We start from the raw sequence: 53,641 nt of genomic DNA, 5'->3' as shown, positions 1-53,641 counted from the left end.
TCTCTGTTAGTTCAAGGTCACCCGGAACTACACAAAATTGACCCAAAGTAAAAGAGAAACTGAGCTCATACAAGGGTGATCTCATCTCTTGGGATCCCATGTGTTTAATCCCAGCACTACAGATGAATACAAGGTTTGAGAAGGCGAGAGCATAGTGAGTCTGAGGAGCAGTGTAGCCAAGAGAAGTCTAAGGTTCAGTGTATTGCCTCCAGTCTGGGCGTTGGTAGAGATGAGAATCCTCTAGTTGCTGACTACATTGCTTCCCTGATCTTCAGTTTTAACATCAATATCTGTCTCTGAGTTTTTATTATTAATACCAAATAGGATTAGTGCTACATCTAACCCCCAACTTTCAGGGTTCACATTCATGAAAAAGCCACTTGCCTGTGGTTTACAGCTACCAGTCCAGGCTGGAGCTGCAAATGGGGCTCCCACATGGAGTCACTGCCCACCCGGCTAGATTTTCTTTCCTTACTTTCCCCAAGTGAGCCTGAGATTTTCAGGTGTTAGCCTCTAAAGCAATCTCTACCAACTACCCAAACTCCAGAAGCACCTGGGCTCCAAGCGCCACAGAATATATCCTACCTAGACCTGCTGGCTTTGAGTTCAGGCAGGCAACTCCCACCACATGATTTTCCACACAATCCCACCTGCTGCTTTTCAGACAGCCATCTCTGTCCCTGTTTCTGCCTCTGTCTCTGTCTTTGTCTCTCTCCCCACCATAGGTGGCAGGCTTTCCCTACAACCATTTTCCTTGGGTTGCCTCTCTCAGCTCATGGCTAAATGCTATGCCTGACAGTTCACTGACATTTTTGGCAGATTTGGTTAGACAATTAGGAATTCTTTTGTTCTTGTTGTTGCTGCTGCTGCTGTTTTTGTTTGTTTGTTTGTTTGTTTTTGTTTTTTCAAGATGAGGGTTCTCTGTGTCGCTTTTTATATCATTCTGACTGTGGACTCACAGAGATCAGCCTACCTTTGCACCCAAGTGCTGCAGTTAAAGACATGCACTGCCACCACCTGGCTCAGTAGGGAATTCTTTTTTTTTTTTCTTTTCTTATTTTCATATGGATCCCAGTTCCCTCTCCCTCCCTCTCTCGCTCCCTCCCTACTTGCCTCTCTCTCTCTCCCTCCCATGCCCTCTGACCACCCTCCCATCCCATCCCCTCCCCACTCCACAGGGAGGGTGATACCTTCCAGGAGGGGTCAACAAAATCTGTAAAGTAATTTGGAGTAAGGACTAGGCCCTCCCTCCTGCCTCTAGGTTAAGGGAGTATCCCTTCATGGGGAATTCTTAAAAGAAGGAATTAGTTAAAAAGAGAGAGTTTCGCCACACATTATAAACTGGGAACCACTATTACAGTAGATTTAGGTTTCTGTGTGATAATAAGATGGGCAGTTTGAAAATGGAACAACTGAGTGAGGATTAACTAATTCAGATGGATTCGTGAAAGGTCAACTGTAAACATTCTCAGTTCTATGATTTTTGTTTTACCGATAAAAATCTGGTTAATCTTAATGCTAACACACAAGTTTTAGAAAACCTTAATAAAACAGATCAGAGTGATATTCAAATCCAGCAGAGGAATTTGATAGAGAACCAGACTCAGCATTGCAATATGTTAGAGAGGAATGGCCTAGGGTTTTCAAACAAGCAAACAAGCAACCTTAATATATCAAGTAACCTTACAGGGATTTCCAAGTGACAGAGACTCTATAAGAACTGATTGGACCCCTGTGCCAATGTTAGGTTTAAGGAGAGTCAAGGAAGTGGTAGTCTCGTGTGGTATGTGATCACCTTTTGTGAAGCAGATGATAGACTTGTGGTCAGTTTGTAAAAGAATTATCCCTTGAGACTTAGTTAAAGCAGTTTTGGAGCCTGGTCATCAATTACAATGGATGACCTGCTTCAAAGAAGGGGCTAGGACAACTGAACAATCAAATAGAGCTAGAGATTTAGAATTCACCCAAGACCGACTTCTTGAAGAGGGAGATTATGCTACTATAGAAAGGCAATCTCTATATGGTGATCATGCTGTGTGGCCATGCAGTAGCTTTGAATGCTTGGGACAGAATTCAAGAACTGAGGAAGAACGTTGTGTCATTTACTAAATGTATACAGGACCTGAAAAAATTTTTCACTGATTTCTTACAAAGACTGACATCAGCAAGAAATAAAATGATGTCAACTTCAGAAGCTAGACAAAAAATAATTGAATCTCTAGCTTTTGAAAAATTCTCATTCTCAATGCAAGGTCAGCACCTTTGGAGGAATGGATCTGAGATGCAATCAATATTGAATCTCATGATCATGATGATGCATGGATAGGAGAGGTGAGTTCCAGGTGTTTGAAGAAAAATCAAAATAGCAAATGTTTTACTTGTGGCAAACATGGTCACTTTAAAAGGGACTGTAAACAGAACCTTCCTAGAAACAAATTTTTTTCCAATAATAATTCAAACAGAACACCCCTCCCTTCTGGATTATGCAGAAGGTGTGGCAACAAGAGACATTCAAGGTAACAGTTGGCCATCTGGAAACTCTTTGAGGGTCCTTTTGCAAATCCCTATGCCAAATTTGATTCAAGCATTTCTTATTGTGGAAACTCCTTCCCAGGGCAATTAAATAACCTAATACATACTGTAAGAAACCATTCAGCTCTTCATGATAGAACAGCTATAGAGCAGAGAAAAGAAACTTCAGGAGAAACCAAAAAGTGGGTATTTTTGCAAAGACCATCATTACAAATATGAATAAATGGAATAATCATTGAAGGTCTTGTAGACAATGGTGGAGATGTAACAGTAACTTCATCAGAATTTTGACATCCAAATTGTCCTCTTTAGGAGGTAAATGTTCAACTTTTAAGGACTGGAACTCTATCTCAGGTAAAACAGCATGAGATGGATTGAATGTATAGAACCAAAATGACAGAGAGGAAAAATTAAGCCATTATGTTGCTAACATAGAAATGAATTTGTGGGGACATGATTTGTAACAGCAATGAAATACTCAGATTAAAATTCCCTCAATCTTAGAAGCAAACCATAAATTAACATATGTTTCTAAGAAAAAGTATTTCAAGCTGTTATAAAGAAAAGTCACCCACCGACCATTCAGGTTGTACAAGAACAGGGTACAACAGCTTCTGATCCAAAGAAATTATAAGTAAATGTCCTACTTATTGTTACACAACCAAACTCCACTGCATATAGGAAGTAACCAGAAGGATGCTCAAAGGAACAATATCTGGCAGATGAGGTGTTCAATTTTACAGAACTTGGAAAAGTAAAATATGCATACTACAACATCGGTAACCATTCAGGGCTTCTTTGGAAACTTCTTTTAGTTCATAAAATGCTGAATTAGTAATCACACATTTGTGAGAAGTTATGGCCATCATGGGAATATCTGTACAAATAAAGGCAGATAATGACCCAGCATATGTCTCTAACAAAATGAAATATTTTTTGCTTATTATAATACAAAGCATATTACAGGTATGCCATACAATCCTACAGTCAGGCAGTTACATTAACATCAATCTGAACTCCAAAGAATATGCTAAATAAATAGAAAGGAATAATAAAGTCTCCCAAAAATATATTGCATAACATTTTATAAACTTTGAATTTTCTAAATGCTAATGAGAAAGGAATAGCAGCCGTTTATAGAGAGGTTGGATAATAGAAAAATAACTATGAAATTAAATCAGCTGGTATACCTCAAAAATGAGTTGACTTCAGAATGGAAACCAGGACATACGTTATATTGTGGAAGGAGTTTTGCTTTTGTTTCCACTGGTGAAAAAAAAAAAGCTATATTTATCATCAAAATTGATAGATTCAATTTAATAAGAGTGACCTCATAATTAGAAGAGATGATAGTTCATCAAGCAGCATGGTCATTTAATATAAACTAACCTGTAAAACTAATAAATGTTTTCATTTGATCAGATATAACTTGCCAAAAGAAAACTGCCAAAATAGTAGGGTTGGGGAAGGACTTTTATTTTGATTTTCAAGCAGAATATAGACATCCAGTTAAGGAATCAGTAGACCATTGAACACACCAGACATCTCAAGAAAAAGGAAAAATCATCTAGAACAAAATGTGATGGTGATGTCCTGCTATACATAGGTTTCTCTTATTGGTTGATGGAAAAACACTGGTTGGCCATGCAGAAAGATAGGCAGGACTATGAGATAAGGAGAATTCTGGAAAGTGTAGGGGGAGTGAGACACCATGTGAGACTGAAAAGGGGTAAAAAGTCTGCACTCTTCTCCGGTAAGATAAGACCATGTGGAAATACTTAGATTAATAAAAATGGGTTAGTGGTTAGGACAGAGCTAGCCAATAAGAAGCCATCAGCCAAGAGTTTCATAAGTATATAGCATCTGTGTGTTTATTTGGGGCTCAAGGGTGATGAAACGAAGCTGGGACAAATAACATAATCTTTGTGTGTGTCTGTGTGTGTGTGTGTGTGTGTGTGTGTGTGTGTGTGTGTGTGTGTGTGGAGGGAGACACAAAGAGAGAGACAGTTTCCTTTCTTTGGATTTTGCTGGTGTGCAATTATCTATAGTTGGACTGGCACCAATAGTCGCATAGATCTGTCCAGGCCCTTCTGGCTTTCAGAGAACACTGTTGGGAAGTTGGATGTAATCCTAACTGGTGTGCCTTAATATGTTACTAAGTCTTTTTTTTTTCCTTGCAGCTTTTAACATTCTATCTGTGTTCTACTTGTTAAGTATTTTGATTATTTTGAGACACTACAATGTTATTATCTGATCCACTCTATTTGATGTTCTATAAATTTCTTATACCTTTATAAATATGTCTTCAACTGAGGAAAAGTTTTCCTCTATGATTTTGTTAAATGCATTTTCAGAATTTTGATATGGAATTCCCCTTTATTTCTGTTAATCTTAGGTTTTGTGTTTTCACAGTATCCCAGATCACCTGGAAATTTGATGTTAGTTTTCTAGTACTTAACATTTTTTTGACCATCATTAACTGCAATGTCTGAAATTTTCTCTTACATCACCTGTATTCTGCTGATGATGCTTGCTTCTGTAGATCTTGTTCACCTGCTTTTACATTTCCAGAATTCTGTCACTTTGTGTTTTCTTTATTGGCTCTATTTCAATTTTCAGAAATTGAATGTTTTCCTGCAGCTATTTGGGTTTTTTCTTGGCTTATTGACATTCTTTATGGGTTTGATTCATTTAGGCCCATTGTTTTGTTGTCTTTTCCTTGAATTCTTTAAGAAAGTAGTTAATTTCTTCTTTAAGGACTACTAACAAGTTCATAAATATGTTTTAAGGTAATTTTCTTGTCCTTCAGCTACACTAGAATATTCAGGCATTGTTGTCAAATGATAGCTGGGTTCTCTTGGTGCTATATTACCCTATTTATTGTTGATTGTATACTTACACTGGTATTTAGGGTTGCAGATCTAGGATGATTTTGTCTAGTACCTCATTTCTGACTTTGTATTTGTAGGATTTGTGTTTTGTTCCTTTGTTTCTGTTGGCTTTTTGATCTTCTAGTTTTTCTGGCCTGGATTACCTTTGATCTACTTCAGAGCCTCTGTCGAAATTGAGAGATGGTCTTCTGGTGATTAACTTGATGTTTGATGCAACAGGAAGTCTGTGTTCTTCTGGCTGGTGTGGCCTGTGACGGATCACAAGAAATGAGACAGGATTGGGGACAGGGTCCAAGAGCAGGGCAGTTGGAAAGCTTGAAAGCTGTGGGATTGGTCTTAGGAACTTAATCTAGGGAGGGTGTGGCAGTTCAGGAGTTGTACAGGTTGCTCACATGTTCTTCTGACTGTGTAGCCTGTGCCTCAAGATGCAGTTTCCTGTCCGGATGATGTTGGGCTGTGTCAAGGTGAGAGTTATTGCTATCTAGGACGCTGTTTCTAACTGTCAAGTCTTCCTCCTCCATAGAGAGAGTACACTGGAGGCAGTCTGTTTGTCACTATCACAAGTGCTGGTGTCCACTCTGGGCCAGGGTATATCTCAGGAACATCTACCCTGGGTGTCACTCTCCCACTTCCCAGATCCTGAGCTCAGGGACACTGTGAAATCTACTGCAGACACTGTGAAGAGTTGTTAGGAGCAGTTTTCCTGCCAGCCTGGTCCCACGGCACCAGCCCCAAATAACAGAGAGACACTGTATTAAATATAAAGCGGTTGGCTGGCAATTAGTGTTTCTTATTGGCTATCTCTGTCTTAAATACTAACCCATTTCTATCAATTAAGTGTTTCCACGTGGTCTCATCTTACCAGAGAGAGAGACCGGAATGCTGCTCTCCCTGTCCTATATCTTGAATCCCCTTCCTCTTCTTCCTCTCCCTTCCTTGTCTCCTAGTCCCGCCTATCTTGCTTTCCTATTGGCCAACAGTGCTTTATTCATTAACCAACATGAGAAACATATCTACAGAATGACATCTCCCATCAAAGAGTTAAGGAAACAGCATCATCAAAACGCTTCATTCTGGCTCAGGACATGATTCACTGTCATATACACCACCTGCCCCCTCTGGCTTCATTGGAACTGGAGCAGAAGTCAATCACCAGCTGAGACAAGACAGGATCTGGGAGTATTTGGGGGTTAAGGAGCATGGTTCAGAGAATTTAGCAATCCTTCTGGATCATAGAGATCATGAAATTGAATGGAGAGGATATGAAAAGATGAGTTAGTGATAGAGAAATCTACTTGATCTCAACTAAGGTCTCTGCCTAGGAAATTCCTCACAACACATTTCCAGTACCAGTCTGGGGTCACCCAAGAGAAATCAGAGATCAAAGGTGAGGAGAAAGAATCATAGCTGGCATCTCATAACAGGATTGGGATTTGTTTGTGCCCATGACACAGACTGAGAAGTAATTTCTGTATCTACCCATAAAAGCAAGATTTCTCCCAAAAGCTCAATGATGTCATTTCAGAGACTCACATCCCAAGACATGAATTTTTTCACATTGGTTCTGTTGGTGCCAATGGCCCAGTTTGGGACAAGGGAGATATGGGATCTTTGATTAATAGTAATGATGCTGGAAATAAGGTGCTCTTGGTGGGGTTTCTGGAGTGCCACATTGAGAAATCAAGTGTACTGTGCTGTTCTGTGAAAGACAACATGGTAGAAGAGGCTGAGCTTTGATCCTGGAGACAAATGCACATGAGGGACATGAGCAGGTCATCTGAACAATCTGGGGAAAAAAAACAGAACAAAAGGGAATATGATATCAGCAGAGGAAAGGGGAAATCCTGGTCACAGATGGTAGCATATCTGGTACAACCTTTATTGGGAAGGTCCCACCCAGTGCTGGAGTGCAGATTAGTCTAAGAGGACTTATAACGCATGTACCATACCTTAACCACCTCCAGCACAACACACAAAACATCCCCACTGTGCACTGCACAGTGTCCATGTGTGCACTGAGCCAAGACTGAAATGCCCCCATCTCCATTACTCTGATAATATCTAGGCAAGAAAGGTTCCCTCCAGCCCACTATAGCTCAATACTGTGCTTGGCTGCATGTGTTTGAGATAGGACAGCCTAGGTATCTGTGTGGTGTGTCTATGTCACAAACCCAAGAGTGACCAAGTGTCCTATCTCTAGATATCTGGTTTTCTGCAGTTGCAGCCATGATGAAACAGAAAATACTCACAAGCAACATTCAGGATTTTTGTGGCAATCATTACATTCCCGGTTTTATACTCATAGAGTCCTGTTTTAGTTGTGACATTCATTAAAGGGAGAATCCAAGTTGCCTTCTGACAGCTTCAGCCATTCACCTTCTGTGAAACTTTAAGCATATTTCTGCCACAACTAGTTGGTGTTTTAAATCTCATGTACATGCTTTAAGGATACAATCCTCAAGCTCTGTGGGGTAAGAATTGTAACTTGTGATGATGTAGGTAACAGATGATAGAGAAAATGGCCCCCTCTGGCACATCTGACACTTGAAATGGTCTCTTTCTACCAATGTTAGTCTCTCTTACATCTACTCACAATCTTTGTGCTTACAAAACCAGTCAGGAGATGAGTAACAGGCAGATCCAGAGGACTTGAGTGCTCAAAGATGGTGGCTTCTCCTGTGCTCTGTGAGAGAAACACTCTTTGTCATGTGTAAGATGAGCTGCAGAACTTAATGATGCAGGCTTAGGATCTGGAGTCAGATGCCCACTGTAATCTCCTGGACCTCACTGACCCAACCTGACTTACTAAAGACTTCTGTGTCAGTCCTACTGTAATGATTGATGTCCACTGTTGAGCCTGTGTGAATGTCCTCCAAGGTAATTGATGTTCAAGGAACTTCTAGAGATAGACAGAATAAGAATAAGACTTCCCAGTGAGCTTCCCTGAGAATTACCCACAGACTGTCCCTAGGATGTGTGTGTACAGAAATTTCAAACGTGAGACCAGGAGAATTCCTGTCATGCAGCTAAATGAGAAGGATAGACCATAACATGGGCCAATCTTCTCAGGTGTTTGATGGGACTGAGATGAGGTACAGGTCCCCAAAATGCAAATGAGTCTCGGGATGATCTAAGAAAGGGAAGAATATGGGGTCAAGGTGAGATTGAAGCAAAACCACTGTCCTCTCCTGCAATGCGCTGTCTTTCACAGGTAAGAGCTATAAAGAGCTATTTCCAGAAATATGGGTTGCTGTTTTCTTTTTGTCTTTCTTTCTTCACTTCTTTCTTTATCTGTCATCCTTCCTTTCCATGGGTATGATTATTTTTACTGCATGTGTATCTTTGAAACACAAATATGCCTTGTGCCTACAGGAGACTGAAGGGCCCATTGAATCCCCTGGAAATGGAATTACAACTTCCTTATGATCTGCCTTTGGTGTGCAGGGAACAGAGTGTCAGTCTTTCACAAGAGAAATAATTTGTCTTGAGCACTGTACCATCTCTCTAACATTCCAAGGTAGATGATTTCAGAGATACATATTAATGGTAGAAGGTGTGTTTGGCGGAACAAGGTTAGGGATTTTGGACTTTACTGTTTACCATTTGAGACCACTGTTACTCATACCAAAAAGCTAATGTCAGTCCTTGAAAAGATTGCTTCTCTAAGGAGTACAATGAGGTATAATGAGAGACAGATGCTAATAGTGACTTCCTGGGCAGAGATAATCCTGTGTTAGACTCAAGATCCACTATGAGAAAGAAGCCTTGCCCTGTGACTTTCTGGAGTATTTGCAGCAGAATTCCAGAAAACACATGATTTCCTGTCCAGCATCTGGATTTCAGAGTCCTGGAATTTTTGCACAGTTCTCCTGAGGCAGGTAGTTTACTTCGAGAGTCGAACCTAACTGTCCATTTGTTTTGACTTCCTGGAATGGACAATCACTCAAGTTACTGATAACCAAAATTAATGTCTCTGAAAAAGAGTCCCTCTCCCTCCTCAGAGGCTGAGAAGGTCTCCAGTGTGAAGATGCTGTATATATAGTTGTACACAGCTTTTCTGTCATCCATGGCCTGTGTAAGTCAGATCTACACACTGTGGTTTCTGCATCTCAGGTTCCCAATAATACACATGGAGAATGAATGTTGCCAAGGTGAAAAGATATCCTCAAATATGAAGAGTCCTTACAATTGTACAGGACAGTTTTATGAATCAGTACCATCTGTTACTACATGCCTTCAGTAGAGGGTTTTCTAGATTTAATTCATGAGGACATGGAGTCAGCAGAAAGATCTTTGTCCTCCTGTTCCTTCCATTGGAGGCACTGACTGTATTGTGACGTGTCATAAGCCCAACAGAACATTAGCTAATGGCCTGAGCACCACTGCATCTTGGGGGGGGTGGTCTATGCTAAGACTCAGAAGAAGGTGCCCAATTGACTATTGGGTGCCCACAGATTGTGTTGAATCCCCTGGAGTTTAAGTTATGTGAGGTTGTGATTGCTCTTCACATAAGAACTAGAAACTGAACTCAGGTCCTCTGGAAGAGCAACAAGTGCTATTAAACACTGAGTCATCTCTCCCAAGATCCCTTTTATCATACTCTTCCTTGTTCCATTAATAGAACTAGTCAATACCTGAATTCACCTTCTAAATGCCTGTCTGCCTTCCAGACCTAGAACTTTGAAATGACAGAAAGCCCCTGCTGGTTTGGAATGGTGCAATGCCTAGAAAAAAGCTGAGGCATCTGTGGATGGATGAATGAATGAATGAATGAATGAATGAATGAATGAATGAATGAATGATGAATATACAAGGCACTGCATTTAAAGGACTCTCATGTTGGTAGATAGCAAAATAAGCTAATGTCACAGCTTGACTTGTAGTTTACAGTTACTTATGCATTCTATGTGTGTGTATAAGAGACAGAGGTAGAATATGTGTGAGTTTATTCATGCAGTCATCAGTGTATGGTAAGAAAATATGACTCTACATATAAGGAGGGTAGAGGGCATGAGTGAATTGCATATTCCCTAGCACCAATTGGAATTTGGTGATTGAACACAGCATGTCAGCATTGGAAACAAGTGCTTTTACCCACTGAGCCGTTCTGGTGGCCTATGATACTCCTATTTTCATTTAGAGGGAAACCCCATCATTGTTGGTATTTAAAATGTTGGTATTCAAAAAATGATTGTCAATGATAATAAACTATGACAGAAAATAATCTGGTTCCCCCTCCACTTACTGTTCACAGTTCACCAAGGGCTTCCTGTTACATAATATTTGTACCTTTCCATCCTCTCCCAGGATTGAAGGTGGATATTAGAAAGACCAACACAGGTTGAAAGAGCATTTGCAAGGGTCAGAATTCTCGCAGCAGTCCACCTTCAGTTTTTCTCTCTACATCGCTGCTACCCAAGTCCTCCATCACAAGCAACAATTCTCACCCCGCTGAGGTTGAGGACAGTAGCCTCGAAGCACGTACATGAGTGTCAGAATGCATGCTACCTATGGGGGATAAATGCTCAAAGCCTCTCAGAAGATGACAGGCTGAAAACGTTGGAGGGCAATTGAACTCCCATTTATTCAGTGTCATACTGACATAGGACCCTATGCGTGTGTAATCTGGAAGTGAATGACTGCCACCTGAAATGATCCATTCAGCCTGAATGTCAGTAATTTCTGTTTCTTCACAGCTGTAACTGCCCACATACAGGGAGCTAGAGCTTGGACACTCAGCCACTTTCAGGGACTGACAGAGACCCACCACACAGATACCTAGCCTGAACAGGGAATCCTTCTCTAGCTCAAGCACACACAGTTAGGCCCAGCATTGAGCTAGAATGGGTTAGTGGGACATCTCCTGCCTAAAGAGACTCAGGGTGATGAAGACAGGGGACATCTTAGACTCAGGCTCAGTGCACACATGAGAGTCCATTGGGATTTTTTGTGTGTTGTACCAGAGATAGATCAAGGGCTTATGTACATTATTACTCCTCTACTAATCACTCAAACTATGGTTGGTATCTTCTCACCTAAGGTAATAGAATATATACTAGAGCCTTCTATACACCAGGAATTTCCCGTTTCCTTTCAGGCATCACAGGTGACATTACTTGGTTTGTTCCAGATGGCTCAGATGATCTGATCATATCCATCTCATGTAATTATTTGTATCCAGGATCAAACCTCAGCCTCTTCTGAAGTATTGCCTTTCACTCACCTGCATAGTACTCTTGGCTTATCAATGCCCCAGCTATCCTACTAAGAGTTTTTTTATTCTGAACATCATTACTAATACTTCTAAATATTATATCTCCTTTGTCTAGAACTCAGCTGTTAGTTTCCTTTGGGCCAAAATGACTGAAATTACAGGCCTTTGGAAGTGAATCCCTGAAATGATAGCATGGAGCTTTGGGTGGGTGAAGCTTTGGTTTGATGGATAGATACAAAAATTAACTCAAGTCCTGTGTCATGGGCACAAAGAAATCCCAATCCTATCATGAGATTCTAGCTATGATTTTTCCTCCTCTTCTTGCATCTCTGAATTCTCTTGGCTCACCTTTGACTATGAGGGGTTTCTCAGGTTGGAGAAACTTCCCAGGTAGAGAGACTTTACTTAAGGTCAAGTAGATTTTTCTTTCTGTCAGTAACTCATGCCTTCCTGTCCCCCAATTTCCTATCATGATATCTATGACCCAAAAGGAACACCCGGAACTTTGAGCATGCTCATGTTCCTTTACCCTACATGCTCCCAGATCCTGTCTTGCCTCAGCTGGTGTTTGGCCTCTGTTCCCATTCCAATGGAACAGGAAGAGGCAAATGACAAATATGCCTGGAAGACCTGTCCTTAGTCAAGATGCAACTTACATTTTGATGATGCTGTTTCTGTTCCTCTTCATAATGTCTGTGGTTAACATCAAAGTGTCCCTGAGCCCAGGATTTGGGAAGTAGGAAAGGGGAAACTTGGGGTAGATGTTCTTGAGCTATATTGTGGCTCTGGGTGGACACGAACACATGTGGTAATTATGGCAAACAAAAAAGGACCCTTCTTCTGCAATTTCCCTATGTAGGAGGAAGACTTAACAATTGAAACAGTGTCCTAGATAGCATTCACTGTCACCCTGAGATCTTAAAAATCACATTAGAGGAAAACAGAGTCTTTAAGCACAGGATACACTAGTCAGAAGAACAGGTGAGTGACCCAACTGACACCTAAAATGCAACACTCTCTATATTCTGTTCCCAAAGACTCATACCACAGAGTAAGCTATTGCAGATTATCAACTCCACTGTTGTTGGGCCCTGTCCTATTTCTAGCTGACTTATTCTGCTCAGCCACAGACAACATCAATCAGAAGAAAAGATGCAGACCATATCATTAAGAAGATACTGCACCAAAGGCAATGTTAACTTCCCAAAAATGAGCTCAAACCTTTGCAGAGGCTCACTCCCAGGTCAGATTAAAGAGTTGGAAAAGATTTTTCAATTAAACCACCTAAGAAGCAAGCTGGTGTTGGCTATCCCAATATGTAACAAAATAGACTTCAAACCTAAAGTATCAAAAGAGAGAGAGAGAGAGAGAGAGAAGGGCATTTCATGTTTATCAAAGAACAATCCCAACAAGATGACATCTCACTTTTGAATATCTATGCCCCCATTACAATAGTACCCACGTATTAAAAAAAAACAACATTACTAAGGCTTAAATCACACATCGAACCCTGTGCTTTAATAGTGGGAGACTTTAGCACCCTACTCTTACCAATGGTCATGTCATTCAGACATAAAATAAACAAAGAAATAAAGAATCCTCTTTTCTAAATTTTTTATTTATTTTTTTTATTTTATATATTGACCAAGTTCCTTCTCCTTCCTATCCTCCCATACCACCTACAGACTCCCCATCCCATTCCCCATCCACTCCCCAGGGAGGGTGAGGCTTTCCATGAGGGATCATCAAAGTCTGTTAAGCCATTTGGAGCAGGGAGTAGGCCTTTCCCATGTCTCTAGGCTAAGGGAGTATCCCTCCATGGGGAATGGGCTCCTGAAGTCCATTCATGCTCTAGGGATACACCCTAGATCCATTGTCAGAGCTCCATAGACTTCCAATGCCTCCTAATTGGGACCCATGGTCAGAGGTCTGGGTCAGTCCGATGCTAGCTTCATAGCCATCAGTCTGGGGTCCATGAGCTCCCCCTTGTTCAGGTCAGCTGTTTCTTTGGGTTTCTCCAGCCTGGTCTTAACCCCTTTGCTCAACACTTCTCACTCTCTGAAACTTGATTAGGAGTTCAGCTCAGTGTTTAGCTGTGGGTGTCTGCTTCTGCTTCCATCAGCTACTGGATGAGGGCTCTTGAATAACATATAAGACAGCCATCAATCTCATTATCAGGGAAGGGTGTTTAAGGTAGCCTCTCCACTATTGCTTAGATTGTAAGATGGGGTCATCCTTGTAGGTCTGGACAATTATCTAGAGTGAGATTTCTCTTTAAACCTATAATGGCTCCCTCTATCATGGTATCTCTTTTCTTGTTCTTTTTTATTCTTTCCCTGACTCAATTTTCCTGATCCCTCATGTTCTCCTCTCTCCTCCTCTTCTTCTTTCTTTTTCTCCTAACTCCTTCTCCCCACCACCTGCCCCCAATTTGCTCAGGAGAACTTGGCCCTTTCCCGTTCTGTGAGGGACCATGTATGTCTCTCTTAGGGCCCTCCTTGAGAATCTCTTAAACATTATGACTAAAATGGACCAAACAGATATCCACAGAACATTTCACCCAAACATAAAAGAATGTACCTCCTTCTCAGTACCTTATGAAACTTTATCCAAATTTAGCCATATATGGTCATCAGAGAAAGTCCAAGGAAATTGAAATAATCTCCTGTATCTTTTTATGAACTTTTGAGTCCGGGTTCCTCTGTGTGGCTTTGTAAACCAGGCTGGCCTTCAACTCAGAGACACCCACCTGCCTCTGCCTCCTGAGTGCTGGGATTAAAGCCATGAACCACCACCTTTCAATCCCTCTATCTTATCATACCACTATGGATTAAAGATGGATTTCAACATCAGGAACAACAGAAAGCCAGAAACTAATGGAAACTGAACAAGTCTTTACAGTATTCCCACTGAGTCAAGGAAGATTAAAGGAAAGAAATTAAAGACTTCCTAGAATTCTACAAAATTTAATGCAGAACATATCCAGACACAACAAAAGTGGTAGGTGTTAGGAGGAAAGTTCACAACACTAAATGCTTTCATAAACAAATTAGAGTGATCTCATACTTGCAACTTAACAGCACATATAAAATTTCTAGAAAAAAGAAGCAAACACATTCAGAAGAAGTAGATGACAACAGGAAATAATCAACTAAGGGCTAAATCAATAAAATACAAACAAAGAAAACAATATAAAAAATTAAAGAAACCAAGAGTTGGTTCATGGAGAAAATCAACAAGAGGGACAAACCCTTAACCCAACTAACTAAAAGGCACATAAAATATCAAAATTAACAAAATTAGAAATGAAAATGAGGATATAAATGCAGACACTAAGGAAATCCAAAGAATTGTTAGGTCATACTTCAAAAGCATTTTTCCTTGAAATTATAAAATTGAAAATAAATGGACAATTTATTTCAATAGATACCACTTACCAAATGTAAATCAAGACCAAATGAACAAGATAATAGTCCTATAATCCCCAAGGAAATAGAAATAGTCATTAAAAATCTCCCATCTGGCCTTAGGCCAGATGAATTTAGCACAGAATTCTACCAGGCTTTCAAAGAAGAGTTAATACCATATTCTATAAATTATTCCACAAAATAGAAACAGAAGGAACATTTCCAAATTAATTTTGTGAGGTCACAGTCATCACTGTACCCATGCACACAGAGCCTCCACAATGAAAAGAAATTACAGACTAGTTTCCTTCAGGAACACAGATGCATAAGAACTAACAAGCAGAAACCAGGAACACATCAAAAAGACCATCTAGCATGATCAAGTGGGCTTCATTTCAGAGAAGCTGAGATGGTTCAACATGTGAAAATCTGTCAATGTAAACCATCATATAAACAAACTGAAAGAAAAATCTACATAATCATCTCATTCAATGCTGGAAAAACCCTTTGAAAAAAATCCAATACTCTTTCTTGATAAATGTCTTGGAAAGAACGGGGATATAAGGGACATATCTAAACATAATAACATAATAAGGGCAATATACAGCTAACCAATAGCCAACATCAAATTTAATGAGGGAGGAAAAACTCATAGCAATTAGTTACAAGCATGTTTTTCCTACCGGTCTGGTCCCACTGCCACATCAGCACCAAATAACACACAGAGATGCTGTTGGCCTGTTACTAGCATGTCTTATTGGCTAGGTCTGTCTTAAATATTAACCCATTTATATTAATCTAAGAATTTCCACGTGGTCTTATCTTACTGGAAAGAGGATCTGGAGTTCTACCCAGTTGGTCCTACATCTTGAATCTCCTCCCTACTTCTTCCCACATTGTCCTTCTCTCCTAGTCCCTATTGGCCAACAGTGATTTATTCATTAACCAGTAAGTGAAACATATTTACAGAATGACATCTTCCATCACCTCCTCCTTTCTGTCTAAAATAAAAAGAAGGGTTTTAACTTTAACATAGTAAAATATATAACAAAACAATTATCAATTAAGAACCGCAGTTAATAATATTTAGTCCATTAACATTTAGCAAGATTTAAAGAAAATATTCTATCATCTATCCTATCTTTGTGAGTCTAAAGTCTTATATGTAACTTATCTTTAATCCTAACTAGGGAAAACTATAACTATCTGTCTTCAACTCCATCAAAGACCAAAAAAGGATAATATATAAACTCTAGAAATGACAGAGACATCTCACTACCTGGTCAGTCACCTGAAGTTCGTCTGTAATGTTCCATCTTCAGCCTATAGACCATAGTGTGTCTGACAGACTTCTCAGCAAAGCAGGAAACTTTAAATTGTCTACGTGTATTGGCAGTTTGTCAGTCACTTTTCTCTGTGTCCTGCAGAATGTCTGGCAGATTCTTCCATGAGGCAGGAACCCTGTCCATCTTGTTTTAGCAGTCACTGTTCTGTGGGTCCTACATGCCCAGTTTATAATGCATAAAGTCAAATAGTCCAGACAAGAGCAGTATTTTTCCCAAATGGCTAGTCTTGCCATATTGAGTAAACTCCATAACGAGGTTCTTTGATGTCCATCTTCCATTCTGACGCAAGTGGTGTTGTCAGAAACAGTTGTCCCTCATTGTTAAGAAAAACCCTAAACCATTTTTACTGCCATATTCTGTAGGTCTTTGAAAGGTTTGAAGAATGCCTATTCATCTCAAATACATCTCTGTATATCTAGAAATCCTAACTAACCTAACTCTATCATAGGTACCTATCTATAATCTGTATTAAATTATACATTACATTTCTAAATGAGTTATATAAACATAATACCTATATAAAAGGAGAAATATACATATCATAAAATTGACCTTAAATTTGTATCAATAAATGAAAATCCATTCCAAAACAAAGTATTCATATCTAGACCATGATCCCCTTTTTACCTTTAAAGAGATTGGTTGTGGTCATTAACCACTTATAACCAACCCCTTATAACCAACCCCATCTATATGAAAACAAACATTTATAGACAATATTTGGGAATTTGGGTGTCATTCTTTCCAAACTGCCTTCTGCTGGTAGGGGGCACAATCATGGGGATCCTATGAAGATGCAGAAATCCTGGCTGTAGTGGTCTGAGGCTGCCTTGTCCCAGCTGTTTTGAATGTTGGATCACCTGGGACACCGTTTTAGAGGGTCTTGCTTGATCAAAACATGTTAGTCTGGAAGGAATCCACAGCTTTTTATTTTCTGTGGAAACAAAATTAGAAATCATTTTCCCCAGTAACCTGTCCTTAGACTTAAATTTTGAAGTCAAAGCATTTTTAAAATATATCAGTTGGATTAATTTAGCAGCATTGATAATCAAGTGTATTGTGGCAATTATTTCTTCCTTAGTAATTGAGTAATTTAAAGACAATACCATGGCATACAGTACACAGACTCTTTTTGTGCTTTTCTTCTTAAGGGCAATATACAGCTAACCAATAGCCAACATCAAATTTAATTTAATGAGAAAAACTCAACGATTCCACTAAAATTGTGGACTGTCCACTCTCACCCTATCTACTTGAGGTTTTAGCTAGAGCAATAAACAACTGAGGGAGATCAGGGGAATATAAAATGGAAAGGGAGAACTCAAAGTATCTCTATTTGCAGATGATATGATTGTATATATAACTGAGCCAAAAAAAGTTCTTCAAGTTACAAAAGTAACTTGACATCCCACATACAGAAGATAAATGGGCTGGGAAAAACTCAGGGCTAAAATACCCTTCAGAGTATCCACAAATATTAGAAAATATTTTAGTGTAACTCTAACCAAGTGTGGTGGTTTCAATAAAATGGTGCCCAAAGCGAGTGACACTGTTAGGTGTGACCTTACTGAAGTAGGTGTAGTGCTTAACTGTGAGTGTGGGCTTTGAAGTCTCTCTTTGTCAAGCTTTCCTTTGTGACAGACACACCATTTCTTGTTGCCTGGAAGATGTAGAAGTCTCATGTACTTCTCAAGCACATGTCTGTCTACACTCTACTATGCTCTCTGCCATAATAGTAATGGACTGGGCCTCTGAAACCGTAAGTGAACCATACCAATTATATATGCTCCTTTATAAGAATGGCCATGATTATGTTTTATTTTCACAATAATAGAACCCCTAAATGAGACACCAAGCAGATAAAAGACCTTTACGACAAGAACTTCACATCTTTGAAGAAAGAAACTGAAGAAGATACGAGAAGATGGAAAGATCTCCCATGTTCATATATACATAGGATTACCACAGTAAAAATGGCCATCTTACTAAAAGCAATCTACAGATTCAATATAATTCCCATCAAAATTCTACCACAATTCTTGACAGATCTTCAGAGAACAATATTCATCTTCTTATGGAAAGACCAAAAAACCTGATAGTTAAAAAAATAAATAAAATCCTGTAGAATGAAGGAACTTTTGGAGGTATTACTATCCCTGATTTCAAACATTACTATAGAGCTATAGTAGTAAAAACTATATTGTATTGTCACAGAAACAGGCAGATAAGTCAGTGGATAGGGGGAAGTAGGGGATGGACTTGGAGGAAAAATAGGTAAGAGAACTTTGGCCATTGTGCAAAAATAAGCAAACAAAGCAACAGCAAAAAGAAAACAGAGTCTCAACCAGGTCTGGTCAGGCTGTACATTTCTGTGAATGATTCTCTTAATTGATGCTGGAGTGAAGAGGGCACTGTGGGATGCATCATTGCTAGGAAGGTGGTCCTTGGTTGTATGTGAAACTAGCTAAGCAAGAGCCAGAGTGTGAGCCTGAGAATGAGCCAGTTTCTTCAGTGATACAATATGACAAAGCCCCAAAAGGGAAACTGAGTCTACTCCCTCTTCTCAACTGCTCTTTTTCACGGTGTTTTATCACAGCAAGAGAAACAGAACAGTATATAGGAAAGGCATGTGAGTTTGAACATTTGCGATTTGCAGTCAAAGGTAAGCCCCCTCAGCACCCTCTGTGCAAAGAAAGGGTAGTATTTAGACAGCAGTCATTGGTCAGAAAGCATACAAGCAGTCCCCTACACTACACTAGTGCCGTCTCTTTTCATAACCAGACAGGATTTCTTTGTGTAATCCCGTAGACATGGCTGGCCTGGATGTAAGAGACCCACCTGCCTCTGCCTCATGAGTGCTTGGATTAAAGGCATTCACCACCATTCCCAGCTGTGCCCCCTTTTTTAATCTCAGGAGAAATGCCATAGGACTTTCCCCTGAAACTTCCCGAGCACAAGATCCCTACTGAGATTGTCCTCTCTCTAGATTCCCACTACTTCCAGAGTTTCCCAGGACAAATCTCTGCAACCCTGTCTAGACCCTGCTCTAAGCTACTGGCTCTTTTTTTTTTTTTTGTCTGAGAACACCTTTTTGCATGGGGGCTTTCAGAGTCTCTTCCCTGCTATCATCTCTCTTATAAGAAAGCAGGATTACCACCAGAGCATCACCTAAGCAAAGGGCAAAGGTGACTCAGGAAGAGCAAGGAGGGCTTAGGCTCACCAAACACATAATGCTGAAGGTTGTCTTGAAACCCTCCATATGATACAGTCCTTTCAAGGACACACAGGTCACCTCTTCCCAAACACTGAGCACATGAAACTCCACACAACTGCCTCTAAGCCTCTCTCCTGGATCCTTAATTTGACTGGTGACATTAGTGACTAAGGATTGATCTTCATCCCTAGTCACCATCCAGCTGCTTTCTTTCTGGTCTTCAGAGACTTCCCTGTCTCTTTCCTGCTTGGATTCAGTAAAGCCCACCTTCTCAGAGCATTGAGACCACAGGGCATACCAGGTTCTCGGCGGGTTCTCTGTGTCTCAAGGACTTAATGTGTGATGGAGGTTCCTTCTGGTGCTGAGGGACCCAAGGCAAGGACACAGCAGGTGCCAGCCCTAGGATGAGTCATTGTTCTCTGAAGGAATGAAGATTCTTATCAGCGTTGTTGCTCACGTGTGTTGCTTGGAGGAGACACATAAAGGGAAGTTGGGAGGGATGTAGGTCAGCACTGAGGGTAGAAGGCATTAAGCAGTGCTTCGGACTCAAACTCCACCACTCACAGCCCCGGTCTGAGAAGGAGAAAGGACAGCAGAACCTGAGTTCTGTGTTGGAGCTGAGGCTCTTCTCCTCAGAAGCAGGACAGAGAGTGAGAAGATTGATGGAGGGGTCCTCTATGCTCCTTTGTAAGGGGTCTACCCCCTGGCAGGGGCTGCTGCTCACAGGTAAGGGCAACCATTCTCTGCCTGTGCAGGGAAGGAAACTCAGAAGCAGGCTGGAGTCTCCTAAAGAGGACGGGAACCTAGGAGACTCAAGGCCTTTGTTTGTGGTTATGGTGCAGAAGACAGAATAAGAGGCTGACACTCAGCAGCCTGAAGCTTTTGGTGGGCAGGATGTGATGATGGCAAGAGAAAAGCCTCAAACTTTCCATATTCGCTGTGAATTACATTGGCCGCAATGTTCTGACGACAGCTGTAGCCAACCAACTGTATGACCCTCGTATCAGAAATCAAGCAGAGAGGGCTAGTGAGACACCTCAGTGTGTGACAATATGACAACCTGAAACCAATCCTCAGCTCATAGTGGTTGATGGAGAGGACAGACTCCCGCAGGCTCCATTCGGCCCTCAATATCAGATCTGTGGCATACACACACACACACACACACACACACACACACACACTGACACATGTGCCTGCACACAGATTTGAGGCATACATCTTCATATGAGCACAGGAAGACACCAGCCTTCACTAATACACAAAATATATTTACATGATGAAATCTAAAATCATTTATTATATACTTGAATATTACTATTGTCATAATCTCCAAACCTAGGGACTATAAAGAGAAACCTAGGGAGTTCTGTTCCTATTTACGTACTTACTTAATTTTTCCTTCTTTTCTTCCTTCGTCCCTCTTTTCCTTTTTTCAACTTGTGTCTGAGTCTTTTCCAGGAACCAAAACTTCCAAAACTATCAGATTAATTCTGCACTTACAAATCCCTTTTATGCTGGGTGGTGGTAGCTCAGGCATTTAATCCCAGCCCTTGGGAGGCAGATGCAGGTGATCTCTGTGAGATCAAGGCCAGCCTGGTCTGTAGAGTGAGTTCCAGGGCAGCCAAGCTCCACAGTGAAACATAACAGACAAACGAAAAGCCCTGGGTATACGGGACCTGATGTCAGTATATCTGAAAGATGACGTCATGGATTGGCTAGACTCACAAAGAGAACAGGAAAAGGAGAAAAAGTGAGGACTCTCCACGGGAGGAGTTCAGAGAGGCATTGCCCCTCAAACCAGATACTTTATGTGACGAGGGACGCAGAGGGCAGGGTAGACACCTCAGCAGAGAATTCCTAAGAGAGCCACTGACACACTCAGACATTAAATCAATGGGAGGCACGTTGCTCGCATCTGCAAAGAGGGTGGGCGCATCCCTACTCACAGACCAAATTTAAGTGATGGTCAAACCTGTTTAATATTGCTGGGTTTTCTCAATTCTCTTCTAGCCTCTCTTTTAAGCTTCTGCCACCTGGCCACCACTGACTATGTGATCATTGAGTCAGTGCCACCCCTGGTGGCCAAAGGAGATGACGTCCTTTTCCTTGTCCACAATCTGCCAGAGAATATTCAAGCCTTAGCCTGGTTCAAAGGGCGGACAAATGAGAAAGACGCAATTGCACTATATGACCTGCACAACAATGCGAGTGTGCCAGGGGCTGTGCACAGTGGGAGAAATACAATATATCACAACGGGTCCATGCTGATCGAAAACACCTCTGAGAAGGACGAAGGATACTACACCTTGAGAACCTATGATGAACATGCAGAAATTGTATCAACAACACTCACATACCTCCACGTGCAGGGTAGGTGATTCATTGTGAGCTCTGTGGGCCGGGTGATGTTCATTTCCCTGGAAACACACAGGAGAATGGTCTGAGCCTACCTTCCCTATGCATCATGCTGCATGATAGGGTTTATTTAGTGTAAGACAAATATGGTGTAGAATAATGGAAATAGATCAGAACCCTTCCTTTGACTTCACCTTGCACATAGGTAGACGCACGGTGGGTAACTCGGCCAGGGATTTCAGCCCCTGTGTAGACTCAAGGGGTTCTTACTAGGAATGTTTCCTTGAGACAGACTCCTTGGGAATCAACAGTGTGCCTGGTTGTAGAAGACAGGGGTGGCTCACAGAGATATGAACACCAGGATGCTCTGCTCCAAATCTCTGCCCCAGAGTCAACTCCAGGTGTCCATGAGAAGCCATTTATCTAAGGGTTGGATTCTGATTTCCTGATGGCAGGGGCCACTGCTCCCCAGCAGTCAATGTCTTATGATGTGTGGAAACAGTTCACCATCACGAGAGCCTTGCTTGGGCTACATCCCTTGACCATCTCTGTAGAAAATGGCTACAGGCCATTTTTTTCTTCACAGACATGAGCTTTAGTTCCTCCCACAATTACCAGGGATGTCATCAGTTACACAATGAACTAGCAGGAAACTTTTTATATGAACGAGGAACTTACTTAGTCACCTGGTTCCACCCATATTCTTACAGACCTGGAAATCATTGTAACAGCATTCTCAGACTGACTGGTTGTCTAATGTGTCTGCCACACTGCTAAGACATCATGTATGTTCTGTTCCTTTGGGAAATACATGACATCCATGGTGGATCAACAATGTAGAAGACCCCGAGGCATGTCAGAAAGATCATGGAGCACATGGTTAGACCCATTACACAGCTCAGCAAACAGAGATGAGAACATGGTCTTCAAAATCTTGCAAAGGATAAAAGACTTTGCAGCCCTTTTCCAGGAATCAGGTCACCTCCCCCCACAGACCCAAGATGTGAGACTCCGGACACATTGTAGGCATCTGATCTCACTGGGAGCTCAGTCCTATGGTGACTCCAGTGAGGACAGATTATTATCTTCCGCACATCACTCACCTGGTCCATTTGTAGTCTCAAAGGTAGTTTTGCCACCTTCCTGCTGAGATCATGATCCATGTTTGCAGAGCATTGAAGGCACAGGGCACACTAGGTGCACAGCTGGGTTTCTTTGTCACATAGTTGTACAGATTCCCTTTTTGATGCCGAATAACCTAGGCCAGGACACAGCAGAGAGCAGTCTCAGGGTCAATTGCTGTTATGTCACAGGGATGGTAATTCCCCTTGGCGCTTACTGTGTGTTCTAGAGGACAGAAACATAAAGAAAGAATGGGAAACTGGGCGGGCAGAGCAGGGATTTGAACACAGACCCTCCCTCGGCTGATGGGATGTGCTCCTTCCTGTGAGGAGCTCAGCTCAGATGGGGGAAGGACAGCAGAGCTTGTGAGCTGTGCAGGAGCATTAGTACCCGGAGGGATGGTCAGCCTACTGAGACAATGGGAACAGCCTAAGCACTCCTGTGCAAACAGTGCAGCTCCTCTCAGGGGTGCATGGGACTCACGGATAGTGAGTGCGGGTGTTGACAGTGTGTGAGAGGAGAAGTCTGACAAACTGGAGTCTCCTGGGTGGCACAGGGACATGAGAGGATTCTCGGTGTTTGTAGGGGAGAAGACCCAGAGTGGGAGGGGTCACCATCAGGATGCTCTCCCTGAGTATTAGACTGTAAGGGCTGGGGAGACTTAACTCCTACACAAAGTTAGCAAGCATGGCCACAGTATTCTGAAGACTGATGCTCTCAGCTTGAGAGCCCAACCGGAAGTCACACTTGTGTGGATCACTGATATTGTCCAACAGTTATAGGCATTTACTTCTTTGTCTGACAAGTTGAGAGCAATGAATGGAAATCCTCTGACCTCCAATTAAGTATTGTGTCGATGATAGACACACACACACACACACATACACACACACACACACACACACACACACTACACTAGCCCTTACACTACTCATGCACAATTATAATGTATAAGCATGTGGAAAATATCAAGGCAAATGGAGTGATCCAACACTGAATCCTTAAACCTACAAGTTTCTTAAATAAATCCATAGGCATATTGGGGTGTAGGCCATCAATCATTCTTTTAATTGCCATATATATCAAAGCTTTTTTCTAGGCAGAATTTAAAAAAAAAGAAAGAAAGAAACAAAAGACAACGTATGATCCTTAAGACGCCCCAGTTCAGGTGGACTTGAAGTAAAGGAAGCTAGAAGGTGAATTCAGGTATCGTCCACCAGCACGAGAGGAGCAGAGCAACAGCTGAACTCAGAGAGTGAAGACAGGGTCTGTAGGGGAAGAGGACGAGCAGGCATCATCCCAGCCACATCCATTGTAAAAGAGAGCAGGGGTCTGAGGGCAGTAGCTGGGGCAATATTGACATCTGGATACAGGGAGCCATGCAGTGGAAACAACCGGCATGCGGACACTGAGAACAAGGTCGTGTGCTGACCTTCCCCACCCCCCGCCGCCGTGGGAGAGGAAGGCTCCCACCCACAAACCCGTGCTGTGCAAACCCGTGCTGCGCAATGAACACAGCTGCTCGGGGCACAGGGCCTCATCTTCATCAGTACAAATGCCCCAACTTGTACGTACCTCTCTCTTCCGTTCTAGATTTCCTTTGGAACTGTGGGCGCCATGCCACCTCCGCCCAGCCCACTGTTGAATCAGTGCCTCCCAGCGTTGCTGAAGGGGGGAATGTTACTCTACTCATTCACAATCTCCCAGAGAATCTCCACGGCTTTGTCTGGTTCAAAGGAGTATCTGTGCTCTGGGAACACGAGATTGCCCGATACACAATAGGCAGAAGTTCAAGTGATACAGGGCCTGCGCACAGTGGCAGAGAGACATTGAACAGTGATGGATCCCTGACGATTCACAACGTCACTCGGAATGACACCGGACTGTACACCCTACGGATTGTGAGTGCAGATATGAAAAGTGAGGAAGCACATGCCCAGCTCCAAGTGGACAGTGAGTGATTCTCTGTGTTTGTTCAAGGCTGGGTGGGGCTTAGACACACAGGACTGTCACCAGTGGGCTGGTCTCATTTCCCTCCCCAGTGTGTCCCCATGTGGAGGTTTGTGCATTTCATTTAGGACAAATGGCCGTAGATCGGCATCCATCTTCTGACTCATCTTCATCAAGGAAGACCCTGATGGAAATGACTCATCCTAAAATGTCAGAGTCAGCCCAGTCTCTTGGAACGCTAGATCACGGAGCCCTGAGCCCTGTCGTCTTTCCAAGGCTGGATGAAAGTGACCAATGGGAGCACTTATCCTGTCAAAGCTGATAGGCGATAATGGATTTAGAACATCTGCGCCAAGATGGGGCCTATATTAGCTCTTTGCCATCATGTCGTAAATAAAATCCAGGAACTGGTAGTGAAACGGTGGAGGAGTGCTGCCTACTGGCTTGATTGTCAGTGCTTGCTCAACCTGCAAACTTGTATCGCCTAGTACTGCCTGCAGTGATCTCAAATCTTTCACGTCAATACCCGATTTTTAAAAATGTACTGTAGTCTTGCCCACAGGCCAATATGGCAGTGGCATTTCCAACTGAGGCCCTGTATATAAAATAAGTCTCACCTGTGGTAAGTAGACATAAAAGTAGCCAGTCTACCGCACAAGCCTTTTAAAGACCTGAGTCTGCCACGAAGCTCAGACTGCTCCCAGATCCCACCCAGTCCCAGTCCTGAGGGCTGGCAGGCAGGGAAGCTACAGCGTCTATGGTGAGGCGTCAGGGTTTGGTTGGAGCCACAAAGGAAACTGGAAAGAAAAACCTATAAACCTATGAAGTGAAAACCCCAATCACGTTGAGTCCGTCGGAGGCCATGTCTAAACCTCGTCGTGCATGAATGTGCAATGTCTGACTGAGAGCTATGAAGACACATGAATGGAGAGTTCCATGATGGGGAAATGACATGGGGGGGGGCGACTCAGATGTAATGAGTAGGCCAGTTACTGACTTTCATTAAGTGACATAGACACACCCACACCTACTGCTCTAGGCTGAATGACAAATCCATGTGCTCAAGATTGAGGTCACTGCCTTTCCGTTATGCACAATGATCTTCATGCAATGCCTTTTTTTTCTCTTTTCCCTTCCAGCCCCCCATTCTCCATGCTGCAACCCTCCTACCACTCCCCCACTCCAGATCCAACTAGTGCCTAAGCATGCTTCTGAAGGGAGAGACATTCTTCTCCGAGTCCTTAAACTTCCAGAAGATTTCCAAGCCTTCACTTGGTACAGGGCGGTATATCGTGATCCATATTTTGAAATTGTCAAACACGACAGAGTCCTGAATACTACCACCTGGGGAGCTCAGTATACCAGAAGAGAGACTGTCCATCACAATGGAAATCTGCTGCTCAAGAACATCACTCAGAAGGATTCAGGAATGTACACAATAGAAATTTTGAAAAGTGATTTCAAAATTGAAAGAGCACATGTGCAATTATATGTAAACAGTAAGTGACTCTGTGGTCTCCAGCTGCGGGCTGTGGCTTATCCTAATTCATACACTGAACTGTCAGGACCCACTGTGCCTGCTGCATTGTGTCCGCACAATAGTGTTTGTGCACTCACTGCTGGACACATATTGGGGGGGACAATTAAGTGTGGGTTAGAATCCCTCGCCTGTCTTTACCTGTACTAAGGAGAACCTGTTCTGGATAGCTCATCAGAAGGATGTCAGGCTCGGTGCAGACTCTTGTGGCTCTCACCGTGCACATAGACTGAAGACAGACTCTGTGGGAGGCAGACAGACACTGATGTGGGAGCCATGGGGTCTGCACAGAGAGCACCAGGAAGCCCCGACTCCAGAACTTTGCTGTTGGCTGCACTCTGGCTTACACAGTGGAGGTTTTGTCACTGTTTGTTCTGATTTCCTTTTAGAGCTGACAGGGAACATGTCTTTACTGACCCTCCAAATCCCTTCGAGTATAGAACCAGCTATGACAGCTGCAGTTGGGTAGATCACCTGTGTATCTCCTTCTCGTGTGTCTCAGTGGAGAGGCATCCAAGCCATTAGCCTACTGTTCTGGTGGGCTTATGAGATTTCACTAAAAGAAGTCAATGCATTAGGGGAAGAAACAGCAGAGGCAGCTAGTCCAGATTCTTCCTTCTTCTCATGGGTCCAGCCTGGGAAATTTTCTTCTGTAGGTAAATGGAAACAGATGGTGCTGATGTGAACAACTCCCCATCCAAGGTCAGGTCATTGCTCACAACTAAGCTTAACTCATGGACATGGCAATGATCTTGCTCTGTGTGTCCTATTACAGAAAATGTCATAGGAAATAGTGCCTGAATCAGAGTCAGAGAATGCCTGAGTAGAAGAACCAAAACATAGGGTATATTTGTAGTCACAGCTCCAAACTCTGCCCCTGAAGGCTCTATTAAGTATGAACTGAAGAGGGGCTGGTTGAGCAATCTGGACTACCATCTTTTGATACCCTCCTCTGTTTCTTCACAGAGTACGTAGAACAACCATTTGTGCGAGTCACTAACAGCATGGTCTCATCAAACAGATCTGTGATCTTCACCTGTGTTTCACCTGACACTGATGTCTCCATCCGTTGGTACTTCAATAACCAGAGTCTGCATCTCTCAGAGAGGATGACTCTGTCGTCAACAAAGTGTGGACTCAGAATATATCCCGTAGGGTTGGAGAATGTTGGAGAGTATCAGTGTGAGATCTCCAACCGAGTCAGTTTGGCTACCAGTCCCCCAGTCTGGTTTGAGTGATAGATGAATGAGCTCTCCTTTCATCCTACAGTAGCACGCCAGCATTTCTTTATCAGTGGGGCACTAAGCAGAGAAAAGCCGTATGGTGAATTTCATCAGTTATCATTCAGAAATGGCCAGCACGTTGACTCATATTTATAATACTGGGATACATATGTGTACAATGGCAAGATGAGATTTAAAGTGATACTATATCTCCAAAAAAAATTAAAGACATAAATATGGTAAACAGAAATGAAAATGACTTGACAGCTTTGGTTATAAGTCAAAAAGAGCCAAACACCAGAATTCATGGGAGCTAATTTCAGGTACTGCCAAACTTTTGGAAGCTCTGAATCTGATGTAAAAATGGTAGAGGGTTTGCATAGAGAAAAAAAAATTCTCGGATGGTCAAATATATTCATTGTTTAACTCACTAAATTAACAACTTAAGCTTTTAGGTATTTCAACCTTATAAACTTTACATCTCTTTTGCAAGCTTCTTTTGGAATTTGGTAATAAAAATGCTATAATTGTCTAGTCTTCAACCTCTGCCAAAGACCCAAGAATGATATAATATTAACTGAGTAAACAAGAAGTGCAGAGCAAAACTTCCAAAACTATAAATATGACAGAGACATCCTGCTGTCTGGAGAGTCACCCCATGGATTCTCTGTAAGGCTGAAGCAGCCATATTCGGCCTACAGGCTAGAATACCCAACAGACTTTTCTGTGAAGCAGGATTTTTGAAGGATTGTCTTGCCTTGTTTGGCAAAGTTCAGCAGTCACCTTCCTTTGTGTCTTGCTTGTCCAATTTAGACAACATACTGTCAGCATCCAAAACACACATAATTTTTTCCCAGTGGCTAGCTTTACCACAATGAAAGCAAGCTCTACATGGAGGTTCTTCAATGCATGTCATCCATTTTTTGAAGTGAATTGGTTCTGCCAGTAGCAGACATATCTCATAAAAACCCTGGTGTCATTAAAACACCTTAAATGCCATATCCTGTAGATCTCTGAGGTTTTGAAGACCATATGTTCATCTAAAATATATTTCTGTTTGACCTTGAAAGCATACCTGACAAGGCAATAAATTTGATTACTAGATGATTAACTACTAACCTGCATTTCTTAATTACCCTAGTTTGTAATAATAAATTTCAATGACTGTATATTTACATTACATTATCAAATGTGTTTCATAGGTATTATGCCTTTAACAAGTATACAAACATTTGCACATTTTAACAAAAGTAATCTAAAATTTTATCAACATACAAAAATCCATACAAATGTAAAAAAATTTCAGACTAATGGTTGCTTTTTAGTATAAAAGTAGATTCAATAATCTCCCCTCTTTCTTATCATTTCTATATGATATGTCCTCTTTCTCCTTCAGAAAGAGATCCCTGGATCTAACCGCCTTTGCTCAGGTTTTTTCCCAACCATGACCAGCAACAACCTACAACCAACCCCACTAAATGGTGATGAACTATCATAATCCATTGAACAACCAAAAATCACCCACCCACCTCACCTCATAAGAATGTAGGTATCATGTTATCTAGACTGCTTCCTCCTTTCAGGGCAAAGCAACATCTGTAGCAGACCCTGTGAACATTGGGATAGTGATCAAGTCCTGGAAGAGCTAGCGGTATTATTTTTTTGTTTAGTCTCTGTGTTATGGGAAAGGGTAGAGCTTGTCTGAAGTCTTGGCTGGAGTAGTCTGTGAGGCTAGACCATCTCAGTTGGCAGCTTTGAAGTTGTTCTCCATATAAAATATTTTAAAAACCACAGCAGAGGCATTCTAAGACTCTGGATCACATGGTCCACTTGTCTTCATTAGTTTCAGATCCTACCCCCTCAAACAAACAAACTTTATAAAGTACCAATTTTCTGTTCTACATTTGAGAAGCTAAAAGACATCTGTCAACTTTATAAGTCTGTTTGGACTGTATAACCAGACCTCTACCTATACCTTTAAAGAGCCAATGTGTCTGCCCATCTATGGTGAGCAGACAGCACTAGTGGCTGCTCAAGCCTACAGGTAGCAGCCAGGAGTAGTGCCTCTCTAAGCAGTGGGCATTTGATTGCTTGAGAGATTGTGGGGCAAGGATGCCATGTCTGGCTCCTAATTTTTCTCAGACCCTATGTTTGGACACTTGAGCCCCATGTTGAGTGTCAAATGAAACAATGCAGTTTGAATTTGTTTTGTGGAACGCCAGCTCCCCAATAATGACACAGAGCCTTCATATTATGAAAGCTTGGCCTTAGCTCAGGATTTTTTCCAACTAGCTCTTGAATCTACTACATCTCTTTTTGTGTGTGTGTGTGTGTTTTGTTTTATTTTATTTAATTTTATATAACAAAGTCCAATTAAATGAAAACAAACATTTATACACAATTTTGGGAATTTGGGTGTCGTTCTTTCCAAACTACTTCCTGCTGGTAAGGGTGCTGTCTTGGGGGATTCGAAGAAGATTCAGATATCCTGGCTGTAGTCTGTAGGGCTGTTTTGTCCAGCTGTTTTGAATTCTACTGCATCTCTTAATCTACACTCTGCCAAGGGCCTTGGTTACCTCTGTTCTGTACTAACATGTCTGATTTCTTCAACAGTTTCTTGATAAATGAACCTCTCTTCTTCCCAAAGCTTTCTCTCTCCCCAGAAATCCTGCCTATTCTCTCTTGCCTATCTATTGACCATCCAGATCTTTATTAAACCAATCACAGTGACACATCTTCACAAAGTGTAAACAAATATTCTGCAAGACATGTCTGGACCACTTGACCTCAACCTACCCACAGGAATAAGAGTCCTGAATGGCAAGTTGTCCAGTGTGAGAACTGCACATGAGAAATAGACAAAATGAGAGATAAGGAAGACAGGAAATAACTGGGGTCGTGTGGTCTTGCCTAAACTGATCCCTTATGCCAATCAAGTTGATTAAGAAGTATTGCATCTCATACCCTATTTGCAGGGAGAGAAAAATCCAAAGGTAATAGAGAGCTATGCCAGGTAATGTTGTAAAAGAGAACATGAGATACCTCAGTCACAATACTGTCTTAGTACTAAAAACTGCAGCCTAGATGGAAGAGCAGCTTCAACTTCCATGAGGCACCAGCTCTCGTCTCAGACCAGCCTTGCCAAGTACAATCCTGGACTAGGATACAGGACCCACGTTCCCCTGGTGCTTTCATCAGTACTTCTGAGGAAGTCTTGGGTCCATCTGGGTCATGATAGATGTCATTCTGTAAACATGTTTCTCTTATTGGTAATGAATAAAGCACTATTGGCAAACAGGAAAGCAAGATAGGCTGGACTAGGAGACAAGGAGTATTTGGGAAGGTGTAGTAGGAGATTCAAGATGTAGAGACTTGAGAGAGCATAGATCCAGACCCTCTCTTTAGTAAGATAAGACCACATGGAAATATTTAGGTTGATAGAAATGGGATAATATTTAAGAAAGAGCAAGCCAATACGAAACGCTAGTAACTGACCAACAGATTTATATCTAATACAGCATCTCTGTGTGTCATTTGAGGCTGGCATGGCTTTGGGACCAGGCTGGTGGGAAAACTGCTCTTAACAGAGTCATCATAGTATTATACTGGCTGTCTTCCTCTCACCATGTAGGTAAGGTGAACTTATGGCAAGCTAAGCACCAAACGAAGGGGCAGTGTGGGGAGAGGTGCACAGGAGGGTCCAGGCAGATGTATGCAGGGAGGCAGGTAAGAGCTAAGGGAGAGATGTAGTCATTGTGAGGAATCTCCCACGCTAGAGCAACAGTTCTCAACTTGTGGGCAATGACCCCATTGGAGATTCAAACCATCTTTTCACAGGGATTGACACTGGATTTCCTCCATTCTAGATCTTCACATCATGATTCATGACAGCAACAAAATTAGTTATGAAGTAACGACAAAAATAATTTTATGGTTGGGAAGTCACCACAAAATGAGGAATTTATTGAAGTGTCACAACATCGGGATGGCTGGGAACCACTGTGCTAGAGTTTAGATAAGATTGTTTAGATATTCGGAAGATTCAGAAACCAGTGAAGCAGAGTTTGTCTTCTCAGTGGCAAATTTTTGAGGTTTTACTTTATTGTCTCTGAGAATGACTCATTTTGTGGTAACCCTAAAGCCTGTCATCCTGTGTTTGCCACTCAAGTGCTTATGTTACCACATCCACCCACAGGTCAATTTCCTTACAAAAATGACTGCTGCCAAGTAACAATGTGAGCATCCGTGGAAAGGCTACCATAAATGCCCTTCCCAGATAGTGAGATCAACAACTAATGTATCCACCATCATGGAGCCCTCACCTAATACCTGTCAGAAACAGAAACAAACACCCATACCTAAACACTGAGTTGAACTAGAATCCAGATGCAGATGGAGAGGACAAGACCTGAACAAGGAGGAGCTAACGGCCCCCCAGGATGATAGCTGGGAATCCAGCATGGGACTGACTCAGGCCCCCCTGAATATAGGTCTCAGCCAGAAGGACTGAGCAGTCTAAGGGATCTCAGACGGTGGAACCAGGATGTATTCCTAGTGCACAAAAGGACCTTGTGAACACATCCCCCATGGATGGATAACTGCCTTAACCTAGAGACAGGAGAGAAGCCCTAGTCCCTACTTCACATGACCTGTCAGATCTACATGACCCCAACTGGATGGTATTCCCCTACATATGGAATTGGGGTGGGGGATGGAGGGGAGGGTGGTCAGGGTGCATGTGAGGGGGCAGAGAGGGTAAGAGGGAGGGAGGGTGGGAGGGAGGGAGGGAGAGGGAACTGGGATCGACATGTAAAATAAAAAATAAATAAATAAAATTTTAAAATGTCGATGTGTTTTTCTGTATATGGGTGTGTTGCCTGTAATATTATGCACCATCAGAAAGCAGTGTCCTTGGAGGCCAGAATAGGGCATCAGATTCCCTTGAACTGGAATTTCATATTGTTCTGAGTCACCCTATGGTTGCTGGGAACTGAATACTATTTCTCCTCAGGAGCAGCAATACTATTAAATGCTGAGCTATCTCTCCAGCATCCCTTCCTTTCTTCCTTTCTTCCTTCCTTCCTCCTTCCTTTCTTTCTCTGTGTGTGTGTGTGCGTGTGTGTGTGGTTATTTTTACTGCATGTATATCTGCGAACCACAAATATGCCCAATGCCCAGAGCAGCATTGAATAAACCTGGAAATGTAATTACAGATCGTTTATGCTATATCATGAGGGTGCAGAAAACAAAACTCAGGACCTCTCCAAGAGCAATGAGAGTTCATAACCACTGATCCGACTTTCCCAGGTGAGTGTTTTCAGAGGCAGATCTGACTGACAGAAGGTAGTGAGCAAGAACTTGCTAGAACTTAGGCTGTAATAGAAAGATGTATTGGCAAATCTAGATTAGAAATTTAAGACTCTAACGGATGGAAGCAAATGCAGTGACCCACGGCAAATCACTGAGCTGAGCTCCGGGACTTCCATTCAAGAGAGGGTGGGGGGATGATAAGAGCAAGGGAGTTAAGATCCTGTTAGAGAAAACCGCAGAGACAGCTGACCTGATCTAGTGGCAGTTCATTTGCATGAGACCAAACTAGGCCCTCTGAAGGTGGGTGAGTTATGTGGTATGATCTGTTCGGGGAGTCCATGGCAGTGGTACCAGGACCTATCCTGGGTGCGTGACAGTCCATAGTCTGGGTGTTTGAACTGTCATTTTGGAGCTCATCACCTGTGGTGGAATACCTTGCTCAGCCTTGATGCATGGAGGACGGGCTTGGTCCCACCCCAACGTGGTATGCCAGTCTTTGTTGACTCTGCAAGGAAATACTTACTCTGAGGAGTGGATTGGGGTGATATAGGGGTAGGTAAGAGTGGGAGAAGAGGAGGGAGGGAGAACTGAGGTTGGTATGTAAAATGGAAAAGAAAAATGCATTAAAAAAGAAATTTGAGACTCTTTCTCTGTATTAGACCATTGTTACTAATACCTAGGATCTAAGGTCAATCTCTGAAAGCATTACACCTCTAAACAGTACAATGAGGCAAGATAAGAGACTGATGTTATGTTGTTTGAAATCAATTACTTCCTGACCAGATCGAGCCCTGCTTTAGATGCCTGATCTATTGGAAGGGTCAAAGCAAAGCCATGTCTTTTTGCCTTTCTGGAATAATGACAGTGGCATGTCAGAAAACAAATTATTTCCTCTCCAGTAGATGCAGTTGGGAGTCCTGAGACTTTTTTTCAGAAATTGTCCAGAGGCGCGTAGCTTAGTTCTAAAGTCAATTCAAACTATCCATCTGTTTTCACTTCCTGAGACAGACATTCATTCAAGCTCCTGATGACCAAGAACAACATCTGAAAAAAAAACAGCTTCTCCAAATCCAAAGACATATGAAAAGGACTCCATGGTAAAGACACCGGATACATGCTTGTACACACACAGCTTGTCTGTCACCCACGCTCTGTGTGAGGTAGATGTAGACACTGGGATTTCTGTGTCTCGGTTTACCAGGAATAGGGACACATGGTGAATGAATGTTGCCATGGTGATATGGTGGCCTCAACATGAACACAGCCCTAACGCTGGGACAGGACAGCTGTTCAGGTCAGCACCACCTGTTACATCTTCCTGCTGGAGAGAATTCACTGGACTCTGAGGACGACGTGAAGTCATCAGGAGGACCTGTGTCCTCTGTTCCTCCCCTTGGACTCCCTGAGTTTCCTGTAAAGTCTCATAGGCCCACCAGGACAGTTGCAGAAGGCCTTGGCACTGGAGGAAATGGGCTCTCTGTACAATGTACAACCACAGGGTAGGTTGTACGGAACAATGCTGTGCAGACGACAGAGGAGATTCCTCTGTTTGGGACCTCAGACTCTTACAAGGCTCTCATTCGACTAGTGTAGGCCTCTCACCACCTCCCTCCTGACCAGAGTGTGAAGTAAGGTCAATCACAGGAAACAGAGGGCAACTCAAGCGCTCAGAGATGGTGTGGCCTCCTGTGCTATGAGGAAGAAATGCGGACTTTGGGACATGTGAGTTGAGCTTAATAGTAAAGAGAGCAGGATGACTGAGTAGCCCAGAGTGTTGTGTCTCTCCGGATGCACTGACCATCCCTGCTCAGCCCTGGGCCAGAGCCCTACAAAACTTTGTTGTCTAAGGCTGTCATGAAGATAGGGGTGATAAGAATTCCCATGTTGCTTCCCTGGGTATTCTCACAACCTGTGCTTAGGACTTGATGTCTGGATAAAAACCTTGGCCAGGGTGCCAGGAGCAGGTCTTCTTCCAACTCAGTGGTCCAGCTGGACCACATCAAGAGCCGTTCTCCTTAGGTAGTTCATGATGACTGACAGGAGCCACTGATTACCAAAGAATGAAGCATGGATCTAGGGATGATCTAGGAGTGTATCAGCGGCCTTTGAGTGCCGTCCTCAGTGCCAACTCAGAGTTCACAGAGAGTGCTATGGCAAACATGGAGACTAGAAAAATCTGACAGTGAAATAAAGTCTCCACTATGCACTTTCCCACATTATTGCGGTAAATAAGGATCAGGGTAAACAAATAGGCCGAATAGATGTTTATTCAGGGAGAAATAACTTACAACCTAGACAGATGAATACCAGGAAATTCAACCCGATCCTCTCCTGTCCGAGTCAGGCCAGAAAAGAAGCCTTTCCTGGCCCCCTCCGACCTCCTTCCACAGGTCACTTCCGCCCATGGCTCCACCCCCCAATGGGCGTGGTCAGTGCCACAGAAGGAGACAAAGTGAATATCCCACTACACCACATCACTTTCTTTATTGTTCTGCCAACCTGCAAAGTTTTCGGCTTGTATACGCATACACACACACAACCAGCAATTCCCTGGCAACAGCAAGCTTATAAGACTTGTATTTCTCAGGGTCGTAAAAACGGATAAGGGCTACACAAAGTGGGTAACTGTCAGCTTCCTTTGTGGCTCAGAGGGGGGTATGACTTGTAAGATGCCCAGGCATTTCTAAGAGGCAAAGGGGTCCATGGAGGAGAAGGTTATAATGTCTAAGAAGTGAGAGGGGGAGTTCATGTGTTAAAGTACATTCCTACGTGTGTCAAAAAAATTCCTAGTATGTCTCCAAAAAATGTTAACAAGAAAAGTTAACATCACTGGGTGATGTCACCCAGTGAATGCCACTGTAGTCAGCCATTTACCATGTCTTTACATGTGTGCCTCAAACAAACTGTGGATCAGAACTATTTAGTAACAGTGATGTGCACAGGGAAAGAGGGAAGTCCCTTTTCCTGTCACTCTTCCTCCCTCCACATGGATGACTGGTACCTACTAGGCGGCATTGGGGTTACATGAATCAGTTATGAATGGACTATATCTGGAATGTGAGAGGATGCATTTATCTCTATGCAATTTTAGGGGGCTCATAAATTTTGTTTCCATGGATTCTGAGAATTATCTAAATATTTCATTCACAACCTAAGCTTTTAACTCCTGCAATTCTGTTTATTATATTGATTTCTTTTCCTTTTTGGAAACAAAGTCGCCCTTATGTCCTGGCCTTTCCTGGGACACATCTTTATCCCAGGATTGCAGTCATGAGTCACCATGCTGGCTGTACCTGAGTGGTGACTGATTATTTTCCCAGCATAACTTTCCTCATTGTTGTACCAACTCAGTAAATAAACTCCCCAAATCTGCTGTAGGATTAGAGGAGAAGGTCACTCATTCGCCATGGCCAGCCTGACTGGGAGACTGGTCTTTGAACTGATGGGGTTGGAGACCTCACACTGATACTCTCCAGCATCCTCCCTCCTGACAGGATCTATGGTGAGCTGGCACTTTGTTGGGGACAGAGTCATCCTCTCTGTGAGCTGGAGACTCTGGTTATTGAAGATCCAACGGATGGAGATTCCAGTGTCACCTGAGAAGCAGGTGAGGACCACAGAGTTCTGTGCAGTAACTGTGGTGCTGGTGACTCGGACAAAGGGCTGTGTCACAGGCTCTGGGAAGCAAAAAGGGGGTGGAATTGACAATAACCCTGCAGAGATCTCGACCACCCCGCTGTAGTTAATGCACACTTAATAAAGTCTTCAGGGTGGAGACATAAGGGCTATGACAATAGATAGATTACTTGTGGTTTGGATCTGTCACCCATGGCCTGTGTGGACCTGGTTTAACCTCTGTGTTTCCTAGTCTCTGTTTCCCTTCACCAGGACACACAGTGCATGATCACTGTCAGGGCCCCGAATTGAGCTTAGATATGAATAATGGCCTGACCTTGGGATGGGGAGCAGCACCTCTTACTACTTACCTGCAGAATGGAATTCCATAGGCTGGACTCCAAAGGAAAAGGAGCTGACTGGAGACCTGTCTCCTCTGTCCCTCCCATTGAGCAGCCTGGCCTTCCTCTGAAGTCTCCTAAGCCCTTAAGAAGAGTTGGCTTATTCCTGGCACCTGTCCACTGAGATTTAGGTGTAGAAGATACCCAAGTGACCTAGCTAACTGCAGATGCCATGTCAGTACACAGCTGGTTCCACACTCTATGGTCTTGGACAGTCAGTTAAAGCCTTGTTCCATGTCAGCTCTGACAAGAAGTCAAATTGTAGCCCTGAAGACAAGATCTCCAATGATCACCTGGAGCTGAGTCTGGAACAGAGGTCTGGATCCAGAGTTTCCTGATGCTCATGTCACCATAATGAAACAATAGTTTCCCTGATAGGCCATGCCTGAATCCCATGAGATCTTGCTCAAGATCATGTCCATTCATACTGAGCTCCCCAACTTTCTGAGGCTGACTGACATCCTTGGGCTGAGTTACTCAGCACACATCCTCCTCTGTAGGTGGAGTCAGGAGAGGGATTCTGGTCTATTTTAGTATGTCTATCCAATGTATTCCTGCACTAAGTGCTCCAATGAGGAGACATGATATAGAGAGCAGGAAATCAATCCACAACACTCAGTCCCATGTGAGTAAAGGGAAATCAACCCCACCAGAGCCCAGAGGTCATTAAAAAAATCACTTACTGTATATGTGGATGTACACATGTGCGTCTTGACTTTCAAACTGTGTATTTAAGGTTCGAAGGGTATAGAATCCAGTGTCCTTCTGGGTGGCATTTTGGAGCAGAAGGGATCCATTGGGATACAGAGTCTCTCTACCGCTGTGTGCAGGCCCCAGCCAAATGTTATTAGCATATATTTTCTTCCATGCAATTACATGTCTGCTGATAGTGGTTACCCCTTTGTACCAGGAAAAGACTCGAAGGTTCTCTGGGATATTATGAACAAGTAGGAGAGCATTTTCCCCTTCAACAACATTGGTTGGCACTGACTCAATAGAGAGCATGGTGGGAGGAAGCCTGCAGGCTAAAAGGGAGGGCAGAAGGGAAGAGAGAAACATTCATCAATACTTAGACCTTTGTCTTTGGTAAAAACCTGGGGCCTGATTATTGAGAACCTTATACCATCACTCAACTGAGATGGGTGGAAGTGTCTGTCAAACTCAGAGTAAGGAAGTAAGCAGGTGACCTCCCTGGCTTCTGTGCACCTGCCTGTGTCTCTTCCTGTGTGGAGAGCTCTCTCCTCGTGTGTTTACACACTCACCGTCCTCACATGCCTGCTCACGCTCAGAAAATGTGGAGGCAGGAGGGTGTCTTTCCTCAGTTCTTCCTCTACAGACCCTAGTCTCCACATCCTGCCCTCTGTGATCTCTTATCTCCCTGCGTGCGGTCAACCCCAGACTTTACTTTGAGATGGTGTCCTACTCTGTCTTCCAGCCCACTAGAGCTGGTACCTTACTAGAAAAACAAGTTTGTTCTTTCTGGAAGGCCCAATACATGGACGGGCTGAGCTACATGTGGGTGGATGGAAGAAGGAACGTTTGTTGATGGATATTCACGTCCAGCTGTTTATGAAGTTGTCATGCGTGGAGCCACTGACACCAGTTACAACTCCAGCTTGCATTAACTTATGTGTGTGAGTGCAGTGGGTGTGGGTGGGTGTGAATGTGTTTGTGCATAAGCATGTGTGTGCCAGCCTGTGCGTATGTGTGCATCCAGGTAACCGCACCTAGATTGAAGCCTTTCCTCCTTCCACTTTAAGAGATTCCAGCCAGGCTCTGATCTCCTCCCCCTCCCCCTCACACTATCAGACAATGTTCTCCTCTCCTGTGAACAGCACTACCAGGGGCTGCACCATTTGCAGAGAAATGCACAGTGGACCTCCTTGGGGGCGGCTATCTTGCCTGCCCTCCCTCTGTGGAGAAAACCTTTTCCCGCAGCACTTCGCCACAGACTTCCACTCGCTGGGCTCTGCCTCCTGACAGGCAGGGGCCCTTCTGAGGTTAATGTGAATGTTGTCGGGAATGGTGTCCAAGGCCATCCTCTGTCCTTACAACTCTTAGTCCTGCCTGGTATCCCATGGGTTCTCTATGTATTTTTCAGACCATGCAATGAGCAACAAGGCCAGTGATCATCTATCTCTGTGCCCTAAGACGACAACAGCTCACCCCAGGGCTGCCCTCTGCTCTGTTCTCCCAATGGGTCCTTCATGACATGGAATCCTAGCAGAGCACCTGCCTTCTGTTCTCAATGCTCTGATAAGGTGGGATTTACTCCCCACAGAAAGGTGACATAGATGTCCACGAAAGCTGTAAAGGGAACAGCTGAGTAATGCCTTGGAAAGGGGAAAGACCGGCTCTCAATACAGGGACCTGAAACTCAGGAGAGAGATCCATGAGGATGTGAAGCAGGAGGAGACCTGAGTCCTAGAGGAAGAATGATGGTTCCATCAACTTAGGAAGAGTCTCAGAGGGACCCTCCATCTTCCTGTGCTGGTTAAGCCATGCCTTGGGTCTCTACATGTCCTCCTGGGGTGCAGCTGACATATGTCTAGTTGAAGTCCTCATAGGATGTGCCAGGAGGTAGGGGGTGGTAATAGGATCCTCTGGCAGAGAAGTATGCTTAGAAACACAGGAAACAATGAGGGTGTCTAAGAAAGCTGGAAGTGACTTACAGGTCTGTAGGGCATGGATGGAAGGTAGGCTACAGTTAATCTCATGGCTCCTAGAAATAATTTTCTAGGTGTTGATTTTTTTTTGTCCTTCTATAGCCACCTGATGATTACTAGAGGAACTGTCCCTCATGTCTTGGAGCTGTCCAGATCAGCACCTCTGTTACTGTTTGAATTCCAGAGCTGGACCCCAGAGGACAATCACTTGCAAAAAGGACTTCTGTAATTTGTTATTCTGCTTGGGGATCCTGACCTTTTAGTAAGGTCTCATAATTCCATCAGAACAATTAATTGGCTATCTGGGCACCTACCAGCTATACTCCCCATGTGCTTTCGCTGAGTAAGCTGACTACTGCTCTCATGAGAGTGCACTAGCTGGCTCCATATACCAATAAAGCCTTGTTCCCTGTCAGCTCTAACTGCAGGTCAAAAGCAAGCAGTAACAACTAAAAGCACCCAAGTATCATCTCTAGTCAGAGACAGGGATTTGAAGTTAGGGCTTCTCAGCACTCTCTGTGAGGATCCCATGACTTCATCAGCCAGGGCCTGTCTGACTCCCACAGTATCTTTCTGGAGACATCTTCATGGTGACGGCTCCAAGTGTCTTGGCTACATTTGACACCCTGGGGCTGAGTTTACCAAGCACAGGTCCTCAACTCTACAGTAAATAGAGACGAGGGGTTCTGGTATATTACAGTTTGTCTACTCCATGTGCGTCCTGCAGTAAGGGTGCAAAACCCCCATGTAGGGACACAATGGGAAGGAAGGGGAGCAGGCACAGACCATTCCTGGGGATTCAGTATATGAAGCAGGATAAGCCACACCCAGCAGCTAGAGACCATAAAGAATTACTTACTGTATACATGGAGTTGTACGTGTGTTTTTTCAACTTTGAAATCTCTGTTTAAAGTTTCTAGTGTGTAGAATCCTGAATCTCTCTCCATGACATCCTGCAGCAGAAGGGATCCATTGGTGTACACCCTTGCTCTTCTGCTATAGGCAGGCCCACGGGTGATGTAATTCATGGCTCTGCTGTATACTGCGATTTTAGAAGTCTCAGTGCTATACGCTGATTTGTACCAGACAAAGGCTCGAAGATCTTCTGGCAGATTATGAACAAGGAGAAGAACGCTTTCCCCTCTAACAGGACTCTCTGGCACTGGCTCTATCATGACTTGGACAGAAGTGAGAGGGTTACAGCACACAGAAAGGGAGGCTGAAAGACAAAAGAAAAACAGTTATCATAAGGAGTGTTGTGCTTGGTGGAAAGATAGCAACCTTCATCCTAAATGGATTGGATTCATCACTCAGCCTAAAGATGAAGGTGTGGGTGTTTCTAACCCACATGGTTGATGTCATCAACATGACCTTCATTTCCTCGGCTCCTCTGAATAAGTCACTTGCATCTGCCATTCACTGCTCTCAGTCAAGAACAGCAGACTGAGGTTGAGATTACGCCTCCTCTGAACTTTTTCTACACAGACCCCACATCCTCATTCTATAGCTTTTTTTCTCAACTTCACTTGTGGCTCCAGGCAAGCCCGGAATTCAACTTCTACGTGTCCTTGCTATGTTTCCCTGAATCCTACAAGTCTAGGACTGGAAAAGGGCCAGAAGAAGTCTAATATTCTTGGCAAGCTCAGGTGTTAGAAAAGACGTAGCTACTAGAATGGTGGGTGTGATGTCAATGTCACACAAGCTACAGTTGATTTGGAAGAGGGGGACTCAATTGAAAATGACATCCCCATGTTGGTCTGTGGGCAAATCTATGGTAAATGTTTTAAAATGGTGATTGATGAGGGAGGGTCCAGCCCACTGAAAGCAGTTCAGCTCCTATCCTAAAGGTTCAAGGGTGATATAAGAGACAAGGCTGAGCAAGCAATGAAGAACAAACTAATAGGCATCACTGTCTCTGCAATCATTCCTAGAGTGTATTTATGAAACTCATGTGTGGAGAAAATAAATGCCCCAGTTTGACATAGACAGCCAAAAAAAAAAAAAAAATATCGCTTCCATTCAGCACTAAGAGGCATTAATAGTCTAGCTCTGGCAAAATGTCCCATATGGTCACAAGCAGTTGAGCTTAGGATAGTGGAGTATGGCTCAGGCTTCCTGGTGATTGCCTCTCTATTAAGATGCCACGGTTTCCTCAAGCGCCTCCTGTGTGGTGCCTACATGGTCTTTCTTGCTGTAATCTGCATTGAAACTCCCATGAGACTGAGCATAACATGACATCTTAGGCTGAGTGACTTTGCATCAAGGACTTACTTGACAGAGGAAGAGTCAGATGATAGAGTATGATCTATCAAGATTTGTCTCCATCATGTGTGTCCACCACTCGGTGCTCAAACACCAACATTGAGACTCTAATCATGGGCCATAAAAGATAGTGCTGTGTCTAAACACCAAAGAACACTGAATGATCACTGAGAATCACTTACTGTCTACCAGGAGTTTCACATGCACTAGTCCAAAGTTCAGGTCTGTACTCAGAGTCCGTAGGGTGTAGAATCCAGTGTCATTCCTGGTGACACTCCGGAGCAGCAGGGACCCATTGCTGTACAGAGTCTCTCGACCACTGTGAGCAGGGCCCAGAACAGTTGAATCTGTGGCTATTTTGTGTCGGGCAACCTCATGGTCCTTGAACACAATTGCTCCTTTGTACCAGAAAAGGGATCGAAGATTCTTCGGAAGATTGTGAACCACTAAAAGAGCGCTTCCTCCTTCAGCGACTCTGGGTGGAACGGATTCAACAGTTGGCTGGTCGGAGGTGGGATGGTGCCCACAATGGGAGGCTAGAAGGGAAGAAAGATGCATTAGTAGTAGGACTTTTGTATTTCCCTAAGTTGGGGCCCTGTGTCCTGAGCACGTGAGTCCATTGCTCAGCCAAGGTGTGTGTCTCCCTGTCCTACTAGGTGAGTCAGGACTTGATCCCCATGCTTACAGTGTCCCACACATGTCATTTTCTCTCTGATAAGTAGTTAACGTGGCCCCAGTTCCCTGCCCTCAGACCCCTGCTCACATTCAGTGTAGGTTGGTGTTGGGAGGGATGACTTTCTGGCTTGTTTCCCTACAAACATTGACACCTGACCCCTGAATTTTCTGTTGTCTATGTTCTTTCCTCTTGTGATTCCAGGCAACACATGACTTCATCTTTCAGCTTTCTTTATTGGACTATCTTCAATTCCACTTGTAATATACTTTTGTGAAAGCCATGGTTAACCTCATTTTTGGAAGGCGTGTTACCTATAAAAGGATCTGACACCTGGGGAGAATGAATGAATGAATGAATGAACGAACGAACATGAGAATGATCAACAAATGTTCCAAAGTCCAGCATGTCCAGGGTTTTATTCAATTTTTTACATTTATTTCCATTTCATGTGTTCATGATTGCATGCAGGTGTGAACACATGTGCATTCCTACATAGATGTATATATTGCTAGGTGTGTGCCACAGTATGTGTGAGGCAGAGGACAACTTTGAGGAGTGAGAGGTATCTCTCCTTCCACCACATGGGACAGGGTGACTAAACTCAGGTCACTGGGCCTGGCAGAATTTGCCTTCACTCAATGAAACAGCTCACTCACCCACCCAGGTCAGATTTTTTTCTTTGTCACTTGTTTTAGTTGGGAGCATCCACCTTCAGAATACAGCAGCCAAACCTGATTGTCATTGAATAGAAAGCAATGCCGGTTTCAACCGTTCCCATTACCATTTCCTGTTCACTGAGAACTTCCTGCTGATGGACTTCTCTCCACCTCTGTATCAAATCCACTAATGGGGCAAACAGACACCTTGACTCTCCTTCAGATTCTTGTCCTCCTTAGAGACTCCACCCAGGGCCTGAGACACACACACACACACACACACACACACACACACACACACAGAATTGTCTTCACTCATGAGACTAGCCCTTGCCCATGGAAACCCTAGGATAAGGTAGGGATCTTCCCATGGAACAAGGCAGAGTCTCCAAGGGTTCCAGTACTGCGACCACACTCCTCTGTCCCACAGTCAGCTCTGATATATCTGAGTCAGCTCTGCTGTCTTGTCTCCCTCTGAACTAAGTCTGCTACAAGGCAGAAGCCCATAAAGAGCCACATGGACTATGGGTGGGCCCTTGTCCAAGGCAACTCTCCCTCCTCTCCTCGGCATTGCTTGGTGATTCTCTTCATGAATCTCTTTATTTTTCAGCCTTCCAGACCACACAGTGAGCAATGGGCCAATAATCATCCCTGTGTCCCAAAGTCCAACAGCTCACCCCAGGGCTAACCTCTGCTGTGCCCTGGCCTTGGCCCTGTAGCACCAAAGTAGGGGACTCTCTCATCCCTATGCATCCGCTGTGACACAGAAACTCTGCCGTGAACCCAGTTGTCCTCATGTCCTCAATGCTAGTAAGGTGGAATTTACCCTCATCCAGAAGGTGACAGATGTCTGTGATGGCTGTAAAGGTACCACCTGAGTAATGCTAAGAAAAGGAAGCTCATTGGTTATCACTAGGGGGCCATTTAAGGTCAGATGCAGCAATGACATCCAGTATCACTTGTATCTGGAGATCCATGTCCTGATGTTTGAGAAGGTTACCTATGTCCTAGAAAGGTGTGGTCTCACTCTGCTGTTGAGAGTTTCAAATGGAAACCTGAATTCCTGCCACTTTTTAGCAGAGGTATGGTTCAGGTTTGCACATGTCCACTCTGACATTTTAGGAACACCTCTAACCTTTCCTTGGAAATTCCCCTGTGGTCATCCTCTCTTTCCCTATGCTAGAAAATAGGAGGCTGAACATGGTCCCCTAGCAGAGTACTTTTCTCAGACAAATGAAGCATCAGAAGGTGGGAGAGACCTCCATGACTATTGGAACAGAGATGGAAATCATGTATGTGTCTTACATATTCTCCAGGAAACCAGCACATCAGGGACTGACTATGAGCTCATATCACCCCCTGGTGATCAATAGTATGACATTAGCTCAGGGCTGGGAGATGTTAAGACCAGCAGAGCCTGTTATTATCTGCCTGCATGAGGGAATTGCCTGGGTTTGACCCCAGAGGACAAGAACATACCAAGTGGATCTGTGGCCTCTGTTCTTCATCCTGGAGACACTGGTCTTCCTGTCAATTCTCATAAGGCCATCAAACTAGTTGCCTAATGCCCTGGGCACCTGTCTGGCTCGATCCTGCACGCTGAGTTTCAGAAGGAGGTGGCCAGGGGACCTAACTTGAATGTGGCTCTAGGACCAGTATACTAGTTAGTGTCCCATGCTGTGAAATATGATCAACCAAAAACTGTTGCTCCCTTTCAGTTCCGTAACGAAGTAAGAGTCCAAACCTGGGGAAATACTCCCCAAGGTCACCTATAGTCAAGCCTGGGAGACAGGGCTGGAAGCAGGAATTCCTGCTGGTCACCTCTCTCTGAGGAGCCCAAGATATGCCTGTTGCCAACAGTGACCTTCTCGGTACCATGTTCATGGCGAGAAGAACAAAGACAAGACTGAGTATAATGCACTTGAATTGACTTACTCTTTCACATCACACACACACACACACACACACACACACACACAAACACACACACCTCGGAGGGTTCAGTCAAGGCAAGAGTCTGATCTATGGTCATTTGTCTAAAGTATGTGTGTCCTGCACTAAGTGCTCAAACACCAACATGGACACACAGCACAGAATGAAGGTATGAACAGATCAGGCAAGAGAGTCCTGTGTGTACACACAACCCAGGACTGAATGATCGAAACAATCACTTACTGTCCAAATGGAGACGCACATGTGCTAATTGAGTTTTCAGGTCTGTACTCAGAGTTCGCAGGGTGTAAAATCCAGTGTCATTCCAGGTAACGTTCTGGAGCAGCAGGGATCCATTGCTGTACAATCTCTCTCGTCCACCGTGTGCAGGGCCGAACACAGTTAGATTTGTGGCTATCATATGTCGGGCAACCTCAAGGTTCTTGAACAAAATCCCTCCTTTGTACCAGAAAAAGGCTCGAAGATTCTTCGGGAGATGGTGAGCCACTAGAAGGACACTTTCTCCTTCTGCAATGCTGGATGGCACTGATTCAATAGTGGGCTTGGGAGAGGTGGGAGGGCACCCACAAGGGAAGGCTAGAAGGGAAGACAGAGGTCAATCGATAGTTGGACCTTCACATTTGGCTAAGATGAGGCCCCGTGTCCTGAACAGGTGTCCATAGCTTAGCTTCGTTGTGTGAGTGGGTGTCTTCCTGTCATTTACTGACTTCCAGGTCCTCAGTGTCCCTGCAGTTGTGATTTCCTATGTATGGCACACCCTGCTCAGGTGTCAACATAGAAACACAAGCAGAGGGGAGGCAGACACGGGGTGGATTTGACATTTCTGTGTGTATCCAATGGAATGAACCCCACCCAGCACCCAGAGTTCACACAGAATCACTTACTGTAAACGTGAAGGTATGTGGTTGTTACTGATACAATTCCGACATGTCCATTTATGGTTCGGAAAGTGTAGAATCCTGTGTCCTTCTGGGTGACATTGTGGATCTGCAGAGATCCATTGCTGTACAATCTCTCTCGACCACTGTGTCCCAGTCCCGTCACAGTTCCATCCTTGGCCAGTGAATATAGTGCAATTCCATGGTTCATATTCTTCACCCCTTTGTGCCAGACAAAGGCTAGAAGATTCTCTGGTAGATTATGAACGCGTAGAAGGACATTTTCTCCTTCAACCACTTGGGGAGGCACTAATTCAATGGTGACTTGGGCAGTGGTGGTCAGGTCCCAGCAGGTTAAAAGGAAGGCTATAAGGGGAGAGATACAAGTCACCAATATTGAGCAAGTGTGGCACTACTCACCTTTGGTGTGTGGGTAGGGATGTGTCCACTCTCCTTGATAGAGGTGAGAAACATGACCCCCAATCCCTCACTGCCTATTGTTTCCTCTATGGAATTCTGGACTCAGTTTCTGCTGACTCCCCCACTCGGTGTCCCCATATCCCTCCTCACATGGTGTATTTAGTGTGAGGAGCAATGCCTCTCTGACTTGCTCTTCTAGGAGATTATTGCTCAGAATATTTTTCTCTATTCCCTGTGTGCTTCCAGTCAACACCCGATTTCATCCTCTGGATAGTCTGGTGTTGGGTCCACTGGAAGCAGGGATTTTCAAAAAACAGGAACTAGTGTGACCTCTTTGGAAGGTTCAGTTCCTAAAAAATATTCAGGCACCAGTGGATAGAGGAAGGAAGACAGGAAAGAAGGAAGGAAAAAAGGAAGGAAGGGAGGAAGGGAGGGACAGAGGGAGGGAGGGAGAGAGGGAGGGAGGGAGGGAGGGAGGGGAAAGTCATATCCTTAGGTTTATCCCAGGTTTGGAGCAAATAACAATTATTATACTCAAGGGTGATTTAATTGTTTTTTGTTTTCTTATGTTCTATATGTGTCTTTCTCTGAAGACACCTGTCTCAGATTGTGCAAGGGTGGGGTGTAAACACAGCACCTGTGTGGAGGGCAGAAAGAACTGCAGGACTGTGTTCTCTCCATCTACCCTATGGGAGCAAAGGACTGAATTCAAATTGTCATGGCTCCACACACTGAGCCATCGCAGTAGTCCACCCCTGTTTGATTTCTAATTGCAGAGTCACACTGTCATGGTTGGGAACATTGGGCTTCAGAACATTGCAGCCAATAGAAGTGACTTTGAATGGGGAGTATTTGAGGTTTTTCTCTTCCCCTCATTGCCTCCTATCCACTGAGAGCTTCACGATGCTGAGCCTCTGTCACTCATTCTATCTTCTGCCCCATGACTGCAAACAAATCCCTGAGTCTCCTCTGGAGCTTCTTTCATCTTTCAAAGACTCCAGCCTGCCTCTGAGTTCCCTCCCCTACACAGTCAGAGAGCGGGTACCCTTACCTGTGAGCAGGAGCCCCTGCCAAGGGATGCAACCCTTGCAAGGAATCACAGAATACACCCCCATCTCTCCTCTCAGTGCCCCGTCCTCCCTATGAGGAGAACTTCAGCTCCAACACAGCGTCCAGGCTCTGCTGTCCTTCCTCCTTCTGAGATGAGCAGTCTCCCAGGCTGGAGCACTTCCCAGAATTCAATGGGTCTGTGTCCAAGGCACAGCTCTGTCTCCTCCACTCTCTGTGCTGCCCACATCTCCTTCAACTTTCCTCTCTTTATGTGTCTCCTCCAAGCAGCACACTGAGTAACAATGCTGATAAGCATCTCCATGCCCTCAGAGAACAATGGCTCATCCCAGGCCAGACATCTGCTGTGTCCTGACCTTGGATCTGTCATCAGTCAAGAAGGAGCCTCTGCCATGCCTATGTGTCCTTGTGACACAGAGACACAGCCCAGTATCCAGTCTGTTGTGTGTTCTCAGTGCCCTGGTGAAGTGGGATTTACCCCCCCCCCCAGAAGAAGATGACAGAGATGCCTGTGAAGGCTGGAAAGGGACCAGCTGAACAATCAATAGGGACGAAGATCAATCCATCATCATTAGTGTCACCAATCTAGCTTCTGATTCAGGAGGGAGGCCCAGGAGCAGTTGTGTGAGAAGTTTCGTGTCCTCAGTGTTGGGAAAGGGGTGACCTGTGTGTCCTGGGAAGGACTGTGGGCTCCCTCTTCCTATGGAGGATTTCAAGGTAACTGTCTTAGTTAGGATTTATTTCACTGTGAAGAAACAGAGACTCTCAAGCAAGGTAGGGAGGAACAGGTTCATTTGGCTTACACATCCACATTGATGCTCATCGCTGAAGGGAATCAGGGCAGGAACCCAAATGGGACAGGATCCTGGAGGCAGGAGCTGGTGCATGGGCCATGGGGTAGTGCCGCTTACTGGCTTGCTTCCCCTGGCTTGATGGGTCTTCTTCCTTACAGAACCCAGGACCACCAGTCTAGGGATGACACCACCTACCATGGTCTGAACCCTCCCCCGTCGATCACTAATTAAGAAAATGCCTTACAGCTGGATCTCAAGGAAGCTTTTCTTCAACTAAGGCTTCTACCTCTCTGATGACTCTAGCTTACATCAAATTGACACTCAAAACAGCCATTACAGCAGTCTCCCAGCATCTGGTGTTGGCTGAACTGTGTGTTGGGTGAACCCATTTCCTCTGTGATCTTCCTGGGTAGCTGTTTCCCTTTGCCTGTGTGGTTCTCCTGCAGCAATCCTGTCTTCCCCTATGATAGGTGCCATCACTGGGGTAACTCTATGGTTCCCTAGGCAGAGGAGTTATCTCAGACCAAAAACAGGGCAAGGTCTTGGTAGGGAGCTCAGTGTCAGTACACACAGGATGGAAACCAGTCTGCAGGGAAACTGGCTCAGGGAAACATTGTTTTTAATTGTTGAGTATGTGTCCTGACAATCCCACCTAAAGATCACTGGGAGAACTGCAATCTCATGTCTAGGGCCATGGCAGACATGGTCAACAAATCCACCGTGAGCTTCCCTGATGCACTCACACAGGTGGGATGCAGAGCCTGTCATCCTGTTCACTGTGCTCTCCGGTACTCCTAATTCCACCTAGAGTAGTGTGGGTCTAAACACATTAGCCATGGTTTCCCCTCACTCCTCTAATCCTGTTACATCCCTTCATCTCCTTTCCACCACCCCACATTCACTCCTCAAAAAGGATAAGGCCTCCCATGGGAGTCAACAAAGCATGGCAAACCAAGTTAAGGCAGGACTAAGCATCTCCCTGATACATAAAGGCTGAGTGAGGCATTCCACCAGAGGAAATAGATCCCAAAAAGGCAACTCGTGTGCCAAGGATAGATATTGGTCACATGGCCAGGGGCCACAAACAGACCAAGCACACTATCACCCACATGCAGGGGGCTTAGGTCACACCCATACGGGCCCACTGGATGTCAGTCTTGAAACTGTGAGCTCCCTCCAGCTCTTATCAACTGTCTCTGTGGGTTTCTCCATCGTGATCTTGATACTCATGCTCATATAATCCCTGCTCCCTCTTCAACTGGTCTCCTGGTGCTTAGACCTGTGGCTGTGGATCTCTGCATCTGCTTCCATCAGTTACGGGTAGTCACGAATATGACCCTCTCCAGTATTGCTAGGATTCTGGGGAGTTTCTCTCTAACACTAAAATCAAGTCATCTCTGTCATTGCTCTACATTACAGTCCCCTCCCCCAGCTCTGGCACCACATCGCTCATGTTCCCATCACCCATCTCTTCTCCTCTACAGCCATGCTCACAGTTTACCCAGGATATCCCATCTATTTCCCTTGCTCAGGGTGATCCCTGTGTCCCTCTTAGGGTCCTCCTTAGCTTCTTCGCTAGGGCTGTAGACTGTAGCCTTGTTATCATTTGGTTGACATCCAATATCCACTTATGAGTGAGTACATACCATGTTTATCTGCCTAGGTCTGGGTTGCCTCAATTGGGATGACTTCTTCTCGTTCCATTCATTTGCCTGCAAATTGCATGATATCATGTTTTGTTTTGTTTTGTTTTTTGACTGAGTAAATGTACCACGCTTTCTTTATCGATTCTTTGGTTGAGAGAGTTCTAGTTCTTTTCAAGTTCTGGCTATAAAGAATAATGCTGCTATGAACATAGTTCAGCAAGTGTCCTGGGGGTATGATTGAGCATCCTTTGAGTATATGCCAAAGAGTGGTATTCCTGGTTCTAATTTTTTTTGAGGAACTGACATATTGATTTCCAAAGTGGCTACACAATTAGAACTCCCACCATAAGTAGAGGAGTGTTCCCCATACTCCATATCCTCACTAACATAAGCTATCACCAGTGTTTTTATCTTAGTCATCTGACAGGTATAAGATACTGATTCAGAGACCTTTTGATTTGGATTTCCTGGTGACTAAGGATGTTGAGAAATTTCTCAAATATCTTTTGGCCATGTGAGTTTCTTCTGTTCATAATTCTCTGTTTAGATCTCTAACCAGTACTTAATTGGGTTATTTGTCATTTTGATATCTAGTTTATTAAGTTCTTTATGTATTTTGGAAATCATCCCTCTGTCAGATGCAAGTGGGTGAAAACATTTTCCCATTCTCTATGCTAGAGTTTTGTCTTATTGACAATGTCCCTTGCCTCACATAAGATTTTCAGATTCAGGAGGTTGTACTACTGGTGTTGTACTCAGGAAGTGGTCTCCTGTGCCAATGCATTCAAAAGTGCGTCCCACTTTCTCTTTTAAGAGGTTCAATGTGGCTGTATTTATGTTGAGGTCTTTAATCCATTTGAACTTAACTATTGTGCATGGCGATATATGGATCTATCTGCAGTCATCTACAGACCAGTATCCAGTTATGCCAACACCATTTGTTGAAGGTGCTTTTTTTCCATTGTATAATTTGAGATTCTTTGTCAAAAATTAGGTGTTTGTAGGCGTGTGAATTAACATCAGGGTTCTCAATTCGATTCCATTGTTCTACCTCTCTATTTTTGAGCCAATACCAAGCTGTTTTCAGGGCTATAGCTCTATAATACAGCTTAGTTAGGGATGGTGATGCCTCTGGAAGTTTCTTTATTGTACAGGGTTGTTTTGGTTATCCTGGGTCTTTTGTTTTTCCATATAATGATGAGGATTGTTCTTTAAAGCTCTATGAAGAATTGTGCTAAGCTTTTTATGGGGATTGCATTGAATCTGTAGATTGTTTTTTAGCAAGATTGCCATTTTTACTATGTTGATTCTACCTATCCAAGAGAATGGGAGATATTTTCTTTTTCTGGTATCTTCTTTAATTTCTTTCTTTAAGTTTTTATTATATTGGTCTTTCACTTGTTTGGTTAGTGTTACCCCAAGATATCATGCTGTTTGGAGCTATTGTAAGAGGTGATGTTTCTCTGATTTCTTTCTCAGTCCCTTTATTATATCTGTATATAGTATGGCTACTGATTTTTTTAGTTAATCTTGTATCCTGACACTTTGCTGAAGGTGTTTATCACCTCTAAGAGTTCCGTGGTAGGCTTTTTGAGGTCACTTATGTAAACTACCATATCATCTGCAAATAGTGAAAGTTTGACTTCTTCCTTTCCAATTTGTATCAACTTGATCTCCTTTTGTTTTCTTATTGCTCTAGCTAGAACTTCAAGTACAATTTTGAAGATATATGGAGAGAGAGGGAAGCCCTGTAATGTTCCTGATTTTAGAGGAATCGCATTGAGTTTCTCTCTATTTTAGTTTGATGTTGGCTGTTGGTTTGTTGTATATTACTTTTGTTATGCTTAGGTATATTCTTGTTATCCCTGTTCTCTCCAATACCTTAATCATGAAGTAGTATTGGATTTTGTCAAAGGTTTTTTCAGCATCTAGTGAAATAATCATATGGTTTTTCTTTTTTACTTTGTTTATATGGTTGGTTACGTTGATGGATTTTCATATGGTGAACCATCCCTCATTCCCGGTATGAAGCCTGCTGGGTCATGATGGATGATTTCTCTGATGTGTTCTTTGATTTGATTGGCCAGTATTTTATTGAATATTTGTGCATCAATGTTCATGAGGGATATTAGTCTTTCTCAGTTTTATCTTTGTATGTCTTGGGTACCAAGGTTATTGTAGCCTCTTAAAAACACTTTGACAATGACCCTTCTTTTTCTATTGTGTGGAACACTTTGAGGAGTATTGGTACTAGCTAGTCTTTGCATTTCTGGTAGAATTCTGCACTGAAACCATATGGCCCTGTGCTTTTTTGGTTGGGAGATTTTTTGATGACTGCTTCTATTTCATTAGGGGTGATATATATATATATATATATATATATATATATATGTATATGTATATATGTATATATATATATATATTTACATTGCTTATCTGTTCTTGATGTAATTTTGATAAGAGATAAATCTAGAAACTTACCCATTTCTGTTACATTTTCAAATTTTGTGGAGTAGAGGTTTTCAAAGGATGACCTGAAGATTCTCTGGATTTCCTCATTGTCCGTTGTTATGTGCCCCTTTTCATTTCAGATTTTGTTAATTTGCATGTTCTCTCTCTCTGCCTTTTGGTTAGTTTGGATAAAGAATTTTCTATCTTGTTGAATTTCTCAAGGAACAAACTCTTTGTTACATTGATTCTTTGTGTTCTATTCCTAGTTTCTACTTTATTGATTTCAAGCCTCTATTTGATTATTTCCTCCGGTGAGTTTGGTTCTTTTTCTTCTAGAGCTTTCATTTGTGCTGCTAATTTCCTAATGTGACTATCCTCAGCTTTCTTCATGTGGGCACTTAGTGCTATGAACTTTCCTCTTAGTACACCTTTCAAAGTGCCCCATGAGTTCATGTATGTTGTGTCTTCATTCTCATTTAATTCTAGGAAGTCTTTAATTTCTTTATTTCTTCCTTGACCCAGGAATGGTGCAATTGTGCGTTGTTTAATTTCCATGCGTTTGTAGGGTTTCTGCAATTTGTATTGTTGTTAAATTCTAACTTTATAGCATAGTGGTCTGATATGATACAGGGGGTTATTCCAATTTTTTGTACCTGTTGAGGTTTGCTATATTGCTGAGTATGTAGTCAATTTTAAAGAAGGTTCCATATAGAGCTGAGAAGAAGGTATATTCTATTGTGTTTGGATGGAATGTTCTATAGATGTCTGTTAAACCCAATTGGCTCATAACTTCTGTTACTTCCTTTATATCTTTTTTTAAGTTTCTGTCTGGTGGACCTGTCTAGTGTTGAGAGTGGGGTTATGAAATCTCCCACTATAAGTGTGTAAGGTTTTATTTGTGATTTGAGTATTAGTAATGTTTCTTTTACTAATGTGGGTGCCTTTGTATTTGGGGTATAGATGTTCAGAATTGAAACTTCATCTTGATGGATTTCTCCTGTGATGAGTAAGAAATGCCCTCCTTTATCTCTTTTGATCAATTTTTGTTTAA

The 53,641-nt window shown here is 43.3% G+C and overlaps 3 protein-coding genes across 3 annotated transcripts; 2 read left to right on the top strand and 1 right to left on the bottom strand.

Annotated features, from left to right (window-relative positions):
* Positions 1–21,313: 21,313 nt before the first annotated feature.
* Positions 21,314–25,045, top strand: LOC127238441 (carcinoembryonic antigen-related cell adhesion molecule 3-like). Its single transcript, XM_051207058.1, has 3 exons — positions 21,314–21,357; positions 21,631–21,977; positions 24,678–25,045. Exons 1-3 carry the CDS (start codon positions 21,314–21,316, stop codon positions 25,043–25,045), a joined length of 759 nt encoding a protein of 252 aa, XP_051063015.1.
* A 320-nt stretch (positions 25,046–25,365) lies between these two features.
* On the top strand, positions 25,366–27,857 carry LOC127238944 (pregnancy-specific glycoprotein 22-like). The gene is made up of 3 exons (XM_051207720.1): positions 25,366–25,423; positions 26,174–26,533; positions 27,538–27,857. The coding sequence occupies exons 1-3, from the start codon at positions 25,366–25,368 to the stop codon at positions 27,807–27,809; spliced, it is 690 nt and encodes a 229-aa protein (XP_051063677.1). The 3' UTR covers positions 27,810–27,857.
* Positions 27,858–36,497: 8,640 nt separating this feature from the next.
* On the bottom strand, positions 36,498–47,877 carry LOC127238674 (carcinoembryonic antigen-related cell adhesion molecule 3). The gene is made up of 7 exons (XM_051207338.1): positions 47,683–47,877; positions 46,218–46,577; positions 45,556–45,909; positions 42,231–42,584; positions 40,646–41,005; positions 37,804–38,145; positions 36,498–36,781 (listed from the first exon to the last, which is right to left on the bottom strand). The coding sequence occupies exons 1-7, from the start codon at positions 47,744–47,746 to the stop codon at positions 36,498–36,500; spliced, it is 2,118 nt and encodes a 705-aa protein (XP_051063295.1). The 5' UTR covers positions 47,747–47,877.
* Positions 47,878–53,641: the final 5,764 nt, after the last annotated feature.

This window comes from Phodopus roborovskii, unplaced genomic scaffold (assembly GCF_943737965.1).
Source record: "Phodopus roborovskii unplaced genomic scaffold, PHOROB, whole genome shotgun sequence".
Lineage (NCBI taxonomy): Eukaryota > Metazoa > Chordata > Mammalia > Rodentia > Cricetidae > Phodopus > Phodopus roborovskii.
This window is presented reverse-complemented; position numbering and strand designations above follow the sequence as displayed.

Coding starts and splice junctions, on each gene's coding strand:
- LOC127238441 (XM_051207058.1), top strand. CDS start 21,314: ATGGATTGGCTAGACTCACAAAGAGAACAGGAAAAGGAGAAAAA. Junction 21,358..21,630: donor GAACAGGAAAAGGAGAAAAA/GTGAGGACTCTC, acceptor CTCTCTTTTAAG/CTTCTGCCACCTGGCCACCA. Junction 21,978..24,677: donor CACATACCTCCACGTGCAGG/GTAGGTGATTCA, acceptor CTTCCGTTCTAG/ATTTCCTTTGGAACTGTGGG.
- LOC127238674 (XM_051207338.1), bottom strand. CDS start 47,746: ATGGGGGTGTATTCTGTGATTCCTTGCAAGGGTTGCATCCCTTGGCAG. Junction 45,910..46,217: donor CACATACCTTCACGTTTACA/GTAAGTGATTCT, acceptor CTTCCCTTCTAG/CCTTCCCTTGTGGGTGCCCT. Junction 42,585..45,555: donor TGTGCGTCTCCATTTGGACA/GTAAGTGATTGT, acceptor CTTCCCTTCTAG/CCTCCCATTGTGGGCACCAT.
- LOC127238944 (XM_051207720.1), top strand. CDS start 25,366: ATGGATTTAGAACATCTGCGCCAAGATGGGGCCTATATTAGCTCTTTG. Junction 25,424..26,173: donor TAGCTCTTTGCCATCATGTC/GTAAATAAAATC, acceptor TTTCCCTTCCAG/CCCCCCATTCTCCATGCTGC. Junction 26,534..27,537: donor TGTGCAATTATATGTAAACA/GTAAGTGACTCT, acceptor GTTTCTTCACAG/AGTACGTAGAACAACCATTT.